Below are 72089 nucleotides of genomic sequence, written 5' to 3' on the forward strand. Positions count from 1 at the left end.
CGGTCGCAACCGTGATAACATGGAGCCCTCAAAAGTAGGAGAAAACCTCCCCGCCCAGATAACTAATATGATTTTTGGGGGGAATGAGATTAACGGGGTTATCTTCTCGGCAGCAAAAAAGACGAAGGTAACAGTAACCCACGTAAAGAGGCTCCGGGAAGTCGTTGAGGACGACATCACTTTTACGGAGGAAGACGCAGACGGATTATTGCTACCACACAACAACGCATTGGTAATTTCTTTAAATGTATTAAATTTTAAAATCAAACATGTTCTGGTGGATTCAGGAAGTTCGGCCAATATTATACAATTGAGGGTATTGGAGCAAGCCAAACTTACCAGAAGCATAATTTCGGCCACAAAACTCCTCGCCATCTTCAACCTCGCAAGCGTGACAACCCAAGTAGAGACCCTACTACCCACAAATCCCGAAAGGGTGATGAAGACGACCCTTTTCGAGGTTGTGGACGGTAATATGGGTTACAATATTATTCTGGGAAGACTGTGGTTGCACGAGATGAAAGCTGTACCATCAACGTATCATTAGTTGCTGAAATTCCCAACTCCCGAGGGGATTAAACAGATAAAAGGCAACCAACCGGCGACAAGGGAGATGAATGCAATTTCAGTCTCCAATAGCAAAGGGAAGGAGCATGCGACATAGCAATTACAGGAACCGACACCTGCTCCCAAATCAAGTGAAGTCAACCAGGGGGAAGAAGCATCGGAATCTTATCAGGTGCCAAGATATTTTCAGGTACCAGAAGAGACGGATGCAACGAAGTCCACAATGGAAGAGCTTGAGCAAGTCGCATTGTTTGAAAAGTTCCCGGAGAGGAAATTCCACTTGGGGACAGGACTACACCCGGAGCTTAGGTCTGGATTTATTGAATTTCTTAAGTTTAATGCCGATTGCTTTGCGTGGTCGTATGCGGATATGATAGGTATCCCAACGAAAGTGATCGTACACAAGCTAAGCTTAGATCCTTACATTCCTCCGGTAAGACAAAAGAAACTACCTATTGCCGAGGACAGAAATAAATTCGTCAAAGAAGAGGTAACTCGCTTACTTGATATCGGTTCGATCCGAGAGGAAAAGTATCCAGACTGGCTAGATAACGTAGTAGTAATTCTTAAGAAGAACAATAAATTTTACATGTGCTTAGACTATAGGGACTTGAATAAGGCGTGCCCAAAGGACTCGTTCCCGCTGCCAAACATCGATCAAATGATTGATGCAACAGCGAGGCACGAGTTAATGAGTTTTCTCAATGCTTACTCCGGGTACAACCAAATTAAGATGAACCTGGAGGATCAGGAAAAGACTTTGTTCATAATGAATTTCGGCATATATTGCTATAATGTGATGCCCTTAGGGCTAAAGAACGCCGGCTCGTTAACAAGATGTTTGAAAAACAGATAGGGAAAACCATGGAATTTATATAGACGATATGCTTGTTAAGTGTTTGAACGCATGTGACCATCTTAAGCACTTGCAAAAAACTTTTGACATCCTAAGGAAGCATAACATGAAGCTTAATCCCCAGAAGTGCGCATTTAGGGTCAGCTCCGGCAAATTCCTAGGATTTCTGGTATCACAAAGGGGATTGAGGTAAACCCCGATAAAATCAAAGCCATCGAAGACATCCCGGACCAGCTATCAAGCATAAAAGAGGTTCAAAGGCTCACTGGGAGATTGGTTGCTTTGAGCAGGTTCATTTCCTAGTCATCAAAGAAATGCCATCATTTCTTCGCGCTACTCAAAAAGAAGAAAAACTTCGAGTGGAACATGGAATGCCAGGAGGCTTTAAGGGATTTGAAAAGATACTTGTCAAGCCTTCCGTTACTGTCAAAGCGGGAGAAAGGTGAAAAATTGTTAATCTACCTAGCAATCTCGGAGGTAGCGGTAAGCGCCGTTTTAGTCTGTGAGGATGAAGGTACACAATTTTCCATTTATTATGTTAGTAGAATTTTAACGGGAACAGAAACTCGCTACCCGCATTTGGAGAAGTTGGCCTTAGCTCTCGTAGTCGCCGCTCAAAAACTAAGGCCTTACTTCCAATGTCACCCAATAGTTGTGGTGGCCACCTTTCCTCTACGGAATATCCTTCATAAACCCAAACTATCGGTTGGCCAAATGGGCCGTTGAAATAAGTGAATTTGACATAGAATATAAACCTAGGACTGCGATTAAGTCACAAGTTCTGGCCGACTATGTGGCCGATTTTAGTCCGGGATTGCTACCTCTGCAACCAAAGAGGCATTGATGGTGTCAAAATCGACATCGGGAGTTTGGATCCTACTCACGGACGAAGCTTCCAACGTAAAGGGGTCCGTGCTCGGCATATTATTAATCACGCCTTCGGGAGAAACCCTAAGGCAGGCCATAAGAATGGTCCATTTGACTAACAACCAATCGGAGTACGAAGCTTTGATTGCAGGACTCGAGTTGCCCCGGGGACTAGATTTCGAGGTCATAAAAATCAAATGCGACTCCCAGCTAGTGGTAAATCAGGTTTACGGGATCTTCAAAACCAAAGAGGAGCGCATGAAACAATACATAGTAAAGGTTCAGGCTCTGCTTGCTCGATTCTGGGAATGGTCAATTACGCATATCCCGGGGGAAGAAAATGTAGAAGTGGACGCATTAGCTAACCTTGGTTCATTAATAAAAATGAAGAGATCGGATTTTGGGACGGTAGTACAGCTCATGCACTCGGTTCTGGACGCAAATAGCTAATATGAGGTAAATACGACTAATTTGGTTTGGGACTGGAGGAATGAGATTATTGATTATCTCGAACACGAGAAGTTGCCCGAAGACCCCAAGGCATCCCCGGCGTTGCGTGCCAAAGCAGCACAATATAGCTTCAAAGGAGGCCAACTGTACAGAAAATCTTTTCAAGGCCCGTTGGCCTGATGCTTGGGAGCCTCCAAAGCTAATTATGTTATGCGAGAAGTCCACGAAGGGATATGTGAAAATCATCTGTGCGCAGACTGAAGGGGAGCCTTGTTGTAACTAGTAAAGTTGCTACCATGTGACCAGGAGGTCACGGGTAGGGGTGTTCATGGTTCGGTTTAGGTCGGTTTTTCCCTAAAAAGAAATTAAACCAAGTCGGTTTTTCAAATATTAGAACCAAACCAAACCAAACCAATTAAGTTGGTTTTTTATAGATTCAGTTTTTGTCAGTTTTTCAATTTTTTTTGGTTATTTATCGATTTTTTCTTAAATATGAGACATATACTACCAAGCGCACATACCAGTGACTGCGTTTTCAACATAACACTATCAAACTAATTGCTCTTTGAGAAATCTATCATTTACCAAGATATATTGATGATAATTGACTCAAATAGTGATGAATAGTTTAAGTACTCAATTAAAAATCGATTATTTTTAACATGAAATAAATTTTTGTACTTAGCAAAAGAAAACTACCAATCAAACTAGAAGGCAAAGAATTAGATTATTATAATAGCAAAGAACTAGACCAAAAATACAAATGACTAATATGTACTATAAAATTTCAGAAACTTTATATAAAAATATACATATATATATATATATAGGTGTAATAATAAATTTATATAGCTACTTTTATAGTCGGTTTGGTTCGGTTTTTTCGATTATTTTTTTATTAAAACCAAAACCAAACCAAATTTGATCGATTTTTAAAATTTAAAACCAAAACCAAACCAAACCTAAAAAGTATCGGCTTTTTTAATCGGTTTGGTTCGGTTTTCGGTTTGGTTCAGTTTTTTGATTTTTTATGAACACCTCTAGTCACGGGTTCAAGCCGTAAAAATAGCCTTTTGCAGAAATGCAGGGTAAGGTTGTGTACAATAGACCCCTTGTGGCCTGGCCCTTCCCCGGACCCCGCGCATCGCGGGAGCTTAGTGCACAGTGCTGCCTTTTAGTCAGGCGCAGACTCCTTAATACTAAAATTGGTAAGGGAGGGATACTATTGGCCCCGATTGGAACAAGACGCCTAAGCTTTCGTGCAAAAATGCGATAAGTGTCAACGCTATGCACCACTGATACATCAACTAGCAAAATCATTGCACTCAGTTCTGTCTCTATGGCCGTTCATGAAGTGGTGAATGGATATCGTCTGACTACTGCCGCCGGCCCCTGGTAAGGTAAGGTTTCTTTTATTTTTAACTGGCTATTTTTCTAAGTGTGTTGAAGCAGGTCCTTATCAAAATATTGGCGAACATGAGGTGGTAGATTTCTTATGGAAAAACATAATTTGCAGATTTGGAATACCAAAAGAGATAGCTTGCGATAACGAGCCACAGTTTATAGGTGCAAAGATCACGAAGTTCCTTGAAGACTTGAAAATCAAAAGGATCACATCTTTGCCTTATCATCCGAGCGCAAATGGTCAAGCGGAATCAACGAACAAAGTAGTTATACAAAATCTCAAAAAGAGATTGGAAGCAGCCAAAGGTAAATGACCCGAGTAATTGCCAGGAGTGCTATGGGTATACCGAACAACGGCCAAATCGAGCACATGAGAGACTCCTTTCTCCCTTGTGTACGGAGCAGAAGCCTTGATCCCGGTGGAAGTAGGGGAACCTACCTTGAGATATTTCCAGGCAAATAAAGAGGCGAATAATAAAGCGATGATAGTCAAATTGGAGCTACTCGATGAGCGGGGACTTGGCACATATAAGGATGGCAGCTCAAAAATAGAGAATAGAAAGAAATTATAATCGAAGAGCCAACCTCCGTTATTTCAAAGTGGGAGACTTGGATCTAAGGAAATAACTCAAAACACGCGGGATCTCAGCGCAGGGGGGCTAGGTCCAACATGGGAAGGCACCTACCGAGTTTCTGCCGTTATCGGGAAAGGTTCATATGAGGTAGAATCAAGATGGAGAAAAGTTGCCAAGCAACTGGAATGTGGCACACCTCAAGAGTTATTATTGCTGATGAACATCGTCTGTACTGAAAGTATGTACTGCACTCCTTTTCTCTTCGTCCAGTTATTATCCCAATTAGATTTTTCTTGCAAGGTTTTTAACGAGGCAGAAACGAAAAGCATACTACGAAGAAGGTTTCAACAGCAGCAATAAGACCTTTTAATAACAAGGCACACATGCGAAGAATCACTTCGGAACGGTTAGATAATCTTTGGCTCGATAGCAAAATTCCCATGGGGAAGTTAAATTTGCTATCGAGCAAAGGTAACCTGACCGTTCATAAGTACAAACCATTAAGGGGTTGTTAGATAGTCTTTGGCTCGATAGCATAAATTCCTAAGGGGAAGTGAAGGTTGTTACCGAACTAAAGATTATCTAGCAATTCATTAGTGGGGTCCTTGATGGTGCAAAACTTCCAGGGTTCAAATTCGCATTCTTCTTATTCGAACACTGGAGGGAATGATATGAGGATGCGACAACAAGGACAACCACATCGACCGCAAACATAGTTGTATCATCGGAACCGAGGACTGCGCGGCTAGTCCCGTAGAAACAAATTGTACAAGTTAACCACAAGAAATGGCAATTTCCTTTTAGCATAACGAATGCTTATCTACTTTTGAAAATGGAGAAAATAAAATAAAGTCCTTTTATTTCTATCTTGTTTCTTGTCTGAACGATGAATTGATTTTGTTATTTGAAACTTAAACAAGTACTTCAAATGCTAGTGCCGTAATGAACAAGAGACGTCCTCTTCAAGAGCATCGTAAATATAAGAGGGCCTTCTCTTATAAAAACCCTCATGATAAAAGGTTGATTTCGGAAGAATTTGTGCCCAAAATCAAAATAATTTCAGGGAAAAATACACCTAAAGCCTTGCATAATCAGATGCAAACAGTAAAATTAGCGCAAAACACTTAAGCAAGAAAGAACGCAAAGATTAAAACTTGCATAAATGTTCAAACAAAAGAACGCAGAAAGACTCATGCAATACTTGAGCAAAAGATGTTTTTATTTACAATAAATGTGCCAAAATGGCACATGTACAAAAATTGGGTAAAGAAATGAAAAGCTAAACTGCTGCATCTTCGGAACCCGGAGGAAGGAAAGCATTTGTGCCCCTAGGGGAAGTGGGTTGATCCGCCGTTAGCTCAATATCTTGATCCTCATCAGTTTGGCCTTTAACATATTGTCCCTCTGGTTCCTCTTCAGTTCCCGAGGATTCAGAACCGAAACCAGAAGAACCGAAAGCATCAGGCCCTACCAGGAGACCCCTTTTAGCAGTTGACTCCATCTCACGGGCTTTAGCGATTTCGGAATCAAAGTCAATGACACACGCTTTAGCCTCTTCCAAGGTTTTTCTCCTCATATTGTACATAACATATGTTTTTTCAATAATGAGGGAAGCCGCTCGGCGCTTGAGTTCTTCTTTAAGTTGGTCAACCTCGTCAGAAAGGTTTTCCCGGGCGGATCTAATGGATTTGAGGCTAACGTCGAGTTTGCGGACAGTAGAGCTGAAAAGTCCATTATGCTCAGTGATCTTTTTATACTTCTCCTCTAATTGGTCATATTTCACCCCGGCAGTAGCAAGCTCTTCAGTTTTGGAGTCCAAGGCTGCCTCCAAATTGGTCAATCTTTCAATAGAGGCAGCCTCGCAATCGGATGCAGCAAGAACGACACTATGGACTTCAACCCATTTGGCCCTAGCCTCTTCAAATTGAACCCTCATCGGGGTGATCTGTTGGCTAAGGGTCTCCACTTTATGCTCGCTTTGCTGCAAACGAGCCTCCAACACAATAACTTCAGCAGCTTTGGCTTCCAGTTCTGAGAGGCGAGCACCAGTTTGGTCCCGCTCAGCCAAAAGTTGATCCAGCCCAGAGGTAAGTTCTTCGTTTTCCCGAATCAACCTCTAGAGGTCCTCAGAAGCGAGGAAATTGGCATGCGAAACAAGAAAAGCGATCTCAAGATATTACAAAATAAAAAACAGGAGAAATGACAAAGGAAATGAAGAGTGTACCACTATGGCATTGTGCATAACATTGTTCAACAAGAACTCTCCCGAGAGGGCCTGTATCTTTTCCCAATCTTTTTCTAAAGCCAAAGGCTTCAGATAGTTTGCAAGTTCCACCGACCAGGACAACAAATTGCATTCGGTAGAGACCGAAAGAGTAACACTCCTCCTTCTTTGCGGATCTTCTGAGGGGGCAGCATAATTTTGCCCCAAATTCCCATGGACAGGGGACTGGGGGAGAGAAACATCCTCTTCTAGGGCAAATGCGGTCAGATGAGATGATGTAGAAGTTGCTGGTGGAAGATTTGGTGAAGAACGAGATGAAGTTGATGGCGTTGAAGGTTGAGAAGCAGCTGCGGCAAATGCAGTACTGGTTGTCTGTTGCTCATCAACCAAAGGCGGCAGGGACCCGGTACTCAGCCCCATAATACAGGGCGCAGCGACTATGATCTAGAAGCGGGATTTGGCATTTTCCACCATCTCAAGCTCCCCCCAGAGCGCCAAAGCATCATCCTCAGTTGGTGTAACTAACTCAACATATAAAGCAGTCTGTTGAGTTGAGGAATGTCGTCGTCTTTTGTGTAGAGAAGCCCCCTCCTCGCTGGCTTCTCCATCATCGTCAATCATCACAGTATCTATGTCCGGCCCGGGCGGAGGACTCATCTCCATGACTTCCAGAGACGACTCGGGGACAACATTTTTTGCCCTCTTATTCTTTTCACTGACCGCAGAGGAACACTTTTTTTTTGGTTGCTTGTTCTCCGGCTGGGGACTCCGAGAGAAAGCACTTACACCAGAACCAGACCCGAAGATTCCTGTCTGTGAAAAAGCCTTCTGTAACAGTCTCGCCACATCAGCAGGATCTGCCAAAATGTCTTCTTCGGGGATGACAACTGAGCCCTGGGTAGACCTATATTCAACATGAGAGAAGAATCAGACAACTTTCTTATAAGAAAAGGTAAAGACAAGATGAGTTCAACTTACCATGATTTTTGGCCTTCCACCCGTATTTCAGGGACAGCTCTTTCCACGTGCACGTTTCGGGTATAGTAACGTCCAAAATTTTCCGAACCTAACCTCAACCCTAGGGGGAACCCACCGAGTCGCTGAGATAGGTAAAGGAAGAAAAGTCAATAATGACGAGGAATGGTCTTTAAAAGTAGTAGAAGCAAACTATATACTTACGAGTGCGGTTCCATAATTCCTAGAAAGACGAAGCCGAGGTCGGGATGATGTCATTGGTGGCAACTAAAACGAACTGTTCCATCTACCCACGGTCGTTATCATCATCCATGCTAGATAGCAGTGCATGGTGGCCTCGCTTGCTGAAGTTAATCATTCCCCCACAGAAGATCTTGGGGGAATAAAGGTTCATCATGTGAGCTAGGGATAACTCCCCCTCAGTTTCTTGGAACGGGCGCTGAAGACAAGCAATCGTCCTCTATACGGAGGGACTCACCTGTTCCAACATACCTGGTAGCGGAGGCAGAACTCCACAATGACAGAGTTAAGCTCTCCACTCAGAGAAAACGTCCCCAAAGTAAAGGGATATGTATAGAAGTGCGTAAAACCATTCTTGGGTAAGGTTACCCGCTCCGCCATATCAGGAGCGATAATGTCTAAATCCTAGCAATGATAATCTTCCTTCACAGCAGGAATACTGGAAGGACGAATGGAAGAAGGATATCTGCTAACGGCCCATATACGAGGGTTAGCATAAGAAAATTTCTCTTTGAAGTCTTTAGTTGTGACAAGACTTCTGGGGATGATGATGCTCATTGTAGGAGGAGCAGCTTCATCGACTTTGCTTTTGTTCTTTGAGGAACTGAGGTTTTTTGAAGAAGAAGCCATTCTATGTTAGAGAAGAAGAAAAAGCTTTTCTCTTATGAAAAGAATTAAAGAAAGGTTGAAGAACAGAGTACAAGTTGAATGAAGAGAGTTTGAGAGAGTTTGGAGAATTGTGAGGTGTCAATAAAAGAGGTTGATGCGTATAAAAAAAGGTTAGGCGGCTAAACTCGTGGCCATAATTACCTCGATAGCCAGCAAAAGTTATGTTGAATTGTGGGATGACGCGTGTTCGGGGCATTAAATGCGGAGAGACGCGCATCTAATCAACCGTTAGAAGCTTTTCAGAGGGGTTCAGTAAAATCCCCACCAAAAAGAATATTTCTACCAACTTTCTGGTGACATAAAGTTATGTCACCGGAAAGTTGGGGGACTATCTGTATATGATAAAATATGCTATGTTAAGTGATTGCATAAGGGAGTGACACGTGGAGCTGAAGGCAAAGGATAGCTAAAATCGAAGACAACTATTCCATTTGTTACTGGAAAGATTAATGCTCATAAAGATAAAATAAACGCCTACCACCTAGTAGCATTTAATGAAGAATATTCTACAACATTTAGTACACTGCCAGTTATAAAGAATTTATCATTCATGCCCGCCGTTCCACATTCTTCAATGGCCCTCATAATTGACATTAAAGAAGGACTTGATCCTAGGACCTTGTTCTCTAGGTGCGGCTATAAATAGTGAACTCTATTATCATTGTAAAGGACATGAATTTTCTGGCCAACTTACGCTATAATCTATTCAAAGTTTAATATAATTTTATCTTCTTGATTTTTTATTTCATTGTTGTTGTGCCCGGAAGCCCTGCTCCCAGAACTACTGTTTCTGTTATTTCATTTTCATCTCAAGGCTAAGTATTACATATTTATTCAATTTTTCTATTATTTCAGGATTAAATTAATTCACTTATCTAGAAACCACGTATAAATTCAACTGTACCGTTTTATGGATAAACAGTATTAATAATTTTTTTGTGAACTAGGTACAATTTTAGTACAAATGCAAATGTTTCAAATCTTTTTACTACAATGTATTTTTGAGTCAAACCCGGTGTGTGCACTAGCTTTTACTATCCAAATAGTACGTCCGTCCAGGAGACAGATGCAGCTTATCAAAATTTAACCTATCAACTAAAAGACATAAAAGTTAACCTATCAAATTTAAATCTTATATTTGCCTCTGAGCGCTCCAATACATATATACACTTAGTGCTAGCATGCAAGATCTTATTCTGTATAAAATTTGATAGTATATACATTGTATATGGGTCGGCTGTTTCTAGCACTTAGAGAGGACTGCATGTTACCGACGTCATGATCAATTAAAATTAAAGGAACTTCCAACGAGAATAATGAAAAAAGAAGAAGAAGAAGAAATTATTGGCATAATGGGTTAAGGAAATCAATAGTTTGGTTATAATTAATTAAGATATTTAGATATGTCCAAATTAAACAAAAATTTGAAAGGAGAGATGCAAAGAATATGTAGTGGAATACATACAACCTGTGCGTGCATGGCTAAGCTGCTAATACTAATTTGTTAAGTTAAAGAGAGGATCAGTGGACCAGCCATGCACGTTCTCCTATACTTTTCTTCTTCCCAAAGTGTGTTAAGATAACAAAATAAATGATAAAGCTAAATTGGATGAATAATTAATTAATTTAGTTAATTAATAGTACAAGTTTAATAATGGGAAACAACCTGTTCGGTTGTAGGAGTGCACCTTAATGTGAATGCTTGCTTCGATTGTCGGAACTAAATGCTTCTATTTTGAAGCATGGTTTACTTTTTCAACATAAAGATTCCATCCTTTATCTCAACTATAAAGCATTTAAATGAATGATTGATTTGTGTTAAATGCTTGACCTTTGTGTTTACTGCGTCAGACTGTTTTGCTATAGAGGAAATCTTTTTTTTTTGTTTCCCACCTTTTTCACTTGAAAATTAGTTATGAGCTTACGACGAACTGACTTTTTATTCTTAGTTAGTAATAGGACTGAAATGACAATCGAATTTTTATAATTCTATCATAGGTATATGGTACTCCATATAATTTGAGTTAGAGAAAAAGAATTCTTTTTCATATTATTTACCTTAAAATCGGATAACAATTAAATTTTTAAGTGGTTTTAAGGATACGCGAATTAATTTGATACAAAACGATAAATTGAGTTAGATTGAACAAATAAAGATATAGTAAATTCGAATCACGTGAGGAGGATGATTCCAACCTTAGTGAAATATTCACCCTCGATCCGACCTCACAATGGTCAGTACTGATGAACAAGAAAAAGAGTTATAAATAATAGTGAAAATAATAGTGTATTGCTTTGGGATGCGTGTTACAATGTGTCTAATGAATAGTCAGGCTCCCCTTTATATATAGTAGGAGATCCTACTCTAGGTACAATTCTGTATAATGTAAAAAAATCTTCTGTTTAACTGATTTTCGGTTCTCCATCGATACGTACCGAGATCCATACTGTGATATCCGGCCGTTCGCGGATATTACGGCCTTCTGCTGTTCGTGCTTGGTTGCCTCACAACGCTCTCCGAAGTCTTTTGGGATGTGGACCGTTTCCGAATTATGACCATGATATTCTCGAGGGCAGGCATTATGTCCTCAGACTCTAACTCGGTGAGACCCTTGTCTTGATTCCGGTGCCTTGTCATCATGTCTCGGGCTTTGCCCCAATTTTACCCTTATACACACATTCAATATTTACGCCAATTTATAGTTCTTCATTTAAATCCAAAAAGAGCACTAGTCAGTAGTCGCGCATTGATATATTGCACAGATAAAAGTCAAGTCCGTGTATAACCAAATACAAATAATTATTTTCTATGTTTTAATTTGTTTGTCGTAGTTTAACTTGCCACAATATTTAATAAAGAAAAGAAAATTTGTGAAACTTGTCATCTTACATATATCATAATATTTGTGTGGCTACCAAATTTTTAAAAATTATAATATTAAACAAGCCATGACATTTGTATGACAATAAAAGCTTCTCATTAAGAAAATATAATACTGTGCCAAAAGAAGTATTAGTAGTTATTTCTATAAAATGAAGAGCATGAACAACATATTCTTTGTTCCAATATATGTGACACATTTTTCTTTGTAATATGTCTAATTAAAACGGATGTTATTGTTTTATATTCATAAATAATTTAACATTAATATATTTATTTATCTTTAATGAAATAATTTACAGTCATTCAAATATCTAAAAGCAAATTTAAAAAAATCTTATTTTTTTTAAAAATAAATTCCGTATAAGGTTAAACAATATCACATAAATTAAGATGGAGGCGTAATCGTGCCAAGATCAGAGAAGCAGAAAGGAAAGAGAATTTGGGGCGCACATGGGGTGAAACCAGAGATAGCCGCCGGGGAGAGGAGAGAGAGAGAAGAGAGGACCCCTGCATTTCAACTTTGTTTTAAAGGTGTTCATAATTCGATTTAATCTGATTTTTATCTAATACGAATTAAACTAATTATATCATTTTGTTATGTTAATTGTGCAAACAAAGCCAGATCAAATATAATATATTTTTTTCGCAATCTTTAAGGTTTTCTTTCCCTTTTTTTCAAGTGTAATACAAATTCTAAGTATTCATTCTATGACAACTAAAGATATAAAATTACATACGTCAATGTGTATTTAAAGATAATTGAAAAAATGGATGAAACTATTATCTATTGAAGCGCCTACATGTATGAAACTTTACAGTAAAGTAACAATAATTTACTTTCAAAAATCACACAATAATCTTACATTATATGATTTTTTTTTTTTGAAACATGCATAACTTTACTGATCAAAATGATGGATAAATCACTAGTAATTAATTTCAATATTGAAGAATGCGAATCTCAAGCAGGTATCACGGATTTTTATCGCTGAAAAATTAAAAAAATTTCTAAAAATATTCTATCAAAATACCACACAATTTAAGTTTGGTTAAATTATTTCGCAAAATATATTTGGCCACACTATGAATGGCCCAAATGTCCAAAATGGGGGTATTATGGTAACTTCGCACGGCTTTTGAGGGTATAATGGATATTTATGCATATTCGTTTTCCATATATACCCTTTAGCAGATTTGTTTTTAATTTAATTTTTTTCAAACAATTCTCTCTCACTAGTTCAATTGTCTTACCTTCCCAAGATGCATGCTACATCATTTTTCATAAAGTACATATACATATACTATACTAATTAAACGAAATACACTAAAATATACATATACTATACCAATTAAACGAAATACACTAAAATGTACACATAATATACTAGAGGAAATACATATAAAAATTAATTAAACTACTGATATTTATCTTGCATTGGTCACTTTCTAACCCTAAACACTTAATATATAGTGCTTCACCTAAGAAGCTTTCCGGCCCTCATTTTTCTATCTTTGTTTTCTCCTTCTTCATCTCTTATCTTTCTTAGGGTTAGATTAAGGAATGGGGGACGGGAAGAGGAACAAAGCTTCGAAAGTCTATGTTGTATTTCGTGGTAAGAGGCCTGGATTATACAACTCTTGGCATCAGTGTGCTCCTATGGTTACTGGTGTCAAGGGTAGCATTTTTAAGGCCTTCAAATCGTATGATGAAGCCATAGCAGCGTTCAATGAGTTTAGAAATGGATCTCAAGCTGATAATATATCGGCATCGAAGGTGTATGTGGTATTTCGTGGTAAAAGGCTCGGATTATACAACTCTTGGTGTGAGTGTGCTCCTATGGTTATAGGTTTCAAAGGAAGCATCTTCAAGTTTTACAAATCTTATGATGAAGCCATAGCATCATTCAATAAATTTCAAGAAGAAAATATTGACAGTGAAGAACCATCTTCAAGTTCGTTTGTAGATGAAAGTGGTGTAGGGGTTGAAGGTGATAATGGAGCAAGTGTTATATCATCTGTGTTGTTAGCTGAAATGTTTGTAGGGATGAAGATATCAGAAAATTATTCAGTTTGATTATTAATAAGAGTATTTTCCCCCTTATAAACTGAATGTTTTGTCTATATTGTTGGATCTTAATAGAAAAGTTTAGTTCTAAGTGCCAAAGTGTTATCATCTACTGACTAGATGTTAAGTAGTTATAAGCGTTAGATTCATTTTGCACTTGTTTTAATCCTTACTACATTGTTTCATGATATTCATCAGATTTTGGACACTGTCTGGAATGTTAGATGAACTTTTCATATTTGTTTGATTCTGAAAAATTGTAGTAATGTCAAGTTTTGGACACTGTTTGTTTCATCTCTAAAAAACTACTTCTTTGGACAAGAACTTGACAAGAACTTGGGAAGTTTGCTTCATATATTTTGTCTATATATATAAGTTTCTTGACAATACATTTTTCTATTGTCCAAGGTTGGTGTAAAAACAAAAAAGATTCAAACGATCCATGGTTGGTGTAAAAACTTACTGTCCAAGGTTGATTCAAACAATCCCTAATTCCTACTGTCCAAGGTTGGTGTAAAAAATTTTTTCCTTCACAAGATACAACTATATTCAAGTTTAATGTGCTATATTAATTTGGCAAAAAATTGGTCACCTTTAAAGGACTTAATTAATCTTTACAAATGTTACTCTTAGTACTTTCATTGCATTAGGCATCAAACGAACAGTTGCAATATTGAAGACAATAGGTCTGTTTCGTTAACTTGAATCAAACGATCATAAAACAAAAAAGATTCAAAGACATAAAAATAATAATAGTTTCATTAATATGAACCTTCATAACATCACCAAAACATAATAAGATCAATAAAAATATCACCATAAGGGGTAGACAACTTCATAGACTAAAAAACATCACCATAAGCAAAAAGACAACTTGAGATAAGACTTCATAATGCATAGACTACTCAATATTCTGGGTCACGAAAAGAGACTTGGTGGTCTTGGAGGCGGATTCGGTATCACTAGTGATAACAATGATAGAATTGCTCTTAGTTCCATTATGGAGGGATGATGTGGGCATAGTATAGAGTGAAGTTAGAGGATGCTCCTCCAACATCACACTTTTTAGGTAATCAATGCTTGAGTCACGAACCACCCTCTCAAGTAATTCATTAACCTCATGATTCAGCTTAGTAAAGTCACGCTTAAGATCTTGGTACAAAATATTATGACTAACGGGTGAACCATGGAGTGGCTGTTCAACAGCTTTCTTGGTCGGAGTCCTATCCACCGTTATGCTTAGATGTAGTAGTAGTTTTAGTTTTATTATTTTATGTAGGGTTAGCATATTTTTCGAAAAATATATAGGGAGAGTTATAATAGCTATTCCACTTTTCAGTAGGACTTAAAGTCTCTTTGTAGAGACCCTATGCAACCATTACACTTCCCAGTAGCCATATCTGCTCCTCCATGCGGATATTACACATCCCAGCAGCCACTTTCACTCCTCCATGCATCCATTACACTTTTCAGTAGCCCCTTCCACTCCTCCATGCAACCATTACACTTTCCAATAGTCAATTTCACTCCTCTATGCACCATTACACTCCTCCATGCAACCATTACTCTCCTCCATGACTACAATTAATTATAGAAGCTTCTCTTTATTCATCCGCCTATACAAATTTTGGATTTTTTTTTAAAACTTCTGCCATATAGTGGCAGTGTACTTCATAGGTTTTATATCATAGTCTTAACCTTAGAAGATTTGAGTAATCCATGTAAAGATTATTTAATCCTTGTTTAGGTTTAGGTTTAGGTTTAGGTTTAGGTTTAGGTTTAGGTTCTCTTTTAGTTTAGGTTCGTTTAGGTTTAGGTTTTGGTGGTTGAATTCTAATTAATAACGGATCAGTCTCCAAAATTTTGTATTGGTAAATATAATTTTTGATTTTCCGTGTTGATTTTTTCACTTCTCTATGAGCGAATTAATGTCGATTTTAAAATTTTTTTTTAACAAAATAATCTTCCTAGTCTTGTTCTTGGTTGTAAAATGATAGAAAAGAATAGAGGGACTTCTGCACTAAATATATATTAAATGATTTCCAATTTTAATTGGCTATTTTTTAAACCGGTAGTCTTCTTAAAATAGATAAATATAACAATAATAAATAAAAAAAATACAAACAATATTATGAGGAACAATCATATTAATCCATAAACATGTTTACTTTGATCTATTTGAAGTAAGTACATATAATTAAAGAGAAGCACATATCAAGCTAAGCATTAGGTTATCCTAGCACTTCAACGGAGAAGATCACAGTCCCTCATGTAGCCTCAACTAGTTCAAATAGAAGAACACTCCCTTTCTTCAGATTATTGTCGATAACAAATTATTTTCACCCATTAACGAGTCTTCTCCGAACACCACTTGTGAGAGTCACAGCCCACTCCTTCCCATTACATCGAAGCATTGTTTTAACCGAAATAGGAGAAAGATAGACATAGATACTCTTTGGAAGAAACTGCAAGAACATAATGTAAAGATATGGTTCAGGGTTCATTTCTAGTTGGGATAATCAACAATTATCAAATCATGAAAATTGAAGAAAAAAAATTATCAGATAATCACGCTTAATGTACGATCTAGGCACGTTCATTCGAAACCATGGATAGAATTCATCTTCAATCCATCCGTTAGCATTCATGTTTAGAGTATCGATTTTGTTTGGAGAATTGAAAATGTTGTTCTTGTGTTTAAGAGATATATAAAGAGTCAAAACTTTCAATTTCCCTCCAATCATATTTTTACTTTTTCCTTTGTTTCCCTCCGAAAAATGTATTTGACATTTTAGTCCAAAAATGTCATCTTGTTTTCCCTCCTAATAAAGAAGCTAGAATACATTTTAGTCCTAAAATATAATCATATTTTTCCTTTTATTATAATTAAGATTAATCAATAAAAATATATAGAATTATTTATTGACTATTATATAAATAGTCTGATACGTATGACCTTAATATAAACAGCTATTATATAAACGGTCAATATTACTATGAAGCGATCTAATTAGCATAGGTTATATGACTACAATCTTATTAGTCAATAGACTTATATAGTTGCTATAGGCCGATACGTATGACCTTAATATAAACGACTATTATATAAGCGGTCAATATTACTATGAAGCGCAACGATCTAATTAGCATAGGTTATATGACTACAACCTTATTAGTCAATAGACTTATATGGTTGCTATAGGCTGATACGTATGACCTTAATATAAATGACTATTATATAAATGATCAATATTACTATGAATCACAACGATATAATTAGCATAGGTTATATGACTACAACCTTATTAGTCAATGGACTTATATGGTTGCTATAGGCCTATACGTATGACCTTAATATAAACGGTCAATATTACTATGAAGCGCAACGATCTAATTAGCATAGGTTATATGACTATAACCTTATTTGTCAATGGACTTATATGGTTGCTATAGGCCGATACGTATGACCTTAATATAAATAACTATTATATAAACGGTCAATATTACTATAAAGCACAACGATCTAATTAGTATAGGTTATATGACTACAACCTTATTAGTCAATGGACTTATATGGTTGCTATAGGCCGATAAGTGTGACCTTAATATAAAACGGCTATTATATAAACGGTCAATATTACTATGAAGCGCAACGATCTAATTAACATAGGTTATATGACTACAACCTTATTAGTCAATGGACTTATATGGTTGCTATAGGCCGATACGTAAGACCTTAATGAATGAAATTATATAAACGACTATTATATAAACGGTCAATATTACTATGAAGTGCAACGATCTAATTAGCATAGGTTATATGAGTACAACCTTATTAGTCAATGGACTTATATGGTTGCTATAGGCCGATACGTATGACCTTAATATAAACAGCTATTATATAAACGGTCAATATTACTATGAAGTGCAACGATTTAATTAGCATAGGTTATATGACTACAACCTTATTAGTCAATGGACTTATATGATTGCTATAGGCCAATACATGTGGCCTTAATATAAACGGCTATTATATAAACGGTCAATATTGCTATGAAGCGCAACGATCTAATTAGCATAGGTTATATGACTACAACCTTATTAGTCAATGGACTTATATGGTTGCTATAGGCCGATACGTATGACCTTAATATAAACGGCTATAATATAATAGGGCTATTATATAAACGGACAATAGTATTATGAAGTGCGACGATCTAATTAGCATAGGTTATATGACTACAACCTTATTAGTCAATGGACTTATATGGTTGCTATAGGCCGATACGTATGACCTTAATATAAACGACTATTATATAAACGGTCAATATTACTATGAATCGCAACGATTTAATTAGCATAGATTATATGACTATAACCTTATTAGTCAATGGACTTATATGGTTGTTATAGGCCGATATGATTGACCTTAATATAAATGGCTATTATATAAACGACTATTATATAAACGGTCAATATTACTATGAAACACAACGATCTAATTAGCATAGGTTATATGACTACAACTTATTAGTCAATGGACTTATATGGTTGCTATAGGCCGATACGTATGACCGTAATATGAACGACTATTATATAAACGGTCAATATTACTATGAATCACAACGATATAATTAGCATAGGTTATACAATTCAACTAACACCATTAATTTCGACATTCCTTCACTGACTTTAGGCTAACTATAATGTAAATAATTTCAGTGAATTAGGCTAATTAAGGATTCAAAATTAATGCTTAGGTTTCAAATTTAGGATGAAAAATGATGAAATTAGCATTAAAACACTATTTAAGTAGCACTCAAACGATGGGATACAAAGCTGTCAATTTTTTTTATTTTTTGGTGAAATAGAAAGATAGAGATAGAAATATAGAATAGGGAGAGAGTACTAAGAAAGAGAGGAGGAACAGATATGGGCACTGATTTTACATAGGGAAGTTAAATGGGTAGGTTTTGTATTCAAAGAGGAACGGTTACAATGCAACTAATAAAATTCAATGCAACTAACACCAATAACTTGAAAGTTGAGCAAGCAATTAAATATACTTCTACAATGCATACACAACGATTGGGAATAAGAAGGGCAAGAGGGTGTATGAAATATTTTTTTGGACTAGGTTGGCCCCATACTCACATACTCAAACCTAAAGACCTAAAACACACTCACATACTCAAACCCTAAACTATGGATGCCTCTCCCTCTACCAAACGAGCCCTATCTTACTCTTCTACTAGCAGTGATGCCCTATCTTACTCTTCTACTAGCAGTGATAATGAAGAAGAGAATCCTCCAACATTTGAAGTGGTTATGACTGATTCATACATCGATTACAACGATCTGGTAAATTATTATTCCCTTTAAAGTTGATTTCTTTGAATGTGACAATAACTTCTTGAGTTAATCCTAAATGAATTTTTCTTTTACATAAAATACTTTTGTTTCTTATACCTTAACTCCAGAAAATATATATGCATCAGTATTGTATATCTTGATTCAGTTTTATATTTTTCGAAACTTAATAGTAATGCTTTTTTTAAAAGTGTATTCCAAGAAAAATCTACAAGCGTCTTCCTCTAACAGTAGAACATGCGTTGCTTCACTATCGTGGCAAATAGTGGTATGTAAATATGAGCGTTGGTAATCAAAGAAGGTTCAAGGTAGGCTGAAGACTTTTTATTTTGGAGAATTATATCAAGCGAGGTTTCGTCGTCAAATTTACGTTAGTTGATATTTTACCACTGCGTGTTGTCTTCAATGTCTTCAATGTTCAAGCGAAGGGAGAAGGAACTTCATACGGTTGAAATTGATTAGTTTCTAGGATGTGTTTGTGTTGATTTATCCTTTTATTATTTTTTATTTTCATATATGTTGCTTTAGTTATGGTTGTTGTGCTTTATTTTGTTGAAGTATTATGTTATGAAATTTCAATCTTCATATTGGTCTTCTTTACTATAATAATTTTTTTTAATTAACATTCAAAAAAACTGAAATGGAATGATTAGTGATCATGTATTGGAAGAGTAAATGCATCATAGGGAAGTTAAATGAGTTGGTATGTTATTAATGTAGTGTAAGAGTAAATACTACATAGGAAGTTAAATGGGTTGGTTTAGTGAGTAAAGAGGAACGGTTGGGAAGAAGAATAGCAACAGTTATTCAACTGAGAAGAAGAAGGGTCGCAGTTAATGCGTCCTCTTCTACTGGGAAGAAGAAAGGTCACAGTTAATGCAATAGGTGTATCAATTGATGCATTGAGGCAGGCTACTCTCCAGTTAATGCAATATGTATATCAATATAATACAGCTACCTAACATTAGGCTAAGGTATGACAAGGCAAACACTTTTGTAAGCTAAGGTGTATTTTAAGTTTACAGTATGCAATGCATTGTAATTGGAGGTTAGTCCAATCCCTCTTCCAAACATGATTTTTGTCGGAAGTTGAATATATCCCAGCCCAGGTATTGATGGGCAGTTTTAAAAAAAAAGTCCTCTAAATTAAAAGCAAATAACAATAAAATGAAGTATTTAACAATGACAATTATAATACCACACGTTTAAACTTATTACAAAACAAAGTCAACAAATTCAATAAAAATCTATCTCAAATCAAATTAAATAAGTTTCAAACTTAAATCATCTCAAACTAAACGGTCAAGTCTTCTACTTCCTAGTTTGCTTCATCGTTTAGATCAGGCAAGCTACTCTGTGGTGGTACTGTTGCACCATCTTGCTGTAATTAGAGTAAATAAGACTAATAAGCAATGTATTTACCTAAAAAAAATTAAAATAGTTAATCAAATTTGTTATACTTTACCTCAATTCCTTCTGCTAGCCGAGGAGTTCCACCACTTCTACCATCGTCTCTACCACCTCCTCTAGCACGGCCTCTACCACCACCTCTACCACCACTTCTACCACCAATTCTACCACCACCTCTACCCCTCATGTTACCTCTAACTCCATTTCCACCACTCGTTTGTGAATTTCTAAAGTGTGAATCAATTTGCCTTCTATATCTATTCAACCTTGGACGTCCACGAGAAACTACATATCTAGGATCTCTTATATTTCTTCCTTCACCCTCACTTTCACCCTCACCCATACCATCATGTGTATCTTCAAAATCCTAATTTGGAACTATCATATCATCATCCCAATTCAAAAGGTAATGTTCCAATCTATTCAAATCATACTTAATATATCGCCTCATCATTTCAGTGTCCAATGCAATATCACAAACCCGTTCAAAATGCTTTAATAGTTCCCTATATATCATGTATTCAGAAGTCATACTTGGGTAACATCCTAGAAAGAAACATTTCAAGTGCGGACGAACAACATTTTTTCTTCACCTTTTAAATATATACCTCTCATTAACGTTTTTAATCTTCTTATGAGACAACACCTTAAGTATATGGCAGCATAGAATATCTCTTGTTTTAAATCACTTGCAGCTGCAACTTAGATATTCGCCAATAGGTGTATATTCAACCGTGAATACAAATGGATCTCTAGTGTTAAAACTCCTGAGCGAATAATCTGTTATAATGTATTTCTCTACTCCAGGGTTTACTTGATGATCTTCATGGGTGCTGATTTCACAATGAAATAGTTTCCTTAACTGTACTTGAAAAAATTCAAACACTTCACGAGTATAACATGCTTGAAGTTTTTCCTCCCATGCGAATTCAGACAAACATTTTGGTTCAAAGCACCTTGACCTATATTCAGCTTCCAATTCTTTCTTCTCGAACTTAGCTCTTATGGCTAACTCATATTGCTAAACAAATAGCTTCAAAGTGCTTTGGCGGGTGATAAATCCATCAAAGAAAGCATGCATTCCTTCACTTCTTTGTGTGGACAACATCCCGGCCCAAAAGTGGTCATTTAGGTATACAGAAACTCATTTTTCCTTCTCCAAATAAAGCTTATAAAACCAATCCCTTCCATCTAAGTTATATTTTACAATATAATCAGTCCATCTTCTCTCAAACTCAGCGACGTTAATGCTATCAAGGACTAAAGCCTTAAATTCCGCCTTAGCAATCTCACCATTAAGAACTGCGCTTAACTTCGTAGGCAACTTTGCGAATATGTGCCATATACAATATCTATATACCGTATTTGGCATCAATGCATTGATGGCTGCCTTAATACAATCACATTGGTCAGTCATGATAGCTAATGGACGAACATTGTTTAGAGCCCCAAGCCATGTAGAGAGCACCATTTTATAACTTATTAAATCCTCACTAGACATAAGAGCACATCCCAAATGTATGGACTGCCTATGCTGATTGATACCAACAAATGAAGCAAATGGCATATTGTATCGATTCACAAGGTATATGGTATCAAAGCATATTACATTATGGAACTCCTCATATGCAACCTTAGAGTGCGAATGAACCCATACGACATTACGAAGTCTACCAAAACTATCCATATCTACGGAGTAGTAAAATTCCCTATCTTTTTGCTGCATGTCACTGAAGAACTTGAGTAATGATTGTGCGTCCCCTTCTTGTAACTGAAGCTTTCTACTCTTCAAAATATAATTTCTAATGTCCTTTGGTGTACAGCCCAGATTTTCGGGGCCACCAACAAGTACTTCAGGGACTCATATATTTTTTTAGGGTCTTAAGCCAACAATATCTTTGGCTACAAGAGTTCTCTTAAAGAGACTTATTAAGCGATCTGTGTCCAGCCATCAATCGCAATAGTGCTGGTTTCAATTGATGATTATATTTTTAACCACATTTGAAACACGCCATAAACTATTCTCCTCCAAAATTTCATGTATTTTAGCACGACAGTTCCTCCTCTTGGTAACATGCTTATTCTTTGGTTTCCTAGACCTATCACAACCATATTGCACATACATAACAATATCACCACCTTTTTTTGTTTGATATTTTTTTGACAATTCAAAACCCTGATAATCTTGCATGTTCTTTGTAAAAATCAAACATAACATCCTTATTACTGAACCTCATCCCAGTAATTGGACCAATTACTAGATCTTTTTCATTGAACTCATTAGACATTTCAGTGTCCTCTCCACCTTCTCCCTCTTCCTCTAAATAATGGTCGTTATCATCATCACCATCATCATCATCATCATCATCATCATTATCATCATCATCATCATCATCGGCATCGTCAACATGATCTTCTCCATCATTGAAGTTGTTGTCTGAATCAATGTTGACCGACTAATCTTCATTCATCAAACTGTTGTCCGAATTCAACCCCAATGATATGTGTAATGCATTCCTTAGTTGCCCCGACCTAGTTTCTAGGCTGTTATTCGGGTTTAATGGCTCCAAACTAGTTTCTAGGTTAGCATTCATGTTTAGGTACAATATTATGTATACATACTAGACTTTTGATCTTCCCATTCGTATAAATTGTATTTAAAAAAAAATACGTAATAGTATAGGTATACATATACGAAGGCTTTTGATCTTCCCATGCATGAGAGAATGATGATTTATGAGATCAATGTTTTGGGATAATCAATAGTTATTAACTAATTTTGGAGGAAAAAATGGCTATTAAGCCAAATCTGAAATGAAGGACTTTATTTGTATTTCACCACTGTGGCCATTGGGCCACTGTGAGTTTGGCCAAATAGCAGCACTCAAATTTTTTAGCTTCATGAACACTTATAGCCCGTTTGGCCAAATTGAAAAAATCAGTTTATTTTGAGAAATATTTTTTTTCAAAAGTACTTTTGGTGAGAAACAGTTTATGTTTGGCTAATTAATTTAAAAAGTATTTCTAAGCAACAATTAGTGTTTGGCCAAGCTTTTGAAAAGTGCTTCTAAGTGTATTTTTCTCAAAAGTGCTTCTCAAAAAGTGTTTCTGGGAAGAATTTATTTTTTATGCTTCTCCAAAACTACTTCTGCTTCTTCTTAGAAACACTTTTTTTTTCTAAAGCTTGGTTAAATACTTCAAATTTAGAAAAAAATTATTTCTTTAAAAAAAAAAAAGGAATATTTTTGAACTTGTAGAAGCTTGACCTATTAATCCAGTGTCCTTTACACAAGATCTTATGACAGTACTATTCTTACAATAGGATAACTGGTTGGGATCTGTGCGCTAATCATAGTCATTAAGTCCTTTAATCTATTTAAAAGAAGTGGGGTCAATGCCACCTCACTCCTCTTCTAATGTGGATTGCGCATGTCGAGGTCACGTGACCTTCCATGTTCTTTTTAAAGATTATTTAGTTTTAAAAGTCTGTTTTCTCTCATTACATGATTTAACTTGACCTAGAATTTAATGATATATTTTTATAGGTAGAAATCTCATGATATATTTAAACTTACAAGTTTCAAAAATTTGTATATCTATTTTAAAAAATTGTTCAATCATATTACGTTACGTAAATTGAAAGAAGAGAGTACTATGTTCCAATTTATGTCACATAATTGACTCGACATAAAATTTAAAAAAAGAGTAAGACAACTGAAACTTGTAATTTTAAATATGTCATAACATTTGTATGACTGTGAACATCTATCATTAAGGTTTAGTTGCTTTTAAATATAAAATATACTTATTATTATTTTTGGTTAATTAATACTCCCTCCGTTCTAATTTATGTGAACATGTTTGACTCAGCACGGAGTTTAAGAAAAATGAAGACTTTTGGAATTTGTGGTCCTAAACAATTCAAAAAGGGGTCCAGAGTATTTGTATGGTTATAAAAGCTTCTCATTAAGGGTAGCATTGTAAGTTTAAGCAAAATTGTTTCCAAATTTAAAAAGGGGTCATTCTTTTTGGAACGGACCAAAAATGAAATAGGTTCACCTAAATTGGAACGGAGGTAGTAAGAAAATATGTTATATAAATTTAATATGAGGGAGCAATATTTTGTACAAAGTAAAATATATGAGTTTACATATTACTTTTTATTGGACAAAACTTCATTTTAAGGTGGAGATGCTGAGAGAAGTATATCCGAATATTACATTGTAAAATAATCCAATTACACATTATCGTACAAACCACCCCCTGCCCCCGGTTGCACACTTTCCTCCAGTGAATCAAACGCCGTCAGTCCACCGCATTGACGACGTTGATTCCTAACGGAGTTAGTACGCAACAGCCAACGACAACGAACAACGTTTACCTTTAAAACATCTCTCACCAAAGAGGAAGAGAGAGAGAGAGAGAGAGAGAGAGAGAGAGACTCCTCTGATCTCTGAGACCCATTTTCTTTTACTTTTTTTTCCTCAAATATTTAAGAAAGGAAGCAATCGAGGCGTGTGTTGTTCATCGTTTGCTGCGTTAATCAAGCCGAGGGCCTACCATTAATCCCTCAAAATATTCACTGTTTGAATTAACTCATCATTACGCTCGGGGGAATTGAGAAATTCTGTTTTCATCATTTTACGAGGAATACCAGTAGAATTATGTGCATTATCCATCACTAATTCACATCAAATGTACGTATCTTCCTCATTTTTCCCTTTGGATCTACCGTATTATACAATTCTTACGTTTTTCATGCGTAATTCAGTTGAATTTTGATTGGCAGATTTGGTTGAATAGACCTGAAGCATCCTGTTTCTCACCGAGCCGAATTGCCTGCAGCTGAATTTGTTTTTTCGGAAAACACAGAATATATATGGAGGATTCTTATTATCAACCTTACTACTGAGACATAGTTATTGTTGTATGGTGAATTATTATCGGCAACCAATAGGCAAGTTTTAAGTTTTGTTGAAAAAGGATGGCTACTAATTAATGCGCCTTCGATCCCCTGTTGGAGGCGGATCTGCTTGGAATTTAAAGAGTTTTCGGTTTGAAATTGTTGAATTAAGCAACGACTTTTGGAAATTCAGTTGAATTCTGCTGTACAGAGTGGCAATTTGGTCCCTTTTATGATAGACAGAATTCTGGCTTAAATGGAGCTGCCTCAGTCCAGAACTTTTGGAGCAGAAGGTAACAGTTAATGTCAATTCATTTGTGCCAAAAAAATTGGAATTTTGAATGGATAATCTTAGAGACGAAGTAAAAAAATTGGATTTCCATGTATATTTTTGGTGGCAGGGAGGAAGAAGACGCATGACTTTCTTTCACTGTATTCACCTATTGAACAAGATCCAAGACCTCCGCAAGGTAAATCTTCCGTACAAGCAACGATTTATCTTTTCCATTTAGAAGTTCTTTCCCCCCTTTATTTTACTGTAATTGTTCTTTTCTCAGTCATAAAATTTGATCTTCTTTTTCGTGGTTTAATTGTTCTGTTTGGTGCGCATGTCTTTGTTGTGATTGTATCCGAAAGATGCAACTTCGTTTTCCACTTTTCCTTACACACTTACGCAATTCTGCTATTATTATTACTAGTTTTTTTTTATACGAAGTAGTTTTTGACGAGTATGACTATTTGTCTTAAATTTATGGCATCTGTCATCTCTACAACTCAGTTTTGTTATCTGTATTCAAAGTATTCATTTGTAATTTTTGACATAGTTTCTCTTAGTTTTCAATTTTTGGCTACGAGCTCTAGGTTTAGAAAGTTTACGGGGTCGAATTTAGTAAATGAATGGAGATTTGGAATTTCAGATAAATGTGATTTCTGATGTAAATTGTGGCGGGTATAGAAGGGAAAATTTATCTAAGGCACTCACGAGTGTCGCAATTAATACACCCGTGACCCTAGCGCTGATTGTTGCATGCGTAGAGTTGGGCCATCTAGTGGGCCCTTGACTGTGATAAGCAGCAATTGTTGAATGAGATCTTTGCGCAAATAGTCTGTCCACTGTTTATTTTTCCAAACTTATATACATATTATATATAAATTTTATATATATTATACATCCGTTAGTTATTTTTAGTTTGAACAGTTGAATGAACGGCTATTTAAGTTAATTCTTCTTGTTGGATTATATTAAATCAAACTAATTTACCGTGGTTAAGTCCAAAATTAAGGTGAGAATGAAATTAATTAAATTTGGTTTAGTAATAAGAGCGAATGGGAAGACAGTGTCTTGAAGTAATAGGATTGGAGTAAAATATGAGTGCGCACAAATTTTTATGGTGCAGTAAATATGAACTCACAATAAAGACTCATGCTTCCTTTTTTTTGATTTGTCAGAAAATGTGTTCCTTTCTTGAAATTGGAAACCTTCTTTTTTGTTGTTGATCACATCTTAAAAAAACTATTAATTCTTCTTACATCTTATTAAGTCCTTGGCTTACCTAAAAGTAAACTTTACTTCGGCCTCCCCATATTGAGATGTTCAAAACTAGATTTGTTAATGATTTAAAAGGAGGAATACCATAATAGAAGTGAAAGCCTCTAGTTTTCTTTAGTCGCAAGTACAAACGGGAGAAAGAAAATTTATGTAATAGAAGCGGTACCAGATAATTGCATTAGAACAGAGGTTAATTTATCCAGTAATGCTCTTTTCAGTAGATTTTCTTCAGTTGTTTGCTACCCCCTCTCAGTTGTTTGTTGCTCGTTTGTGACATCAATTCTGAAGTATATTGCGATTAGGAAGAAACCGACAGGAAAAAAAGGTTAAGATTGACAAATACTGTGTCCCTATTTGCCAGATTGAACTTCCCTTTTAATTTACCTACACACAAAGCAAAATTCAAAATGGTGTTCAATGCCTATTTTTTGCTAGTGGGCTATGCAAGGGTGTTCAAAGTATATTCTTTTTATTAATAACAAGTAATATCTTACTATATAATATAATTTTTCGACGAACAGTTCAGTCACCCTTTGTCACACATAGCTTCGCCCTGACACAAAGAGGAGGAGCATATCATCTTTCATTATTGTGCATGGTATTTAACATGGACAATTATATCTTCTAGTGCCTTAATATAATCTCATCTCGCCATGGCTGCTAAACAGGTGGCTACCTAAAAACTCATGATTTCTTGCAACCTCTGGAGCAAGCAAGGAAGACAGTTGGGAAAACAGAAACTAAAGTTGAGGTAGAGGCTATAGAAAAGCCTCCTTCAGCAGCCCATATTCTTCCTGGTGGTATTGGCACCTATAGCATTTCTTATTTGCAGCAAAGGATTCCAACGCCAGAACCAAACATTTTTGCTGTCACACAGACTAGTAGTACTGATAGAGAAGATAGAAACTCAAACTGCAGTTCTTACTCGGGGAGTGGTTTCACAATATGGAATGAATCTGCCATCAAAAAGGGAAAGACAGGGAAGGAGAATCTCGCCGGAGATAGACATGTTCTAAGAGGTAAATTTTCATTTCCTTTGTTTCTACGTACTTCCATGTCTTCCTTGAAAGTTGAATTTTGTGCGACAACCATCTTGCTAAGGCATATATATAGTTTATAGATAACAGTCTCATAGTAACACAAAGACAAAGCTTTGAATGACCTTGCATTTTCGCTCTTTGCTTTCCATTGAGATCTCTATTGTATTATCCATGGAGAGTTAAGCTTGAAAAGTTCAGCTCCAGTTAACACTTATTATGTTGGCAGAAGCAGGTATCAACATTGGAGGGCAACCCACAACATCGTTAGAACGGCAATCACAATTGTCTTCAAATCATAATCATAACACTGCAACCTTGAGCACGCTCTCATCTGCTCCGTAAGTGACTTGCCTTCATTATGCTTCTTATTTCTCTTGATTTTTTGTGTTTATACTTCCACTTCTAACTCTCTAAGTTACGGCGCAGGCAACCATCAGCTTTCGAGAATCAGAGTTTCCTACATATGATGAAATCAGCTACGAATGCACATGAAGAGGATGATGACGAAGAGGAAGAGTTTATTGTCAAGAAAGAATCACCTTCACACTCCAGAGGTTTGTCTTGCATAAGTCTGATAATTGCTTCTCTCAGTACACTGAATTTTTCATTTGTAACGGAAAGATAATTACTTGTATAGGAAATTTATCGGTGAGAGTCGATGGAAAAAGTAGCGATCGGAAGCCAAATACTCCACGCTCGAAGCACTCAGCAACAGAGCAAAGAAGAAGAAGCAAGATCAATGACAGGCATGTTTACAATGATACAATCATAATTTAGAGCTTTGATAAATAAAAGAAAATAAAGTTTGTGATGTAATGACTACTTTTGTGGGGAGGAGAATGGCTGTGTGATCTGAGGCATATCAAGAAGCTTTCTCTGCCTAGATAACATGTGTTAGTTTGAAAGTTTTATTCCGTTACTAAACCGATACTAGGTTTTCATGTTAACTTTTGCTACTATGTTACCGCATTTATTAATGGTCAGAGTGACATGATTGTCAATCAAAATTGAACTATTGCCTTTGAAACTTCTTTATCAGATTTCTGAAGTTGAGAGAGATCATCCCTCGCAGTGACCAGAAGAGAGACAAAGCATCATTCTTGCTGGAGGTACTTGAATGTCATATATGATTAAGTGCTCTGTCTATCATAAAAACTGTATACCGACTAAGTAAAAGGTCTTCTGTAGGTTGTCGAATATATTCAATTCCTACAAGAGAAAGTGCACAAGTATGAGGGATCATATCAAGGCTCGGAGAATAGACCTTTAATATTACCATGGGTAAATCCCTCTTTGGTCTTTCTCATTGTTTTCTCTCCTTCCTTAGATCTTTAGTTTTAATTATTCTGCCTTTAAGAGGTCATTGGACTTGGATCATCACAGTAGTTAGGACATAAACCTCAACATTTCATTTAATACTGTGTATTAAGATGGAGGAGTTGGTCACCAACCGATAAACAATTAAGATGCTAAGTAGGAGATACACTGTTTATCTAGCACTGGAAAGATGATTTGAAGATATGTTTAGTGTCGTACCTGTTTGTGCATGTCCACCACCATCTATGTGGCTTTGGGAGTAAATATGGTACCAGTGGGATTTTTCTTTTTAATGTACCAATGGGATTTTGCTTTAAAATACAGTGGTTGAAATGGTGAACTCTATTTACTTGTACATATTGCAAGAATGCATAAAATCAAAAAGAACATGATATATATTTATTCAATTTGTAGATAGCATCCAATCCATGTAAGATGCCTATTCTCTTACTACATTCATTAATGCAATCAGTGACTGTTCTTCATTCATGAAAGCAGAATAAGTGCCATCCTATGACTCAAGGTTTCATTGATCATTCTCAAGGCACAAACAGTGCTTCTAGTCCTGGAATTGTATGTGCTGGAAAGCTTGACGAGAGTAAAATTGCAATCTCTGCTACAAGTCCTGTCAATGGACAGACACTAGAGCCAAACAGAATTTCCGCTGTGAAACAAAGTAGTCAGCAGTCTGAATTAACAAACAAGGTAGCAACACTTTGTAAGCAACCAAACGCATTTCCATTTTGTGGGAGTACTAGCATAGCATCGCTACAGTCTAGACTGGCACCTGATGCTGACTCATTGGAAGTGAAGTCCCAGTCTCAATATTGGCTTACCAGATCAAATATGACTGATTGTGCTGTTACAAATGATAAGCTAAAAGGCCAAGAGGTGTCTACAGAAGGTGGTACAATCAGCATTTCCAGTGTCTATTCTCAAAGGTAAGAATTCTCTAATCTGGGAAAAGTTTGTGATCTAATCTTTCCAAAGCAATCGTTGATATACATCCATATACTTTGGCAGTGCTATGAACAGAATATGAGCTCATGTTCTGGGTGCCAAGGATCTGAAACTAGATTCAGTTACCTTCGATATTTTAAGGCATTAAACAACGATGTTAAGATTTTCCAGTAGGAAAAAATGGTCTTGTACTTCGCAATAGGATTTTTTTTGGGTGATTTAAGATTTTTGTTTACCGTTTACCATATGAATGAAGGTCTGCCTTTGCTTTTTTGTCATTGATAATTTTGTTCTTTATTGTATCTCTTTACTACACATAATTCTGCACTCTAATAAAAACCTTTCAGGTTGTTGAACACATTGAAACAAGCACTGCAGGATTCCGGAGTAGATTTGTCGCAAGCCAGTATGTCAGTGAAAATTGATCTTGGGAAAAGAGTAAATGATAGTTTAAATGCTTCAGTGCCCAATGTTAAGGTACCTGGAGTTCTTTTAGTTCCACTAATTTTGTAGTTTTTGATTATATTATTCTGAAACTTAAGATTTGAATCAAGCCGGAAGTAACAACCTTAACTTTGACATGATTCCCAGGGTGACAACATTTCCACAAGCAATCTACTAAATCCACAGTTGATAGATACAAGCACAAGGGAGGAGTCTGTCCACGCCTTCAAACGGCTCAAAACGAGTTGAAGCTAATTTTAACATACACGGGTTCTTTTGCAATTTATTCAATTTGAATTTTTTACCTTCCCCTTCTGGTTCTGAAGGAATATTCATATCTATACCTGGTATAGAAAATCTCCCCTAATCGGATCATAAGCCACTGTAAATGTAATTCTTTTTCTCTTTGATTGTCTGGCTGCACAGGTTGTTTGCGTCTAGAGTTTGATATTTACTATTTATCGTAAATTATCTAAATCATGTATCATATCATTATATGAGGGTTCCATGTTCATGTTGAGAAGCCGCTTTTAAATTTAAGGCTTCCAATCATTTCCATCTGAAGTTTCTCGGACATCTTTCTTGATTGTCTTTATATTACTTGTATCGATGTAACTTAATCCCATTATATAATCCAGTTTAACTATTTCTTTATTTTGGTTCTTGTCTTCTACTTTTGTATTTACTTGCTCCAGAAAATGGGTGCGAATGTTCCTCAGAAGCAAAGGTTGTAGAAGTTTCTTTTTAGGACCAATCTGCTCAACAACATAAGGAATTGATTTCACATATAATGAAAAGATGGCAGTTTATACTTGATGAGCCTTTGTTTCATGGTTATAGTTTAGAGTTCTTCTTTTATGTGGGGTTTTCTTGGAAAGTAGTGTATGTTTCATGGAATTGTTATGTTTTGAAAGAACAATGTATTTATTTCATTGAGAAGTTCTCTTTCCAGTCACAAACTTAAAGAAGCATGGTTTATGGGAAGGCCTTAAAGCTCCATTTTCCCGTTAATCTTGGAACAAATTTCTTCTTGCATTATCAGGGGATGAGATCCTCTCCGGTGAAAATTGGTCCACTATTGTTCAATGCATAGACTGATTCATGCCATGTGTCCACCCAACTATTTTATGGCTTAGATTCATTTTGTTGTAAACAATTAAAAAGGTAATGCAATTTTGAATTAAAAATGATAAGAAAATACAAAAAAACTAATGTCAGCCGTTTATATCAACGTGTCTGCGGATGTTAGGCCAAAATGCTATACTTTTAGCACATTACTCGTCCTATATTTTGTTGGTTTAGTGAGTTATTGTGCGACAATTGCGCTAAATTGTGTTGTTTTATGTGTAGGAACAACAGAATGAATCATCGGATGAAAGTTATACAAAACGTGGACAAAATACGTAAGAAAAGAGCCAAAAGCATCAAGTACCCAAACCGTGCTACAGACCAGGCTTCGCGAGGTCTATAGCCAGGTTGACAGTGCTATAGACCAGGCTTCACGAGGTCTATAGCCAGGTTGACCGCGCTATAGACCAGGCTTCGCGGGGTCTATAGCCTGATCGACCGCGCTATAGACCAGGCTTCGCGAGGCCAATAGCCAGGTCGACCGCGCTACACACCAGGCTTCGCGAGGTCTATAATACGGTACTTAAAAGTCGCGGGTTAAAAGACCCAAACCCGGATTTGGACCGGGGGATTGACATAAATACTCCCCAAACGAGTTATTCTAGGGTTGGACATGATTTTGGAGAAGAAAAAGCCTGCCAAGCACTGTGGAGCAAGAATCAAACGAGTTTTTTCTTCCTTCGTCTCTTTACTTTGTAGTTTCATGTCTTTAAATATTATGTTGATTGTTGTTGTATTTATGAGTAGCTAAACTCTTTAATCTAAGGTTTGATGAAACCTATTGGAGGATGATTCTCTACTGCGTTCAATATAGATTTGCCTTTGATTTTTGTCTACTTGTTCAACTATATTTTCATTGTTGTTAATTGAAGAGCTCTCAATTAACTGTGCCTATTTAGTATATATATATTGCTCGAGAGAGAGTGCACATTTAAGTAGTTGTTGAACAACACTACTCCTAACATAGTTGAGAGATCGATACACAGGGTTTAAAGGCGGGATTAGAGATAACGAAGCCTTGGTGGGATCGTCGTGGGCGGTAAATTAGTGCCAGCTAGCGTAGTTCGAGAGAATACGTCTAGTAAATTATAGTAGTTACTCGAGAGAGAGCTACGACACTTAAAATACTCACGATCGGTAGAAAATATTTAGGTAAATTTATAGGAAACGTAGCGGGGAAGATTCCGACAATAAGGGAAGTCATAACCTTAGACTTTTCCAAATCTTGTCTATAATATTTGCCTTGTTAGTTATAAATTACTGTATTTTTAATTACTTTGATCTTAGTTAGTAAACTCTCAAATTATTATATAATCTTTCTGAAGGTTGATTACTTGAATTCGTGCAAAACTATTAGTTGTAATTGGCACGTTATTTCCCTGTGGGATTCGACTTCGGGCTTTACAATCGGATTATATTTGCAACGACCGCTTAGTCCTTTTAATAAGGCATAGTTGGGCGTGATCAAATTTGGCGCCGTTACCGGGAAAAGCAACAATGTTACTATTTACAGCTATAGGAATTGTTAGGATTCTTAGTTTAGACAATTTTCTCCATTTTTATTCATTACATTGAAATTCTAACGTTTGTGGTCTTGTATGTTATAGGTGTATGCCTAGAAACCCCTCAAGAGCTGAGGAATTATTTGAAGCATTACCGGATCCTGAGAAAGCTTTCAAGGCATTAAATCGTGCAAACAAGAAGGACAAACAACAACATCATCCAAAAGAACAAATTGAACCGGACATGGGTGACGCTTTGGATAATCAAAACAATCGAAACAATGTGAATGACCCGAACAATCAGGGTGTGGCACCTCTTGTACCAGAAGCAACTTTGTATGATTGGGCACAACCCACCGCTGAAAATTTGGCAACTTCAATTACAATCCCTCAGATACAAGCGGAATCATTTCAAATCATAAACAACATGCTACATCTGTTATAAAATAAGGGACTATTCTCCGGGTCTTACATTGAAGATCCACAGCAGTATCTGAAAAATTTTCTGTCGATTTGTGTCACACAAAGGCAACAAAAAGTGACACCAAAAGCAATAAGACTGTTATTATTTCCATTCTCAGTGACAGGAGAAGCCCAAACTTGGCTTAATTCGCTTCCTATAAATTCCATCACAACTTGGGAGGAATTGGTCAAGCAATATTTGAATAAGTTCTACCCACCCAATAAGACCGCCAAGCAGGTTGATGAGATATTGAGCTTTAGGCAGAAACCAGCTGAAACATTACAAGAAACGTGGGAGAGATTCAAAGGTATGCTGGTTAAGTGTCCATATTATGGCATTCCAGATCAGATGTTGGGACAACAATTTTACATGGGATTGGCAGATAGCTTGAAGGCCAATGTTGATGCTTCAGCAGGTGGAGTATTTTTAAGCAAGTCATTTAGAGAGTGTAAGGTCCTGCTAGATAAAATAGCTCAAAACTCTGGATGGATGACAAGAAACTCCACAATCACCCCTATAGTTCACTCAGTAGCATTGGACCCGAACAAATCCATAGCAGAGAATATGGCCACTCTGATGACGCAAATGAGTATCCTCACCAAGAAGATTGATGAATCAGGCCAGAAGCAGGTACACATAGTTGACACTACTAATGGGGATTATGTACACCTTGTATTAACCAACCATATGTGTGTTCGTGGAGTGGTGAATGTGACAACCGGAACTATCAAGAGAACATGAACTATGTGGAAAATTATGGAGGCCAGAGGCAAGGTGGTCAGAATTGGGGGCAGCAAAATTGGCAGTATAGACCAGCACAACAACAGTACAATAACACCAGCAATTCTGGAGATATGCGACCACAGGGTCAAGTAGTACCTTACCAAAGGCAACAAGGATACAACCAGCAAAATCAGCAGCTAACTTATCAACAACCTCAACAACAACAGATAGAGATGCAGGATGATGGGTTATCTGAAATTAAAGGAATGTTGCAACAACTCATTGGGGCCAGCGGAAAATAGAAGAAAAAGTCCACCAAATGCAAGAAAAGGTAGTGTCACACGACTCATCTATCAAGGGCATTGAGATTCAACTAGGGAAATCATCCATGCCCCTTAACAATCGTCCTCAAGGGACGTTACCTGCAGATACACATGTTAATCCAAAAGAGCAGGGCCCGAAGTCGCTTATGGCGGTGAGCTTGAGAAATGGTAGAGATCTTGATTTAGAGCAAGAAATTGCTCGTGAGAGCCAGTCAACTTAAACACTTGACCGAACGGTGAAAAGGCCACCTGAAAAGATCATTTCCCCTTTCCGTTCATTGATCAGATGCTAGATAGATTGGTAGGGAGGTCCCATTTTTGCTTCTTAGATGGATACTCGGGGTACAATTAGATATCTATTACCCCAGAGGATCAAGAGAAAATGTCATTCACCTGTCCATATGGCATTTATGCTTTTCGTAGAATGCCATTTGGCCTATGCAATGCACCCGCCACATTCCAAAGGTGCATGATGGCCATCTTCACAGATATGGTAGATGATATACTGGAGGTTTTCATGGATGATTTCTCAGTGGTGGGAAACTCTTTTGATGATTGCCTTAGAAATCTTAAAAGAGTGTTGCGGAGATGTGTGGAGACTAATCTGGTGCTAAATCGGGAAAAATGCCATTTTATGGTACAAGAGGGTATAGTCTTGGGACACCTAGTGTCAAGTAAGGGCATTTAGGTGGACCGTGCCAAGATTGATGTAATAGAGAATCTGCCACCACCATAAGGCATGAATAAAATCTTCACAAGGCAGGAAATAAAATAGAAGTGAGTCAGTAAAAGAAAAAGATATTTTTATATATATACAAGATTGTTTACATGATTGATTACAATATAGAAACTAAGGGCTAAGTTTCTTGGTTATCTCCGGGAGCGGTATCTTCTCCACCGAGCTCCCCTCCATTCTCGGACCCGCTCTTACTCCCATCATCATCATTATCATCATCGTCATCGTCGGAAGCCAAGGCTTCAACATCGGCTTCGAGTTTTTTAGCCCTTTTTATCTCTTCAGCGAGATCAAAACCTCGAGCATGGATCTCCTCGAGGGTCTCCCTACGAGATCGGCATTTAGCAAGTTCAGCGACCCAATGTGCTCGACTATCGGCGGTCTTGGCTGCCTCTCTTGCTTAAACCTGGGCAGCTTCAGCATCGGCCCGATTGAAGGCCACGAGTGAATCCGCATCGGCCTTTGCCTTTTCGGCATTAGATTCGGCCTTGGAAAGTTCAGAGGCCAATCGAGCCTCGAGCTCCTCTATTCTTCTTGCTTGAACTGAGCTTTTCTCCTTCATACTATGAAATTAGTTTTTGGCCGATGATAATTGGGCTCGAGCAGCTTCTTTCTCTGCAGCAAAGCGATCCATACCTTCTTTCCACTTCAAAGACTCCACCTTTTTTCCCGATCATCTCAATTTTCTGCTGCAGTTGTGAGATCGAAAAATTAGCCATCATTCCGGTATCGAGCCCATAGGCTTTTAAAAGTATCATTACCTGCTCGGACGGATGGGTCTGATCTTGGTAAGCCTTGGCCAACTCAGCTCGGAGGTCTTTTATTTCCTCTCCTCTTTTCCCTAAGAGGAGTTTAAGGGAGTTCCTCTCCTCCGTAACCCGTTGAAGGTCGGCCTCATATCGACGCAGCTCGGTTCGGGATCGAGAACATGCTTCTCGATGAACTGTTGCGGCATGCAAAGAAAGAAAAAACAAAGTTAGAAAAGAAAAGCAAACATAAAGGTAATGCCAACAAAATAATTTAAGGCTTACCTGATTCAAAGCCTACTGCACTCCGTGAAAAAGATCTAATGTATCACTTGTACCGGTAGTGTCCTCGACACCGGTAAACAGGTCACGAAAAGGATCCTCTCCATCATGAGTGTCTAGTTCGAGGGCCCCCAAAGCTTGGGCTTCCCGAATCGCCCCTGCGGAAAAAGTAGGGAAGGTGGGCGAGTCTTCGATTGCTACTCCTCCAAGTGAATCACTTGGAGCATTCTCTTCGGTTCGAAGAGATTCGGGGAGATCCCCTTCAGACATATCCCCCATCCGTTGGCTTCGATGGGAAGCATCTTCGATCTCCAACAACTCGGGGACTCTGCCCGAATCTTTCTCCGATATATCCTCTATTTGAGGCGGAGCCTTATGAACCACCATCGATCCAGCTGCCTGTGGAACGTCGGTGGTTTTCTTCGTTCAGGCCGCCAGCGCGGACCCATCATTTTCTTCTTCTTCTTCTTCTTCTTCTTCTTCTTCTTCTTCTTCTTCTTCTTTTTCTTCTTCGTCGTCGTCGTCTTCATCCCTTAGATACAGAACTGATTCTACGATCAAAGGAATGGTATTCTTGTTCGGCTTACGAGCCATCCTCTTCTTCGGTCTTGGATCTTCGGGAACGGAGGCTCTTTTCCTCTTATTATCTTTCACCAGCTTTGGGATAGAGGCCGAAGCCTCTTCCTCGACGGACGAGGGCCTCAAAACCGCATCTTTGCCTATACCTACATGCGGGAAATTCTATTAAAGTGTATGAAAAGTATCTTGTTCGAACTACCAAAAAATACGAGAAGGGGCTTACCGTGATTTTTGGCCTCCCATCGGCCCTTTGATAAGTCACGCCATGAGCGCTCGACGTATGAGGAGGTCGAAACCAGATCCCGTACTCAGTTCTTGAGATCGGGCACTGCGCTGGGTATCCAAGGAACCGCTGGATCACAAAAAGGGGGATAACAGTGAGAAAAGAAATGAAAGGACAAAAGTAGGAGATAACAGCAGAATTACACTTACGCTTCATGTTCCACTCCTCGGAAAAAGGCATATTTTCAGTCGGAATCAGGTCTGAAGTCCTTATTCGAACGAACCCGCCCATCCAGCCTCGATCCCTGTCTTCGTCTATGCTCGAGAACAGAGCCTTGGTAGCTCGACGTTGAAGTTTTATTAACCCTCATCGAAAAAGGCGAGGACGGTACAATCGGATGATATGATCGAGGGTGAAAGGCATCCCCTCGATTTTGTTCACAAAGTATCTGATCAAAATAACGATCCGCCAAAAAGAAGGATGGATCTGGCCTAGGGTTATTAGGTATTTACGACAAGAATCTATGATAACAGGGTCGAGGGGACCTAACGTGAAAGGGTAAGTGTACATACTTAAAAACCCTCTCACGTAAGTAGTAATATCCTTTTCGGGAGACGGCACTGCCATTTCTTTGTTCCCCCAGTTACAATCTTTTTTTATGTGCTCGATACCCCTCAGTTATCGAACAAATATATCTCGATACGGACTCACATCGTCCAGGAACCGGCAAACCTTTATCAAGTTTGAAATCGGAGGTAAGAACACACGCCGCCCGAATGCACTCCTCAGGCCGTGGATCCACCGGTGTTTTGCCGGCGGCAGATTGGGAAGAAGAAGCTTTTTCTTTTTGGGGGACGGTTTTTGATGTCTTCGCCATTTTTGGATTTAAAGAAGGTGACAAAGATTTGGTGGTTTAGAAGAAGAATTTTGCAGAAAAGAGTCACAGATCAGTGAATGAACTCAGAAGAGACGAAAAAGAACTTAAATTTTTTTTGAAGATTGAAGACGTAGAAGTGATAAATAGTGGAAGGAAGGGCTATTTATAGATTGAAGCAATGACGGTTTAATATCAGCGGTGGCCGACCACCGTCTGATACGCATTAAATGCCTTGATAAGCTAAACCGACAGACAGCTATCACGGACATCATGGTCGGGCTCGATGCAAACGTCAGCGCATATCCAATTGAGCCACTGAGAAATCATATCGTTTCTCACCACATCCTTCCCGAGAAATGAGGGGACTATATGTATGTGGTCGAAATTGATTTCGGCCTTCGTACGATCGATCGAGGTCAAAACATAATGGATCGAAGAAATTTTTTTTAATATCGAGATGGGTTCCGAAGATGGTATGAACGAGCTTCAGATTTCAGGTATAGGTCAAATACCGAGTTCGAAGTCATTATCGAGCTCGGGTCCGAATCGAACTATGATGAGATAATTTCGAGCTTAAGGGGCAGAGGCCAACTGATACCGAGCCTGAATCATCACCTGATTCCGAGTCCACATCGAGTTCTAGAAGCAATACCGATCAGCACCGAGGCCGATCGAGCTCGAGCTCACAGACAAGAGTAGTTGCAAACACACTAAGGGAGAGAATCTCGGCGGAATTAGGGAAAAACTGATTTATCATGGGTTCTCCACTATGTATTTTTTATTATATCTAAAGTAGGATCCTCCACTATAAAGAGGATGGCTACATTTCTATAGAGGGCAGTTCTTTGGCTTACATTGTAAATTCAAGCACCATACACTCCTATATTGAAGAGTTATTCTTTTAAGATTCATAGATTGATTCATCTTGCTTAGTCCTAAAAATTATCTTCTTTCCAACCTTGTTTATTTGGTATCCCTATTTGAGACTTCTATTTATCCTTACAATTTGTATTAAGCTATACTACATATCCTTAAAATTACGTACAAATTAAACTTTATCCGTTTTTCGGGTAAACATATATATATATATATATATATATATATATATATATATATATATATATATATATATATATATATATATATATATATATATATGAGAGTTGTGGTAAATTAACAGAGTTAATCACTTAATGATGAATTCTCATAATACATATAAATATCTGGACTAATATGAGTTTAAATGAAGCGAGATGAACAGTGAGATAATCTTTTACTTCATTCCAGATTTTACTTGCTCTTCTAGGTCAAATTCATGCCAATTCTATTCTACTCAAAGCTATCCCACCTTTTATTGTTACTAGACAATTCTCCTCTGGCATGAGCTGTGACCAAACAATATAGTAACAACAATAGTAGAAAGGGTTTACTAGCTATGTATTGATGGTGAAAAATTTTAGCAAATTGAGATAATTTTTACTGTAAATATAAGTTAATATTGAAGCCGGCTGGAAGATCAATATATCAAAATAACCTTGAGCGGCTACAATATTATTAAGTTTCTTTCTCTTGACCAAATCTGTAATCTTCATTAGTTTATTCATTTTTGTGATTATCCTTATCAAACTAGAAGTTACCAAAGAACAAGCATAACACTGAATAAAGAACATTAATTGGTAATATCGTAAAAATGGCAACTAATGCACTATTGGTTTATTCTTTCCAATTATGTTTAAACACTGGTTTAGTTTGCTCTTACAGGCAAAGCAAAAATATCTAAGCAATCTCTATCAAATGCATATATTCACTTGATGTAAAAATATATATATATGACGCCCCTTAATTTTTTGGTGAGTTGGTTTTTTTATATTTTGATTCTCATTAATAAAAATCTTGGCTCCGCCACTGCGAATAACATCATATCATGTCGGGTGATGAATTGTTGTCAATTATACCTTATTTTCAACTAGGTACTTTTCATTATTGACCGACCATCTGCCTCATACATATATTCACTTGATGTGAAATATCCAAATAAATTATTACTAGTAATCTAGAGTCTTTTGGGAAAGTTAAGCAAGAGTCTAGTCTCATCAAACATCACTACCTGGGACCTTTATTTAAAAATGAGGATTGTCTTGAAAGTTAATTAGTAAAATTTTCTTGCTTTATTTTCTTATTTTGCAATATATTATTTAATAAAATACGTTTCTTTTCATGAGGAAAAAGTGCTATAAAAAATTAATAAACCAAGTGGATCTAGTTGATTCCGGAGAATCAATTCAATGATTATGAGATAGAAATTCAAATACATAGTGTTATGAGTTCAAACTCTCTTTAAAAAAAGAAAACGAACTCACTAATTTAATCTTCTTATGCACTTGGTTCCAAAAAAAGAAAAAAATTGCCCGCATGTAAGGCTGACATGCTTCCTGTCCAATGAGATTATGGTAAAAAATTTATAATAGAATCGAACTACATTGATTGAATTAATTATCTTCATGCATAAAAATATTACTACCTCCGGTTCAGAATAAGTGATCATTTTATCTTTGACACGTCAATTAAAAAGATACAAATTCCTAGAGAAAAAAAGATATATTCACTAAATTAATCTTAATTAATTGTTACCTTAACACATTAGAATATGTAAATAAGGGCAAATTTTGAAAAAATAAAATTAATTTCTTTTTGACTATGTATATGAACACTTATTTTGAACCAAAATAAAAATATAAAATGATCCTTATTGTGGACCAGATGAAGCAGATAGTAAAAAAAACATTAAACAATCATCCGCTAATAACTACGGTAGGCATAATTGTTATTTTATTTTTTCGCTTGTTAATAATCCTAGCACTAAATATAATGGTGTAAATAGAACCTAGAGTCATATTTATTTGCATTGATTGATAAAAAGCCGAATGCATTTGAAACTATGAGGGGAATTGAATTTTTTTACTAGGATTCCTGCCTTGATGTTGTTTTTTCTTCTTGGATCCTTCACTTAATTGATAAGCATAACACTAAAATAATTTTCATCTGTTAATATATCATAGGCCAGCAGTTTCTTGGTATTGCCATTCTTGAATTTCTAACGGGGGAGAATCCCAAGCAAGATCCCAATAATTTGTAATTAAATAAGCCCATATAGACCTTTTAACTTCTTTTATCGTCGTTTTCCATTTTTTATTTTTGTTTAGTAGTTTGATTTAAATGATACTCGTATCAATTAGTTTAGGAATAAGTTTTACTCATGTTAATATGTTTATTTTGGATTAGACACTTTTTTACTAACATAATGCATAAAGAACTTCTACTGCGGAGAAATTAATAAATAATAATATTAAAATGAGTCGAAATAAAATGAAGCAACATGAATAGTGAGTTTTCATGTACTTACTTGGGATCAGAGCAATGTTATTGTTTTTAGTTGTTGTTGTGAACAAACAAATAGAAGAATTGAAACTAAGTGAGGATTGAGAACTTCAAAAAAATATTATTTTCTAGTTCTTTTGGCATTTGAAAATTGGTTGAATAGAGCCACTGCCAGTCTGCCACTGAATAATTGAGCAATAATATATGAACTAAAGTTGAAATTAAGCAAATAATGACCCTTTCAACAAGAACACACTAAAGCACCAGTGTTAGGAGGAATAATTGCTAAAAACAGATTAATTTAGTGGAGATTAAGTGCTGAAAGTGGCTTTGCTTTAGTGTTTAGCCATTAGGGTCCTTTCACTTACTAATATGAATATGAAAATTATGTGACTAGTTTTTTTATATGGATCCCAAATACTCCATTTTTTTATTTTTCTTCAAGAAAATTAAGGTATCAGCCGACCTACATGTTAATTATTAATCATAATGATAATGATTATGCACACCACCTATCACACTAATGGCTTCTTATTAGGGCGATTATATTAGTTTTCTTTAAGCATTTGACGACAATATCAGAAAAGCAAAACAAAAACTAAACATCTTTATTTCTGGTTGCCTTTGTTTTCTTTCTTCACTTTTTCTTCTATAACGTATATTTGATATGTTTAATGCAAGTGGGCTGTAAAGTGCTTTTATTAACATAAATGGTTAGTGAGTTTAATGACAACTAATTTCAGCCATAAACTAAAACCCAAAGAAATAGAACTAAACAAACAGTTAATAATCTATCAAAAACCAAAGGAATATGTCAAAAGCATAAAGTTTTGTATATTTAAGGACGAATAAACAAAATGTTTGACATTAACAAAATAACTAAGCATCTCCACTGCCATACTCCCCAGCTTACCAATCAAATTATATGTACAAACCACCACCAATTACATATGCTGTGTTTGTGGAATATATCCACATTTCCCATTTCATAATCATTTACAACACGTCTTTCCCCCTTCTTTTTCCCCCCTTTTTCAATATAAGGATACTCTTTGAATCTTCTTGCATGTATCTACTTAATTTATTGGGTATATGTTATATCTCCTGTCAACATTGCTTAATTTATCGGGTATCTGTTATCTCCTGTCGACATTGCTTAATTTATTTTCTTTTTCAATATAAGGATACTCTTTGAATCTTCTTACACATATCTGCTTAATTTATTGAGTATCTGTTATCTCCTGTCGAGATTGCTTAATTTATCGGAGTATATCTCCTATCAGCACACGTATAAGTAAACTCTCATTTGTTATCTCCTATTAGGACATGTATAAGATAATTCTTTCTACTAAAATAGTGACAAAATGTGAGAAATCACTAACTCTTTTAATCATTCACAAGCATGGCTTGACCAGTCCCTTTTTTTGTGTGTGTGTGTGTTTGGGGGGGGGGGGGGGGGGGTGTTATTTAATAAGACTCAATATCCAGCACACAACGCATAGGGAATTAATTTAGGTTCTGTGCTGGAAAACCGAACGAATCAAAACAAAAATGAATGTGATTATGTATATTGGAGCAAATAAATTACTATCACAAACTCCTTAAGAGTCGATCTTGTTGAGAACAGCACGTATAGAAAAATGTTTGCAAAAAAAAATATATAAAGGGGTAAACGTAAAAGAACAAAAAAAAAAATGGAGAAGCAAATATAGCACACGAGATTTAAGAAAAAAGAATGGAGGAGCCTAAATGGAACTTCAAATTTGAGGAAATCCAAAAGTTCCTGCAAAACAAATCTATGTTGTACTACCCCCTCTGTGTATACTGCCATTGACAATGTATATCCCTGCAATGCAAGGACAGTTTCTATACATGTATTCGATTATTTGGTTTCTGGGGAAAAACATTTATATATAACCCTTTCAAATGCTTCCGAGTTCTTCTCAGGATTTGGAGTGCAACACCTCCTTTACTTCAACACCCCCCTAAGAAGCAAAATCGAGCTCAAATCTTTCGAGTGTTGTATAGGTATTTCCTCCAAATATGTCATAGAAGTGCACAGAAGTATCTTTTCCTAACCCGAATGTTACCACCAACCATGATTTAAATGTTGCTTAACGTCTCATCCTCATAAGATGATTCTAAGCACTCGCACGGGTTGGAGTAAAAGTAATCCTCCTCTTTAGGTCTGTCTTGAATGACTAATCTCTGTATAGGGTTGCCCATACGTTCAACATGAGCTTCCTTAACAGCGGTAGAAAACTCATCCCATGTTAATGATCCACCGTTATGTTGGTCTATTAAATCCACCAGAAGTCTTCTGTGTAACAAGATAGTTTTCTTGTATCCAAGATATCTACATAGAATAGAGGACATTAAGAAAAAATCAAGATTGTACAAAAACCAGCAAACCAACTAAACCCCATGTGTAATGTGCATCCCTAATAAATATTGGAATATGAAGTCGCCCTTTTATTATGCAACTACTATGATCTATTAAAAAAGAATACCTGCGATGTCCTTCGACAACTTTAGCCATGTTTCCATCATAAGTAGGAACAAAAACATCGCTCTCCAGAGAAACGAGATAATCTAATGCAGCCATCTGGGAGGAGTGATTTTGAAAGAACCTCAGCTCAGAAGGCTCTAGAAGTGTCTCCTTCCTTACCTGTTAGAAAACAAAGTCCGTGCAAAATAATGAGTCTGCAAATTCAGTCATCATATTCAGAATCGTAAAAAGTAACTAGAACCTACTAACTTACCAAATTTGGGTAAGCTGCTGCAAGATTAGCCATTCTCCTTTCTCCACCATAAATTTCCCCAGCAGCGATGTAGACTTGAATACTAGGATCGATGTCCAATGCTCTTAAAGTAAGAGCAGTTTCCTCAGGTGTCAAAGGACATAGACCATCTCTTCTTTTCAAATCTGAATTTATAACTTTCTCTTTCCACCATGGATAAGCATATCTGCAGAAAATAAATACGACGTTAATAAGCCAGAGAACTAAGGATGTTTAAAGCCACCAATGAATACAAGGATTTAACTTCACCTCATTCTTGTCAACTCTTCAACCTCCTCCTTGTTGCATCCCTGAGTACAGCCAGAGAAAGCTAACATATCCATTTCGTATCTCAGGTGCAGAACCATAAAAGGACCCTCTTCTCTGAGTAGTCTGATAACCTTTCTACCCAACTCTTCTATTTGAGGGGTGAATTTCAAAGCACCAAAGTTAACTCGGCATCTTAGCTTTTGAATTTCCATAGGTTGCCCATTATTGGCAAGCCGAGCATCAGTCCTGTTCAAATGAACTACTTTATGCATCCGAATTAAGGGAAGAATCTGTATTCAGAAAATGACCATCATTACACTGGAAAAAAAATGCGAGAGTTAACAACAATAACAAAATACCATTTATTTAGCAATAAACCACAAACCTGATTATGGTAGTAGGAAATGTCGGACCAACTAATAGGAGCCATGGTATGAATCGTTCCTAACTCTACTCTCTTCTTCAGTCTTGGAGGTAGCTCCTTCAATATTCGAACTTCATCTCTCACGGACGTTATGAAATGATCAACATCAAATATGTCTTGAAATTCACTGCAAATAAAAAATGCTGTTAATAAAAATCATGTTTTCTTTCTAAATAAGAATTCAGTAATTTGAAAGATAAAAATCACGACAATTGAGTGGACATACCTCGGATCAGCCCAAAAGGAGGTTTTATCCAGCTCAGGAACAATAAGAGTCACATTCAAATATCTTGCTATAGCAACCATATCACATATCTGCAACAAGAATAGACAAAGAACAAAGGGAAAAAAACAAGTAACAAAATCATCCATACGAGTCAAAATTTTGGTCATCCAAATTAATTACATTTGTATGTGGTAGTGAACTGATTGATCTAAAACAAACTACTAACCGCTGACCGCATTTGATTAAGCCCACCATTGCATGAAACCATGAGGTAACCATTATTCCTGTAAACCCCTGAGATTCACAAATAATCATAACATTCATCAGTCTGACAAATCGTTCAGATGTGAAGTTATGAGCTCTAAATTCAGCCCCTGGAACTTCCAATACTAACGGTCAGGAAACATATAACCGCTGAAAGACTTGCAAAACAATTGTGTTCTTAAATTACGGTAACCAGAAAGTTTGATTAACCTGAATAGGACGATGTAGTATGGGATTTCAATAATATTCCCAAGCCAAAAACTAAAAAAATGGATCAACATACTTTAAAAGTATACCAATTATAGTTAGAATAACCTGAAAATAGGTAAAATTCCTTCTATAACAAGTCCTCCAACTAAATATGCATAAATGGCATTAAGCTATACTCATTAATAATTCCACTTCCCAATTAAGATGACTATCTCTATGACACAATATGCAACATGATCTCTTAGTTATTGAATGCAAAGGCGAAGCCAAGATTTCAACTTTATAGGTTCTGGATTTTAAAACAATGACTTCAAGTGCGAATAAAAGGATTCTAAATTAAATTTTACACATACTTAATGAATATCTTAACACAAATACACTATTTGAACAAAAGAAACTGCCTTCGGCCTCTAGCCTTATTGGAACGCAAGGGGGAAACAAGTCTACAATGCTGAGTACATGGACATGAAAACACACACACACACACAGAGTCAAAAGGATACTCACTCTTTGGTGGAAGAACTCTAGCAGGGACCGCAGGGGACGATTTAACGACGAGTAGTGAAGTGGATTCGTGAGAAAAACAAGAGGGCCAGCCTTTTAAAACCCTAGGACCCCAAGTCTCTCCCAATATAGTCAATTGAACCAAACAAATCCACAACAGCACAGATGTAGTTACCCTTATAATCCATAGCTTCATTCTAGACCTATATACTATACAATTCTTCAGTTTCTCTACACGACTCTCCCCTAAAGCTGTCCCTTTTAACCCCATTATTCTTTATGACCAATCCCCCCGCCCCCCTACAATTCTCTGCCCATAAAATAACTATTCAAATCTCAAGGTTGTATTTTTTTCCTTTTTTAGCTCAATATCTCATCACACACAATCAATATACCCCAAAAAGATCACTTCTTTGGATAATGTAGGATCTAAAATCAATCAAGATCCCACTTTATTTGAGACCCACAATTTTGCTTCATACAAAAGGTTGCAAAAAGAAGTTGAAATCCGAGCACCAAAATAGGAAAAGTTTAAATCTTTAACCTAAATGAGAAGAAAATTTCAGAATATTCCCTTCAGAAATTTGAGCAAAACTGCAAAACTTATTCTGAAAAGGAAAAGGATGTGAATGGGAGAAGGAGAAAGATGATGATAACACAATTGGGTCGGTTTAGGGAGTGATAATATATGGATCGGGTCTTGACCCTGTTGATTGGTTGAAATGGTTATGACATACCAATTTGGAAACAAATTTATGGATATTGATAGCTAGTTTGGCTAAATTGCAAAAATCAGCTTATTTTGAAAATTGTTACTTTTCGATATAAACTTTTTTTTTCTGCTTCTTCAAAATTATTTCTGTTTCTCCTCAAAAATACTTTTTTTTCTTCTAAAAGCTTGCCAAACACTTTAATTTTAAAAAAGAAAAATATTTTTTTAAAAAAAATAAAGTGTTTTTGGCTTTAGATAAGTTTGGCCAAACATGCTAGTAATGTTTCCACTAAACTAAACTGTAGTTGATTTATTATGGTTAAATTAATTAACAAAATTAATGTAAACTGTTTATTAACTCCATTTAAGTCCCCCCTAAATTACGGGTCAATAACTCATTAACTTTTGTTAGGACAAACATAACTACTCTCATCTCAATGATCATGTAAGTTTGGAATGTCAAACTCAATTGTAACTTTTTACACATTAATGATCAATGGAGATAGTTTTTCTTTTTTAAAAAAAACTCCATTTAAGTAATAACAACATTTATCAAAATATATACTACTCCTACTATGTAAATATTCATTAATTTAATTTAATAGAAATACCACATTTACCTCATGCTTAAGCTCTGTTTTTGTCTGTGCTTCTTTTTCAACTTTGGCAGTGATTACTTTTTTTTTAATAGCACTTTTGTGTGATCAATGATTATCACATGGGACTAAATTATCTTGTATTGTTAATACTGATCTCCATTTATATCTTTTGTTATTTGAAAATAGTTTGATGAGCAATAAAAATAAATTTAGTTTTAACATTTGATTTTGATCTTTAAGTTGAATTGATTCGTGATTTTTTTTTTCCGGGTATGAGTCAGATTTGATAACATTAGACCAACTCTTATTTTTTAAGAATACGACGCAAACAATCTTGGTGATAATCCAACCTTATAAAATCGATGTTGCTTTTATAATATCAAGATTTACATACTACAGTTAGACAACGAATTTAATTTTACATTTAACAGCATAGAATACTACTTTGATGAATAATTTGATAAAAAATATATTGCTTGTCATATTCTTTTCTTAGAAAATATACAAACTTGTTTGACTGTCTAAAATTGGTAAACAGAACAAAAACAATGTCATTGGGTTGTAAAAACGCATCTAGCTTAGTCAATGGATGTCAATCTTTCTTTCTTTTTTGGGTTTTGGCCTTAGATTTGATGTTAGCGGATCTTGCTAAATTATAGGGGAGAAATAAGAAGAGAGAACATAAAAAGAAACGAAAAGAAGGAAAGGAAACCACCAAATTAATGCCGAAAATCAACAATAAATGCAAACCATTTAAATTGCTAATCCAGCCTGGCCCATTATTGGTTTTAATTATACAATCAGACGTGTCAAAAATCAAGATACTTGTACCTTACACGTGGCAAGGTGAGATGATAGTCATAGTACAACAACCTCCGTATTGCCGAAGTAAAAGGACAGAGATTTCTAGGACCCTTCAAATATCTGTTTGTCGAGAGCCACCGACGATATTTGCCTATATCTCCGGAAACAATCTTACCTCTCATAAATTTACCTGACTTAAATGTAAATTAAGCCAAAAAATTTACACTACAACAATTATAAAACTGATAAAAATGTACATAAAAGACATACTCCTATATATACTTATGTTACTTAAAACCGCAAAAAATACTAGTATAAGTAAATTTTCTTCTTTAGCTAGATTTTAGAAAGACGAAAGAAAATTATTCTGCATTATATGTTTACACCAAAATATATCAACTTACATTAATCTCAAAATCTAGGACGCATTGCCTTGTTAATTCACGCTTCGTATTTGGTAGGCAGAGAATTCTAGAAAACAAAAAGAGGAAAAATATATATACTGTACTAATTTTGATAGGAATTAATATATTTAATTTTGCAAGAATACATTCAAAGTGATTACCAAATTGTTTACCCTCAAAATCGGATAACAATTGAATTTATTAGTGGTTATAAGAACATGTGGATTAACTTGATACAAAGCGATAAATTAGATTGCAATTGAAATAAATAACGATAGATTAACCGTAAACCACGTGAGTTGAATGATTTCGGCTTAGGAAAGCAGGCCACTCGCACTTTATTTGACACCAAAATATAAAAGAGTAAGAGAAAGTATTGCTTTTCAGTATATCTTACAATGTTCTTATGATTTGTCAAGTCCCCTTTATATATTAAGGGTCATCTACCTTTTAAGGTATTATTTTATTGTTCTATAAAAGGCAAAAGTCCTTGATTTGCTGACCGTTGGTTCCCCTTTTCGGGTCATTCCTTGATTTCTGCCATAATAATTAGTTAATGGCGAGAATTACGGACCCTTGTCGGATGAGTTGGGAAAGTTTTTTTCGAGACCGCTAGAAATGGGACCGGTTATGCCTTTGGTTAACTTGAGGGCAAATCTGATGGTCTCGATAGCTAATTTCGACAATGATTCGGGTTCAATCTCAATCACCATATTTCGATCTTGGCTGATTGTATTGAACGTTAGATCGATTTTCAAGCTCGACCTTATCCGATCACAGACATTTTGACCCCGACCTAATCAGGGAGTCTTGGAAGCGCAATCGAATATCGAGCTCGATTTTACCCGTATACAGATAGTCCCCTCGTTTTTCGGAAAATAAATGACGAGAAACGATATGAGCTTCCGATTCTTACTTCGATATATCATGACGTAACATCCTCTTATTTTCTGGAGAGTAAATGATGAGAAACGATATGAGCTTTCGATTCTCACTTCGATAAATCATGACGCCGACTTCATGACGTAAGTGATAAGAATAGCTGAAATACCCCGTCAGTCCAGTTTTCGAGGCATTAAATGAGTGTCAGTTAATGGTCGGCCGCTACAGGATGCGAACCGCCATTTTGAGAAAATTATAAATACCCCTTTCATCCATTCATTAGAACTTTTACATCCAAACTCTTCTCTTGTGTTTTTAAGAAAGCTTCATCACCTTCATCTTCTGGTTTTCTAGCTTAGCCTCAAAACTTCTTCTCTTCTAGTACTTTGAAAATTTATATAAGTTATCTGCTAAGCTCACCTCCTCTTTTACTAACACTTTTTTTTCTCCATTGTTTATAAAAAATGGCAAAGACTTCAAAATCTGTTCCTCAAAAAGAAAACCCCCCTTATTCACGACCATCTGTTAAAAAAAATGTTCCGTCTGTCGTTGTTAAGGAATCGGTACCGGAACCCCCTTTGAAATTGTTCGTACCTATAGGGTGCCCAACCAGTGCTGATTTTAAGGTCGAGAAAACCTCATCTGTGTCGGGTCGGTGTGAGCCGATCTCGAGATATATCTTCTTGGTCACCAAGGACGTCCTCTCTGAGGTCAAAAAAGATTGTAACTGGGCTGGCAAGCACGTGGTGGTACCTAAGCCCGAGGAAGCCATTACCACCCACGTAGATGGTTTTTTGAGTGCTTACACTTATCTCTTCATGTTGGGCCCCTTAGACCCGGTCATCGTCGCCTTCTGTAAGAAGTACGAGGTGACCCTTGATCAAATTCAACCCTCGTTTTGGAGGATAGTAATTCTTCTTCGTTTCTTTGTGAGCAAGATCGAGGGGTGTCCCTTCACCATTGATCATTTAATGCGTTTGTATAGTCCCCGACTTTACCGAGAGGGATTAATCAAGCTTGCACATCGGGCCAGTAAGACCCCATTCTCAAGCATCCATGAGGATTAGGACCGAGCCTGGTTGGGCCAATTCGTTAGAGTGAAGACCTCGGATTTAATCCCGGCCGAGGATATTCCATTTTCTGAAAAATGGAACATGAAACGTAAGTAAAACCTTGCCTTCAAGATTTATTTTATAGTTTTTCCTTTTCTTTCCTTCTCATCGATATTTTGTAATGGTGTAGCTACTGCTCGGATACCTGATGCAGTACCTCAACTCAAGAAGTGGGTCGAGGGTATCGCAATATAGAGATCTTACTCCGAGCGCTCGTGGCGTGAGCTTTTGAAGGGCCGATGGGAGGCTCGTTCTCATGGTGAGATTTTTCTTTAAGTTACATTCGACCTTGCTTTCACGCCGTCAATTTTAACTTGTTTTACTTTTTTTTGCAGGTTTACCAAAAGACGTTGAAATAAGGACTCCGTCCGGTGATGATGATATTTTTACCAAGCCCCGTGCTCCGAAGCAGGACAAAGAGAAGAAAAGGAAAAAGGCTCTGACTTCTTCGGGCCCTGAGAAAAAAAGGCCAAAAAACTGATTGGCGCGTAAGCCCAAGGGAAATGCCAGTGGTCGGTCATTGTCCCCGGACTCACTCTATCGATTGAGAGATGAGTCTGAGGAGGAAGGAGAAGCCTTTGAACTGGTGGCCAATATACCGTCACAAATCAAAGGGCAAGGGGCCTCCGAACCAAGGATAGGCAAGGCCGGTTTTCATCATGTCGGGGAGGCCGAGGGGGAGGCAGGAGTTGAGGCTTCCCGCGATGCGAAAAAAGCGCCGCAGGAAGCACTTGGTCCTATAGAGATTGTCGATTTGCCCTCGTTTACGGAATCGATGTTTAACGAGGCTCAAGTAGCAAAAGAACGCCCCATCGACAGACCCCATAGATCGAAAGACCCTTTTCGTAATTTTTTCGATTGTGTGGATTCGACGGCCACAGAGGATGCCATTGGATTTGACGATTTAGAGACACCGTGGAAGAGCTCTCCCTATGAAGCAAGCGAGCCTTCCTCGAGCCCAAAATTGGTCGGTCGATTCCCCGCCCCGAGTGCATATCCTGATCGGAAATGCACCGTTGTCTTTTCCATTCCCGAGGATGCCCGAGTTCTTTCTGCCCCGGTGGGAATTGCTAGTTATCTTTGGTGCTTGGTGACCGAAGAGGATCAAGCTAAAATGAACTAGGTGGAAGTGCCCTGCCTGTTCAACGAAGCTTAACATGCGCTGAATCGGGTAACGTCAAATTTTCCTTCATTATGTACTTAGATTTTATCGTGAATAATCATAACATTTTCCTTTGTGTTTGCAGGCCTCGGTGCTTCATCACGAGGCCTTTCTCCGATACCGGGAAAAGTTCAAACGTCTCGAGGTCGAGACTCGGGAGCTTGCTGAGAAGAAGGATGCTTACAAGATTCTTAGTGAGAAATCCTAGACTGAGCTAGAAACATCACGGAAGGAGCATGTCGACCTAGTCGAGCAGGTAAGAAGAGTTATTAAAGTTAGTGATGATGAGTCAAACTCAATAGCTAACGATCCGAACCCGCAGGTTCAAAAGAAACTTGACCAGATCGAGCAGCTCCAGGGGGAGGTGGATACGATCAAAGCCAAGGCCGAAGAATGGAAAAAGAACATGGATCGCCTGGCTTCGGAGAAAGAGACTGCCCGAGCACAGTTGGCTTCAGCTGAGGTTGAGCTTCGAGTTGTAAAGGAGAAAAACTTGGAGCAGACCCAAAAGATTGAGGGGCTCCAGTCTCAGTTGAACTTGGTTGTTTCTGGTCAAGAGAATTTGGCCAAGGAGCTGGAGGCGGCCAGGTCAGAGGTTGTCGTGGCCAAGACCGAGGCTGATGAAAAAGTGGCTCAGTTCAAGGGCGATGTCGAGGCTATTCAGGAACAAGCGAGGAACATGGTAAATAATGCGAGGTGGAAATCCCGAAGGGAGGCCCTCGAGGGAGTCCATGCTCAAAATTTTGATGTATTGGCTAAAATCGAAAATGCCAAGATATACGAAGCCAAGGCCAGGAAGCTGGCTTATCCCGAGGAAGATTCTGAGGGGTCAGAAGAGTCGGGTGGGTCCGATGGTAGCGAATACCCCGTAGGCGATGACGTAGCCCCCGATGAAGATTAGGACATTTAGGATCTTTTTGCTTTTTGTACTATCTTTTTGTTGAGGCCGTTCGGCCTTTTGTAAAAAATATGTATCGGGGCTATTTAGCCCTTGCAAAGAAATTTTGATATATATATATATATATATATATATATATATATATATAAGGCTCTTCTTTTTCATAGCTTTTGAATCTTTCCTTTCCTTTCTTATTTGTATTCGCAAAGGTCGAAATGCCTTAGCATGAAATGATTAGGTTATGTTCGAAGGTTCGAACAAACCTTGCGTTTACTTTGTGTTAAGGCATTGTTGGGATTCAGAGTTACCGAAAACTTTTCCCCAAAATAATTTAGGTTTATAGCTTGTCGAGGATAGCCTTTAAAACCGGTTATAAGAATTTTTCGAAGGCCTTGATTTCGTTACCAGTTTCGGATGTCTCCGAGTCGTGATAATATGATCGTAGCCTATTTAGTTCGGGTAATGCCAAATGAGCTTTTGTGCCATCGGGTTTCGTTGACCCGGGAATGGCCTTAGCCTTTTAATTCGGGCAATACCAAATAAGCTTCATGCCCTTGAGTGTTATTAACTTGGAATGACCTTAGCCTTTTAATTCAGGCAATGCCAAATAAGCTTCATGCCTTCGAGTGTTATTAACTCGGAACGACCTTAGCCTTTTAATTTGGGCAATGCCAAATAAGCTTCATGCCCTCGAGTGTTATTAACTCGGAACAACCTTAGCCTTTTAATTTGGGCAATGCCAAATAAGCTTCATGCCCTCGAGTGTTATAAACTCGGAACGACCTTGTCCTTTTAATTCAGGCAATGCCAAATAAGCTTCATGCCCTCGAGTGTTATTAGCTCAGAACAGCCTTAGCCTTTTAATTCGGTCAATGCCAAATAAGCTTGATGCCCTTGAGTATTATTAACTCGGAACGGCCTTAGCCTTTTAATTCAGGCAATGCCAAATAAGCTGCATGCCCTCGAGTGTTATTAACTCGGAACAGACTTAGCCTTTTAATTCGGGCAATGCCAAATAAGCTTCACGCCCTCGAGTGTTATTAACTCAGAACGACCTTAGCCTTTTAATTCGGCCAATGCCAAATAAGCTGCAAGCCCTCGAGTGTTATTAACTCAGAACGACCTTAGCCTTTTAATTCAGGCAATGCCAAATAAGCTTCATGCCCTCGAGTGTTATTAACTCGGAACGACCTTAGCCTTTTAATTCAGGCAATGCCAAATAAGCTGCATGCCCTCGAGTGTTATTAACTCGGAACAGACTTAGCCTTTTAATTCGGGCAATGCCAAATAAGCTTCACGCCCTCGAGTGTTATTAACTCAGAACGACCTTAGCCTTTTAATTCGGGCAATGCCAAATAAGCTTCATGCCTTCAAGTGTTATTAACTCTGAACGACCTTAGCCTTTTAATTCGGGCAATGCCAAATAAGCTTCATGCCCTCTAGTGTTATTAACTCGGAACGGCCTTAGCCTTTTAATTCGGGCAATGCCAAATAAGCTTCATGCCCTCGAGTGTTATTAACTCAGAACGGCCTTAGCCTTTTAATTCAGGCAATGCCATATAAGCTTAATGCTCTTGAGTGTTATTAACTCAGAACAACCTTAGCCTTTTAATTCGGGCAATGCCAAATAAGCTTCATGCCCTCGGGTTTTGTTAACCCGGAATGGCCTTAATCTTTAAATTCGGGCATTGCCAAATAAGATTTGTGCCCTCAGGTTTTGTTAACTCGGATTAAGGTAACCCTTGGGCTCGATAGCTTTAGCTTCTTGAAAGATGTAAAAAATATTTTAAAGGACAAGATGTTTATGTGCAAGGAGGAATCTTCTTTTATATTCTTGTGCACAATAGTTGTACATGTAAACATATTTTATGTCAGGGCTCGAGCGATCTGTGTGGGCATGGTTTATTTGATAGTTTGGCCCTTACAATAAATCATATTGATCGAGGCCCTTCAATCACGAAGTTTCTTTCCTTGTTAGAGTTGATATCCGAGGGTAATGCCCCAGTGTTCGGGACTTACTGAAGAGTGGCATCGATTGCTGTTGTGATTATTGTCACTGGTTCATATCCGGCCTTCAATTCTAAGTTAGCACGGTTTACTTGTTTCCTAGTTAAAAATCTTGCAGGAAAATCCTTTTGGGACAAAGCCGGTTTAAGGGAAAAAGAGTACAACGCGTGCTTTCAGACCTAGGATCTCGTATCATCCCTTGTTGGTCACCTGTAAGTGTTAGTTTGAAATGTACAATAAAAGAAAGAATTGTGTTGTACTTTAGGAGTAATATTGCTTTAAGTGAGTTATATTCCAGTTGCTCGGCAATTGTTTGTCATTCATTGTTTCGAGCTTGTAGGATTCTTTTCCGGTGATCTCGATAATTTGGTACGGTCCTTCCCAGTTTTGCCCCAATTTCCCTGCGTTCGGGTTTCGGGTGTTCAGTGTAACTTTTTTTAGTATTAAGTCCCCGGTATTGAAATATCGAAGGTTGGCCCGTCGATTATAATATCTCTAGATCCGCTATTTTTGGGTGGCCAACTGGACAAGGGCGGTTTCACGCCTTTCATTTAATAGTTTCAGGCTCGTACTCATAGCCTCGTTGTTCAATTCCTTTATTGCATGTCGGAATCTGATGCTCAGTTCTCCGACCTCGACCGATATTAAAGCTTCGGTGCCATAAACCAAAGAAAATGGGGTGGACCCGGTACTGGACTTTGAGATTGTACGGTACGCCCATAGGACCTCAGGTAGCATTTCCTTCCATTTTCCTTTGGCGTCGATCAACCTCTTTCTGAGGTTTTGGATTATGGTTTTATTGGTGGATTCTTCTTGCCCGTTCCCACTAGGGTGGTAAGGAGTGGATAAGATCATTTTCATCTTATGGTCTTCGAGAAACTTGCTTACTTTGCTGCCAATAAATTATTTCCCGTTGTCGCACACAATCTCGGCCGGTATTCCGAATCGACATATAATATGGTCCTAGATAAAATCGATGACTTCATTTTCTCTGACCTTTTCATATTCATGTGTGATGTGTGGCTATAATTCCATAGTTTAGCACATTATTCGCCTTGCATTTTACATGCTTTAATGATAAATAACACTTTATTTGCACGTAATAGAGTCTATTTAATGTGTAGGTGAATTGGAGATGAAATTAGAGCAAAATAAATAAGTAAAGTCTAAAGCGTGCTCAAAAACAATTGAAAAGAAGAAAGAAAGAAGTGAGCAGCCGACAAATGAAAAGCTAGCGAAGCCAAGCCTAGAGCAGGCGTTAGAGCATGCTGGGTGAGCCCTCCACCCCGCGTTAAGGCTAGCGGCGCGAGGCCTGGGGCGAACTCCACCAGGCATTGAAGCTGGCGATGCCAGGCCTGGGGCGAGCTTCACCAGGCGTTGAAGCTTGCCAGGTCTAGGGCGAGTTTTAGCTCGCGTCAAGCCTCGCGAGGCCAGGTCGAAGGCGCGCACATTCCAAACTAAGGCTTATTTCATCTCCTGGTTTGACTAGGACTTGGCCTACGCGTTTAGGTTTTTTACTACACATATAAATAGACCTAAAACACTACTTTTGAGGGGACTTTTGCAACCGGAGGCAAGGATAGCTCGTGGAACAACCGTTGGGAGTTAGACTCATCGATTTCTACATCCCTTTATCCTTACTTTGTAATTTAATTATGCAAAATACTTTGGATATTGTGACTATGAGTATGAGTAGCTAAACTCATAATCTAAGGTTTTGATGGAACCTATTGAAGGATATTTTCTTGTTACGTTAATATAGATTTGCCGTAGTATTTTCTCTATTTGTTCAACTATAATATTATAGTGGTTAATTGAAGGGCCCTCAATCGATTGTGACTATTTAGTGTGTATTACTGGGGAGAGAGTGCATATTTAGGTAGTTGTTGAACAACATCACTCCTAACGTATATGAGAGATCAATACGAAGGGTTTAAAGGTGGGATTAGGGATAACGAAACCTTGGTACGATCTGAGTGAGCCGTACTTAATGCCAGCTAGCGTAATTCGGGAGAATATGTCTAGTAAATTGTAGTAATTACTCGGGAGAGAGTTATGACAGTCAGAGTGCTCATGATTGATAGAGAAGACTTAGGCAAATTTATAGAAAACGTAGCGGAAAAGATTCCGACAATAGGGAAAATCACAACCTTGGATCATTCCACAACTTGTCTACAACCCCGTTAGTAGTTAGCTATTAATTGTTGCATTTTCATTACGTAATATTTAGTTAGTAAACATCCAAATTGCTACTTAAATATTCCTGAAGATTGATTGCGTGAGTTCGTGCGAGTCTAGTAGTTGTGTTTGATAGGTTAATTCCCTGTGGGATTCGACTCCGGACTTATTAACCGGAATATATTTGCAACGACTGCTTAGTCCTTTTTATAAGGCATAGTTGGGTGTGATCAAATTTTAGTGTTGTTTCCGGGGAGTTAACGGTGTTATTAATTGCAGCTAAAAAAATTGCTAGAATTCTTAGTGTAGTCAATTTTCTTCATTTTGAATCAAATACATTGAAATTCTAACATTTATAGTCTTGGATGCTACAAATGCATGCCTACAAACTCCTCAAGAACTGGTGAATTATTCGAAGCATTATCAGATCTTGAGAAAGTTTTCAAGGCATTGAATCGTGCAAACAAGAAGGGCAAACAACAATAGAACTCAACAGAACAAATCGATCCAGACATGGATGACATAATAGAAAATCCAAATAACAGAAATAGTGTGAATGACCTGAACAATAAGGGTGTGGCACCTCTTATGCCAGAAGCAGCCTTGTATGATTGGGCACAACCCACCGCCGAATATCTGGCGACCGCAATTGTAGTCCCTCAAATACAAGAGGAATCATTTCAAATCACAAACAACATGCTACATTTGTTGCAGAACAAGGGATTGTTTTCAGGGTCTTACATTGAAGATCCTCAGCAGCATCTGAAAAATTTTCTGTCGATATGTGTCACACAAAGGCAACCTAATGTGATACAGGAAGCAATAAAGTTGTTATTATTTCCATTCTCGGTGAAGGTAGAAGCTCAGATTTGGCTTAATTCACTCCCCATAAACTCCATCACTACTTGGAAGGAATGAGTCAAGCAATTTATAAACAAGTTCTACCTACCCAATAAGATTGCCAAACAAATTGATTAGATATTGAGCTTCAGGCAGAGACCAACAGAAACACTACAAGAAACATGGGAGAGGTTCAAGGGTATGCTGGTTAAGTGTCCACATCATGGCATTCCGGAGCAAATGTTGGGGCAGAGGTTCTACATGGGATTGACAGACAGCTTAAAGGCCAATGTTGATGCTTCAGCGGGTGGAGCATTTTTTAGCAAATCATTCAGAGAATGTAATATCATACTCGATAAAATGGCTCAAAACTCAGGATGGATGACAAGAGACTCTACGATCACTCTTGTAGTTCACTCTGTGGCTTTGGACCCAAATAACTCTATAGCCGAAAATATGGCCACTCTGATGACACAAATGAGTATCCTCACCAAGAAAATCAATGAACCAAGCCAGAAGCAGCAGGTACACATAGTTGATGCGACTAATGGGGGCTTATATACACCATGCATTAACCAACCTTATGTATGCTCGTGGAGTGCGGAAGGTGACAACCAGCACTATCAGGAAGATATGAAATATGTAGCCAACTATGGGGGACAGAGGCAAGGTGGTCAGAATTGGGGACAATAGAATCAACAATATATACCAGCTTAGCAGCAGTACAATAACAAAAACAATCTTGGAGCTATGCGACCACATGGTCAAGTTGTGCCTTACCAAAGGCAACAGGGTTACAACCAGCAAAATCAGCAGTTGGCTTATCAACAACCTCAACAAAAATAGATTGTGAGACAAGATGATGGGTTCGCTGAACTTAAAGAAATGCTGGACAGCAACAACAGAATGCTGCAACAACTGATTGGGTCCACTGGAAAAATGCAAGAAAAGTGGACTCACATGAATCAGCGATAAAGGGTATTGAGATTCAATTAGGACAGATTTCTATGGCTCTAAACAATAGTCCCCAAGGGATGTTACCTGTAGACAAACAAGTCAATCCAAAAGATCAGGGCCCGAAACAGCTTATGGCAGTGAGTCTACGAAATGGTAGAGACTTAGATATGGAGTAAGAGATTGCTCGCGAAAGCCGACCTACTGAAACACTTGTGCCAGTACCCATTGAAATAGATGATTCAACAGGGTTACCTGAGGTGACATTACAATATGTACAAGAGAGCACAAGCAATAAAAAAGAGGTTGCGAAGGAGATTGAGGTAGCACAAGAAACGACAGTAGAAGTAGTGTCTGAGCAAGATAAGACTCAAATCATAGGATAGAAGCGACCTCCAGCACCATTCCCGTAGAGATTGGGCAAATATCAGAAGGACGAGCAATATAAGAAATTCATGGAGATGTTGAAACAAATACAAGTGAACATTCCACTGATTGATGCGTTGCGGGAGATGCCTGGGTATGCCAAAATGATGAAAGATTTAATGTTTCGAAAATTCGACTTCCAAGACCTGTCCACTGTTACATTGACACAGACCTGTAGTGCAGTCGTGACGAGACCCAGAGCTAAAAAGTTGTCAGACCCAGGGAGTTTCACAATCCCATGCACAATAGGCAGCTATGCTTTTGCTAAAGCATTATGTGATTTGGGGGCAAGCATAAACTTGATGCCCCTGGCTATCTATAAAAGGTTAGGCATCTGAAGAGCTAGACCCACGTCCATGTTACTACAACTAGCCGACTGGACAGTGAAGAAGCCCTCTGGTATCCTTGATGATATATTAGTACAGGTTGGGAAGTTTGTGTTCCCAGCAGATTTTGTCATTCTAGACTGTCGGGTTGACGAGGAGATTCCCATAATTTTGGGAAGACCATTCTTGGCCATTGGGAGAGCTTTAATTTACCGTGAAATTCAAGAGCTCAAAATGAGACTAAATGATGAAGAAATAACATTCAACGTGCAAAAATCTATGCGACGACCAAGTGAATTTGCTAACTACTCTCTAATAGAAGCCGTGGATGTAATTTTGGAGGAGGAAGATGAGACCTTGAATACTAAAGACCCTCTAGCAGCCTGCCTCATGAACTTAGATGAAGTAAATGGAGAGGATTTAGTGGAGTAGTGTTGGCTCTTGAAGGCAAAAGGGTTTTGGAAAAGAGAGCTCGGATTTGAGCCTTTGCACTTAGAAGAAAGAAAAATTCCTCCAGCTAAGCCATCGATAGAAGAGCCACCAAAGTTGGAACTGAAGCCGCTACCACCTCACATCAGGTATGCTTTCTTGGGACCTAACTCAAATTTACATGTTATTATCTCATCTGGTTTGTTAGATGTGCAGAAAGAACAACTTTTGCAGGTATTGAGTGAGTGCAAAACTGCAATTGGCTGGACCATTGCAGATATTAAGGGTATCAGCCCGGCCTTCTGTATACGTAAGATTCTACTGGAAGATAGCCACAAACCTTCCAGAGAACATCAAAGAAGGTTGAACCCCAACATGAAGGAAGTTGTGAAAAAGGAGGTGATAAAGTGGTTAGATGCGGGGATCATTTTCCCCATCTCCGACAACAACTGGATCATCCTAGTCCAATATGTTCCTAAGAAAGGTGGGATGACTATAGTGCAAAACAAGAATAATGAGTTGATATCAACAAGAACAGTCACGGGATGGCGAATTTGTATGGACTACAGAAGATTCAACAAGGCCTCCAGAAAAGACCATTTTCCCTTGCTGTTCATTGATCAAATGCTAGACAGATTGGCTGGGAAGTCCCACTTTTGCTTTCTGGATGGATACTCGGGGTATAATAAAATCTCCATTGCCCCGGAAGATAGAGAGAAAACATCATTCACCTGTCCATATGGCGTCTACGCCTTCCGGAGAATGTCGTTCGGCCTATGCAATGCACCCACCATATTTCAAAGGTGCATGATGGCCATCTTCACTGATATGGTATAGGACACCATGGAGGTCTTTATGGATGATTTCTCGGTGGTGGGAGGCTCATTCGATGATTGCCTAAGAAATTTGAAAAGAGTGATGAGAAGATGTGTCGAGACTAATCTGGTGCTCAATTGGGAAAAGTGCCATTTCATGGTACAGGAAGGTATAGTCTTGGGGCACCTAGTATCGAGTTAGGGCATTGAGGTAGGTAGTGCAAGGGTTTATGTGATCAAAAAGCTTCCACCACCCACTTCCGTCAAAGCAATAAGAAGTTTTCTTGGCCACGCCGGGTTCTATAGACGGTTTATAAAAGATTTTTCCAAAATTTCTAACCCCTTGTGTAAATTGCTTGAAAAAGATCACCCTTTTTAATTTCGTGATGACTACAGGGTAGCTTTTGAGGAATTGAAGAAGAGGCTCGTAACAACACCTATCATAGTTACAACTGACTGGGAGCAACCATTTGAGCTGATGTGTGACGCAAACGTATGCTGTGGGAGAAGTGCTTGGGAAGCGCAAAGACAAAGTCATGCATCTAATATATTACGCAAGTAGAACTTTAAGTGGTGCCCAACTAAATTACACAGTGACCGAGAAGGAGATGCTAGCAGTAGTTTTCGCATTTGAAAAATTCAGGTCATACCTGATAGGCTCGAAGGTAATTGTTTATACTGACCATGCTGCTCTCATGTACCTCATTAATAAGAAGGAGTCAAAACCGCGCCTGATTCGATGGGTGCTATTGCTGCAAGAATTTGACTTGGAAATTCGTGACCGAAAGGGAACGGAGAACTAAGTGGCTTATCACTTGTCTAGGCTGGAAGGAGCCGAAAAGAAGGTTGAGGGGGAAGAGATTATGGAGACTTTCCCGGATGAATAACTACTAGCCACGAGTCTTGAGGTAGCGCCATGGTATGCAGACATTGCAAACTACCTGGCAAGCGGTATTATTCCCTATGACCTTTCCTCTATTCAAAAGAAAAAGTTCTTTCGTGATTGTCGCATGTATTATTGGGGTGAGCCTTATCTGTTCAGGATTTGAGTTGATAACATGATCCGGAGATGCATTCCCGAGATAAACCAATCTTCTATTTTGCAAGCTTATCAAGCGTCACCATATGGTGGCCATTTCAGGGGAGTAAGGACAGCTGCAAAAGTGCTGGAGTTGGGTTTCTATTGGCCGACATTGTTCAAAGATGCACACTTATAGGTGAAGGGTTGTGACGAACCCAATTCAGGAGGTAGAAGTGTTTGATGTATGGGGAATCGATTTCATGGGGCCTTTCATCAGCTCATATGGCAACAAGTACATACTCGTAGATGTGGACTATGTGTCAAAATGAGTGGAGGCTGCTGCGCTCCCTACAAATGATGCAAAAGGGGTAATTGGTTTTTTGAGAAAGAATATATTCACCCAATTTGGCACGCCAAGGGCAATAATCAGTGACGGAGGCACTCACTTATGTAATCGAGCCTTCGCAAAGTTGTTAGAAAAGTATGATGTACGCCACAAGGTTGCCACTCCATATCATCCACAAACGAGTGGGCAAGTCAAAGTTTCGAACAGAGAGATAAAGAGCATTTTGACAAAGACTGTGAATGCTATAAGAACGGATTAGGCGAGGAAGTTAGATGATGCACTCTCGGCCTACCGTACCGCTTTCAAAACTCTGATTGGCATGTCGGCGTATAAATTGGTGTTTGGGAAGGCGTGTCACTTACCAGTAAAGTTAGAGCATAGAGCTTTATGGGCATTGAGGCAGCTGAATCTCGATATAGAAGCTGCGGGTACAAGTAGAGTCATAGAGTTGATGTGGCCAAGGTGTTAATGACCACGATTTTGAATGACCACGATTTTGATGTGGCCAAGGTTATTCAGTATGAGATGTTCGTCCGTTTACCACTGAAGAGGTATGGGTTCTTTTTCCCCTCTCTGGTCAGTAGATTGTCCTGGGCAGCAAGGGTGCCTGAGAACCCAAATGCAGATGGCATAGTGAAGAAAGAAGCAAAGTTTCGGGCACACAAAGTGACCATCGGGAAAGACCCGATGGCACCTAGGGCAACTTATAGTGACGATTATGATGCGCCGGAGGAGGACGATGAAGGGCAGGAGGAGGTTGTAATGTGGTTGCCAACGGAAGCTGAATCTTGTAATGTGGTTACCACGGAAACATGATTACAGGCCCAACGGGGTTAACTACGATACATAACAAATAGGTGTGTGGAATATGTATATATATGGTTCAACAAAGAAATGCCTATATCACTTCCCAGACCTAACAAGACTACTATTTCGCTATGCAGACACACTGGGCAAGTTCTAGGCATCAAATGTCGTGCATAGAACACAACAAGCCTCACATACACATGGCACATGACTAACTCTAGATCAGATCATCAAACACTTAGATCAGAGTACTTAAGCCAAATTAAGAACATACAGTTTAAGGCATTCTTACAAGAGTTAACAAATGAGCCTAAGCGTCATACTAAGTACCCGCTATATTCAAGGCATTACGAAGTTAAGAGATCCTATTCTAATCCTGCCCATAGCCCATAAGTTCCTAACTAAAAAATAAAAACTAGCTACACCCGGTTCAAATGAAACCCTTGGAAAAGAACTGTGGTTTAAAGAAAAACTAAGGGGGAATTGATACACTACTACAAAAGAAAATCCACGCTCACCGCACCATTTTTTACTTTTAACAATTTTTTTTCTTTCACTTGCACAACAGCAGTACACTCACGCAACACTGCCATCCCTTCCCCTCCCAACTCCATTGAAGTCAAGCAAGCTTCTCCTATTTCCTTCACTTGCACAACAGCAGTACCAAGGCAAATTCTTTCTCTTAAAGCATCTAAGGTATGATTTTTATCTCCTTCCTTTGCAATGTCGAGTTTGATGAAGGTATGAAATTAGACGCAAAATTTGGGGGTTGTTCTTTGATCACGCCCAACCATGCCTTGTAAAAAGGACTAAGCGGTCGCTGCAAATATAATCCGGTTCAAGTCCGAAGTCGAATCCCACAGGAAACTAACCTATTTACTACAACTTTTAACAATGATACTGTTAAGCTCAGACAATTTCTGGATGTAAGATTTTTAATAGAGCATAAGTGAAATTTATTTATCTAATGAAAAATGACAACAAAATTAGCAATAATCAAGAATAAGGTTGAATTCAAAGGTAAAAGGATCTAGGGCTATTGATTTCCCCAATTGCCGGACTAATTCCTGACACGTTAGCTATAATCTCGTTGTAATACTCTATGAGGATTATGAGTTCCGGGCTACCGTAATTATCTCTCGATCAATTACGATAATTTACTGGAAGCATTCTCTCGAACTACTCTAGTTAACAATTTATGCAACTCAGAATTATCCCACCAAAGCTTCGTTATCTCTAACCTCGTATTTAAATTCAAGTAATTAATCAGAAAGTGGTGTTCAACAACAATCTAACCAAGTGTTCTTTCTCAAGCAACACAAGGTAACTAGACACGATTAATCAAGGGCCCTTTCAATTAATCACAACACAACAAAACACATAGTTGAACAATCATAGAATAAGAACGGCTCAATTTTATCTAAACATAGTCAAAACTTCATCCAACAATTGGTTCCATCAACCCTAGATGATGGGTTTATCTACTCATACTAATGGATAAAAATTCACTATAACAATTCATAATCAATAATGGAAGTAAGAAGAACAAGATGAAAACTCTTAGGAAATTCTCCATCTTCTCTCTCTTGTTCTTGCCTCCAAAATCTCCTAAAAACAGCTCTCTTTCTCTTCTGGGTGAATTAGGCTTCATATAGGTTTAGGTTAGTCGCCTTAAAAATTACATAATTGCCCTTGAGTTGTTGGCCTCCGTCCGCCCGTCCGTGGCCGCGGATTCGACCGCGGATCCGGCCGCGGATTTCAGCCAGTGTTCTGCCTCCAGTGCGCGGTCCAATTCGCGATCAACTCCATGGCCGCGCACCTGGAGGGGACCTCCCCGCTTGCTTTTCTCGCTCTTTTTCGACCGGGCTAACATTCGATTGGCCTTCCACTCTCCATATTGACTCCAAAACACTCTTTAGCTTCCTCCTAGCTCGGAGTGGCTCCTGCAAAGTATAAAATTCTTAATTAGAGCATTTTGTTATCTTTTAGCATTCAAATATCAATAAAGTGCAGCTAAATTAGAGTATAAATAGTGTCTAAATTGCTTAAATATAGCCTACAATCAACACCCCACACTTAAACCATTGCTCGTCCCCGAGCAATCAAACCACACTCTACAGAGGCCTAACTTCACTGAGCGACTTCCCTAACTCGTCACACCAAGAATATTTCACATAGTTTGAGTATATATTAGTGTAACATCTACACCTCATGAGTAGACTCCCGCGAGCCACGCAATATTCCTAATCGGCTTACTTACTCTATTCAGAGGTCCAGACTTACCTCTCCTTCATGAATCAGGTGTCTGCTCACTACAAAAGAGACTCATTCCACAATCAATAAAATTCACGCACACTGAGGAACTTCAAAATAAACAGAATTCACTCACCCTCAGAAATGATATTCTTGTGCCACAGAAAATGCTTCATAGGCTTGCCCGTAGTGTACTACTATACTAATTGAGCTTGTTCAGTCTAGGATCAAGTAGGACTTTATTTGGCTGTAGTATAAGCTGCAGGTTGGTTAGGATATATTTGGATATAATAGTGACTACACCTCCCCAAGCACTTTAATACATATATTTTATAATCAAGCCCACACTTAAGTTAAACCAATATTTCCACCTTCAACACCATGTAAATTACCCCACACTTCTTTGAGCACAATCACCTTAAAAGCCACCACAGAATATTACTAATCAACATGATACACTATTAACACATGATACATTTTTTTTTCAGTTCAAGTGGCTTTTGTTTTTTTCAACAAGGTGCACCTTTCTCCTGATTTCCCTAGTTCCACTCAAAAGCCCCACCAACTACCCAACACTTTATCCTTTATAGATTCATATTAATTCAAGTGCTTACGAGAGGTAAAGAGTTCAAAAGGATGGTCAATTCAAACAAGGGATAAGGCTTGTAATGTGGTTGCCACGGAAACATGATTACAGGCCCAACGGGGTTAACTACGATACATAACAAATAGGTGTGTGGAATATGTATATATATGGTTCAACAAAGAAATGCCTATATCACTTCCCAGACTAAACAAGACTACTATTTCGCTATGCAGACACACTGGGCAAGTTCTAGGCATCAAATGTCGTGCATAGAACACAACAAGCCTCACACACACATGGCACAAGACTAACTCTAGATCAGATCATCAAATACTTAGATCAGAGTACTTAAGCCAAATTAAGAACATACAGTTTAAGGCATTCTTACAAGAGTTAACAAATGAGCCTAAGCGTCATACTAAGTACCCGCTATATTCACGGCATTACGAAGTTAAGAGATCCTATTCTAATCTTGCCCATAGCCCATAAGTTCCTAACTAAAAAATAAAAACTAGCTGCACCCGGTTCAAATGAAACCCTTGGAAAAGAACTGTGGTTTAAAGAAAAACTAAGGGGGAATTGATACACTACTACAAAAGAAAATCCACGCTCACCGCACCATTTTTTACTTTTAACTATTTTTTTCTTTCTTTCGACTTTAGTCCCTCAAGAAACCCATCGAATGATATCCATTGTCGGGAAAAGTAGAAAGTGATTTATGTAAATAAACTACGAAACTATTCTACATACAACATACAAGAAAGTATCCCCCACCCCACACTTAAAAAGATGGCATATCCCTTTGTCATTCAAAATAAAGTAATGCGAGGTAAAGGAACTTCCCTGGTGGATCAATCTTAATCGGAGACAGTGCCAGGGTCGATATGACACGCCCTCCCTAGCGCACGCAGCCAACCCATGATTTTCTAGTCTGACTTCGCATTTTGGGTGGCCAAGGCATCAACTCTAGCCCCCAATTCTGTGACGGAAGTGCGCAGCCCTGCCATATCCTGTTCTAAAGCTGTCATCCGTGTACTCCGTCTGACCTGGGATAGTCCTTCAGCCGCTGCAGCTTGTTCCTGTGGGGGTGAGGCAGGTCCAACCTCCTCCTGCCCTTCATCGTCCTCCTCCGGCACATCATAATCGTCACTATGAGTTGCCCTAGGTGCCATCGGGTCTTTCCCGATGGTCACTTTGTCTGCCCGAAACTTTGCTTCTTTCTTCACCATGCCATCTATATTTGGGTTCTCAGGCACCCTTGCTGCCCAGGACAATCTACTGACCAGAGAGGGGAAAAGAACCCATACCTCTTCAGTGGTAAACGGACAAACATCTCATACTGAATAACCTTGGCCACATCAAAATCGTGGTCATTCACGAAGCGCCAGATCAAGCGATTGTTGATGATATGCAACCAGCACTTTCCTTCAAAAGTGAGTGAGGCAGAGTGTAGCTTCGATCCCGGCACAACCCACACTACCTCTTTGTCTGGTACACAGATAGTTCTGAAAAACCTTTTTCATGTAATGGGTTCTCGCTTGTAAGTATCATAGAAATCCTCCCCCCCATTGCATACAGGCAATCGATACACTCTCCAGATGGCTTCTATCGAGTCATCCATCCTCGTGTGTCGCACAGTGCATATTCTAAGATTCTACTGGAAGATAGCCACAAACATTCCAGAGAACATCAAAGAAGGTTGAACCCCAACATGAAGGAAGTTGTGAAAAAGGAGGTGATAAAGTGGTTAGATGCAGGGATCATTTTCCCCATCTCCGACAACAACTGGATCATCCTAGTCCAATATGTTCCTAAGAAAGGTGGGATGACTGTAGTGCAAAATAAGAATAATGAGTTGATATCAACATATTGGACTAGGATGTTGGGAGGCAACCGAATTCATAGTTGATTTGTAGGGTAGTTAGAATTTTTCTTTTCATTTTTAGGCCCTAACAAGTTTGCAGGTGATTTTGGCATGCCGTACGGAGCACTGTGCATCGCCTGAAGGAAACTGGGCATGGAAGCTCGCCTCACATGGGTTGAGGCGAGGTGTAACAGGCGACAAAGCTCGCCTCGTATGGGTTTGGGCGAGATTAGGCTTGCGCTATATCTGGAGTCACGAGGGAAAAGGCCAGATGGTTCAAGCAACAAGCCTGGCGCAACAAGCCCTCTAGCTCGCGTCTGACCTCGGGTCGCGAGGGCTAGGGATAGGTAATAAGGCAGGTATCACCAAGTAAGTAATTGTCAGGCTTATTTTAATTTTTGTTCCCTTATTTGCTTCTAACTCCCCCACTCAAACGCCCAAAACCAAAATTAAAAAAAAAACACAAAACCTTAACCTAAAACAATTCACTCCTCACAAAACACTCACGCAGATACACTACCCTCACACACTCACGCAACACTGCCATCCCTTCCCCTCCCAACTCCATTGAAGTCAAGCAAGCTTCTCCTATTTCCTTCACTTGCACAACAGCAGTACCAAGGCAAATTCTTTCTCTTAAAGAATCTAAGGTATGATTTTTATCTCCTTCCTTTGCAATGTCAAGTTTGATGAAGGTATGAAATTAGACACAAAATTTGGGGGTTGTTCTTTGATCACGCCCAACCATGCCTTGTAAAAAGGACTAAGCGGTCGCTGCAAATATAATCCGGTTCAAGTCCGAAGTCGAATCCCACAGGAAACTAACCTATTTACTACAACTTTTAACAATGATACTGTTAAGCTCAGACAATTTCTGGATGTAAGATTTTTAATAGAGCATAAGTGAAATTTATTTATCTAATGAAAAATGACAACAAAATTAGCAATAATCAAGAATAAGGTTGAATTCAAAGGTAAAAGGATCTAGGGCTATTGATTTCCCCAATTGCCGGACTAATTCCTGACACGTTAGCTATAATCTCGCTGTAATACTCTATGAGGATTATGAGTTCCGGGCTACCGTAATTATCTCTCGATCAATTACGATAATTTACTGGAAGCATTCTCTCGAACTACTCTAGTTAACAATTTATGCAACTCAGAATTATCCCACCAAAGCTTCGTTATCTCTAACCTCGTATTTAAATTCAAGTAATTAATCAGAAAGTGGTGTTCAACAACAATCTAACCAAGTGTTCTTTCTCAAGCAACACAAGGTAACTAGACACGATTAATCAAGGGCCCTTTCAATTAATCACAACACAACAAAACACATAGTTGAACAATCATAGAATAAGAACGGCTCAATTATATCTAAACATAGTCAAAACTTCATCCAACAATTGGTTCCATCAACCCTAGATGATGGGTTTATCTACTCATACTAATGGATAAAAATTCACTATAACAATTCATAATCAATAATGGAAGTAAGAAGAACAAGATGAAAACTCTTAGGAAATTCTCCATCTTCTCTCTCTTGTTCTTGCCTCTAAAATCTCCTAAAAACAGCTCTCTTTCTCTTCTGGGTAAATTAGGCTTCATATAGGTTTAGGTTAGTTGCCTTAAAATTTACATAATTGCCCTTGAGTTGTTGGCCTCCGTCCGCCCGTCCGCGGCCGCGGATTTCAGCCAGTGTTTTGCCTCCAGTGCGCGGTCCAATTCGCGATCAACTCCATGGCCGCGCACCTGGAGGGGACCTCCCCGCTTGCTTTTCTCGCTCTTTTTCGACCGGGCTAACCTTCGATTGGCCTTCCACTCTCCATATTGACTCCAAACACTCTTTAGCTTCCTCCTAGCTCGGAGTGGCTCCTGCAAAGCATAAAATTCTTAATTAGAGCATTTTGTTATCTTTTAGCATTCAAATATCAATAAAGTGCAGCTAAATTAGAGTATAAATAGTGTCTAAATTGCTTAAATATAGCCTACAATCAACACCCCACACTTAAACCATTGCTCGTCCCCGAGCAATCAAACCACACTCTACAGAGGCCTAACTTCACTGAGCGACTTCCCTAACTCGTCACACCAAGAATATTTCACATAGTTTGAGTATATATTAGTGTAACATCTACACCTCATGAGTAGACTCCCGCGAGCCACGCAATATTCCTAATCGGCTTACTTACTCTATTCAGAGGTCCAGACTTACCTCTCCTTCATGAATCAGGTGTCTGCTCACTACAAAAGAGACTCATTCCACAATCAATAAAATTCACGCACACTGAGGAACTTCAAAATAAACAGAATTCACTCACCCTCAGAAATGATATTCTTGTGCCACAGAAAATGCTCCATAGGCTTGCCCGTAGTGTACTACTATACTAATTGAGCTTGTTCAGTCTAGGATCAAGTAGGACTTTATTTGGCTGTAGTGTAAGCTGCAGGTTGGTTAGGATATATTTGGATATAATAGTGACTACACCTCCCCAAGCACTTTAATACATATATTTTATAATCAAGCCCACACTTAAGTTAAACCAATATTTCCACCTTCAACACCATGTAAATTACCCCACACTTCTTTGAGCACAATCACCTTAAAAGCCACCACAGAATATTACTAATCAACATGATACACTATTAACACATGATACATTTTTTTTTCAGTTCAAGTGGCTTTTGTTTTTTTCAACAAGGTGCACCTTTCTCCTGATTTCCCTAGTTCCACTCAAAAGCCCCACCAACTACCCAACACTTTATCCTTTATAGATTCATATTAATTCAAGTGCTTACGAGAGGTAAAGAGTTCAAAAGGATGGTCAATTCAAACAAGGGATAAGGCTTGTAATGTGGTTGCCACGGAAACATGATTACAGGCCCAACGGGGTTAACTACGATACATAACAAATAGGTGTGTGGAATATGTATATATATGGTTCAACAAAGAAATGCCTATATCACTTCCCAGACTAAACAAGACTACTATTTCGCTATGCAGACACACTGGGCAAGTTCTAGGCATCAAATGTCGTGCATAGAACACAACAAGCCTCACACACACATGGCACATGACTAACTCTAGATCAGATCATCAAACACTTAGATCAGAGTACTTAAGCCAAATTAAGAACATACAGTTTAAGGCATTCTTACAAGAGTTAACAAATGAGCCTAAGCGTCATACTAAGTACCCGCTATATTCAAGGCATTACGAAGTTAAGAGATCCTATTCTAATCTTGCCCATAGCCCATAAGTTCCTAACTAAAAAATAAAAACTAGCTACACCCGGTTCAAATGAAACCCTTGGAAAAGAACTGTGGTTTAAAGAAAAACTAAGGGGGAATTGATACACTACTACAAAAGAAAATCCACGCTCACCGCACCATTTTTTACTTTTAACAATTTTTTTTCTTTCTTTCGACTTTAGTCCCTCAAGAAACCCATCGAATGATATCCATTGTCGGGACAAGTAGAAAGTGATTTATGTAAATAAACTACAAAACTATTCTACATACAACATACAATAAAGTATCCCCCACCCCACACTTAAAAAGATGGCATATCCCTTTGTCATTCAAAATAAAGTAATGCAAGGTAAAGGAACTTCCCTGGTGGATCAATCTTAATCGGAGACAGTGCTAGGGTCGATATGACACGCCCTCCCCAGCGCACGCAGCCAACCCATGATTTTCTAGTCTGACTTCGCATTTTGGGTGGCCAAGGCATCAACTCTAGCCCCCAATTCCGTGACAGAAGTGTGCAGCCCTGCCATATCCTGTTCTAAGGCTGTCATCCGTGTACTCCGTCTGACCTGGGATAGTCCTTCAGCCGCTGCAGCTTGTTCCTGTGGGGGTGAGGCAGGTCCAACCTCCTCCTGCCCTTCATCGTCCTCCTCCGGCGCATCATAATCGTCACTATGAGTTGCCCTAGGTGCCATCGGGTCTTTCCCGATGGTCACTTTGTCTGCCCGAAACTTTGCTTCTTTCTTCACCATGCCATCTGTATTTGGGTTCTCAGGCACCTTTGCTGCCCAGGACAATCTACTGACCAGAGAGGGGAAAAAGAACCCATACCTCTTCAGTGGTAAACGGACGAACATCTCATACTGAATAACCTTGGCCACATCAAAATCGTGGTCATTCACGAAGCGCTAGATCAAGCGATTGTTGATGATATGCAACCAGCCCTTTCCTTCAAAAGTGAGTGAGGCAGAGTGTAGCTTCGATCCCGGCACAACCCACACTACCTCTTTG

The 72089-nt window shown here is 38.1% G+C and overlaps 3 protein-coding genes and 2 non-coding genes across 6 annotated transcripts; 2 read left to right on the forward strand and 3 right to left on the reverse strand.

Moving 5' to 3' along the window:
- Window positions 1–13272: 13272 nt before the first annotated feature.
- Window positions 13273–13785, forward strand: LOC104084999 (uncharacterized). The gene has a single exon (XM_009588966.1). It carries the CDS (start codon window positions 13273–13275, stop codon window positions 13783–13785), a length of 513 nt encoding a protein of 170 aa, XP_009587261.1.
- An 11015-nt stretch (window positions 13786–24800) lies between these two features.
- On the forward strand, window positions 24801–31423 carry LOC104084977 (transcription factor BIM2-like). 2 transcript variants are annotated; one of them, XM_009588942.4, is made up of 12 exons: window positions 24801–25253; window positions 25346–25752; window positions 25861–25929; window positions 27677–28027; window positions 28275–28386; window positions 28475–28602; window positions 28686–28794; window positions 29088–29157; window positions 29237–29329; window positions 29864–30306; window positions 30673–30802; window positions 30917–31423. In XM_009588942.4, exons 2-12 carry the CDS (start codon window positions 25716–25718, stop codon window positions 31016–31018), a joined length of 1644 nt encoding a protein of 547 aa, XP_009587237.1. In that variant the 5' UTR covers window positions 24801–25253; window positions 25346–25715; the 3' UTR covers window positions 31019–31423. The 2 variants fall into 2 exon arrangements, with proteins under 2 accessions (XP_009587237.1, XP_009587243.1); XM_009588948.4 differs by having other exon boundaries at window positions 28281–28386.
- A 2670-nt stretch (window positions 31424–34093) lies between these two features.
- On the reverse strand, window positions 34094–34200 carry LOC117273939 (small nucleolar RNA R71). The gene has a single exon (XR_004503972.1). It is a non-coding gene; the product is annotated as a small nucleolar RNA R71 (small nucleolar RNA).
- A 9250-nt stretch (window positions 34201–43450) lies between these two features.
- On the reverse strand, window positions 43451–46825 carry LOC104084990 (rhamnogalacturonan I rhamnosyltransferase 1-like). The gene is made up of 8 exons (XM_009588957.4): window positions 46411–46825; window positions 45656–45723; window positions 45430–45518; window positions 45165–45330; window positions 44780–45069; window positions 44492–44696; window positions 44240–44397; window positions 43451–44085 (listed from the first exon to the last, which is right to left on the reverse strand). Exons 1-8 carry the CDS (start codon window positions 46676–46678, stop codon window positions 43833–43835), a joined length of 1497 nt encoding a protein of 498 aa, XP_009587252.1. The 5' UTR covers window positions 46679–46825; the 3' UTR covers window positions 43451–43832.
- An 11303-nt stretch (window positions 46826–58128) lies between these two features.
- Window positions 58129–58235, reverse strand: LOC117273938 (small nucleolar RNA R71). The gene has a single exon (XR_004503968.1). It is a non-coding gene; the product is annotated as a small nucleolar RNA R71 (small nucleolar RNA).
- Window positions 58236–72089: the final 13854 nt, after the last annotated feature.

The sequence above is a fragment of the Nicotiana tomentosiformis genome, chromosome 6 (genome assembly GCF_000390325.3).
Source record: "Nicotiana tomentosiformis chromosome 6, ASM39032v3, whole genome shotgun sequence".
Classification (NCBI taxonomy): Eukaryota; Viridiplantae; Streptophyta; class Magnoliopsida; order Solanales; family Solanaceae; genus Nicotiana; species Nicotiana tomentosiformis.

Bases quoted from the DNA above. Each gene is read 5' to 3' on its own strand.
- LOC104084999 (XM_009588966.1), top strand. From the start codon at position 13,273: ATGGGGGACGGGAAGAGGAACAAAGCTTCGAAAGTCTATGTTGTATTT.
- LOC104084977 (XM_009588942.4), top strand. From the start codon at position 25,716: ATGGAGCTGCCTCAGTCCAGAACTTTTGGAGCAGAAG. The intron at 28,387-28,474 runs GTAAGTGACTTG...GTTACGGCGCAG, and splicing joins AGCACGCTCTCATCTGCTCC to GCAACCATCAGCTTTCGAGA. The intron at 30,803-30,916 runs GTACCTGGAGTT...CATGATTCCCAG, and splicing joins CTTCAGTGCCCAATGTTAAG to GGTGACAACATTTCCACAAG.
- LOC104084990 (XM_009588957.4), bottom strand. From the start codon at position 46,678: ATGGGGTTAAAAGGGACAGCTTTAGGGGAGAGTCGTGTAGAGAAACTG. The intron at 44,697-44,779 runs GTGAAGTTAAAT...TATTTTCTGCAG, and splicing joins GAAGAGTTGACAAGAATGAG to ATATGCTTATCCATGGTGGA. The intron at 44,398-44,491 runs GTAAGTTAGTAG...GTTTTCTAACAG, and splicing joins CAGCAGCTTACCCAAATTTG to GTAAGGAAGGAGACACTTCT.